This window comes from Solanum dulcamara, chromosome 6, assembly GCF_947179165.1.
Source record: "Solanum dulcamara chromosome 6, daSolDulc1.2, whole genome shotgun sequence".
In the NCBI taxonomy this organism is placed as follows: Eukaryota; Viridiplantae; Streptophyta; class Magnoliopsida; order Solanales; family Solanaceae; genus Solanum; species Solanum dulcamara.
In genome coordinates this window covers 37,086,165-37,158,253 of record NC_077242.1, presented here as the reverse complement: position 1 = coordinate 37,158,253, position 72,089 = coordinate 37,086,165, and the positions used below count along the sequence as shown (strand labels likewise).

The 72,089-nt window shown below is 35.6% G+C and overlaps 2 protein-coding genes, 2 long non-coding RNA genes and 1 pseudogene across 5 annotated transcripts; 2 read left to right on the top strand and 3 right to left on the bottom strand.

Annotated features, from left to right (window-relative positions):
* Positions 1–8,283: 8,283 nt before the first annotated feature.
* Positions 8,284–15,694, bottom strand: LOC129892240 (uncharacterized). Its single transcript, XR_008767284.1, has 3 exons — positions 15,276–15,694; positions 14,538–14,810; positions 8,284–8,568 (listed from the first exon to the last, which is right to left on the bottom strand). It is a non-coding gene; the product is annotated as an uncharacterized LOC129892240 (long non-coding RNA).
* Positions 15,695–25,099: 9,405 nt separating this feature from the next.
* LOC129892827 (uncharacterized) lies at positions 25,100–28,165 on the bottom strand (annotated as a pseudogene).
* A 5,670-nt stretch (positions 28,166–33,835) lies between these two features.
* LOC129893484 (uncharacterized) lies at positions 33,836–35,865 on the top strand. Its single transcript, XR_008767471.1, has 3 exons — positions 33,836–33,976; positions 34,761–34,811; positions 35,783–35,865. It is a non-coding gene; the product is annotated as an uncharacterized LOC129893484 (long non-coding RNA).
* A 5,835-nt stretch (positions 35,866–41,700) lies between these two features.
* LOC129893483 (photosystem I chlorophyll a/b-binding protein 5, chloroplastic) lies at positions 41,701–43,548 on the top strand. Its single transcript, XM_055969020.1, has 6 exons — positions 41,701–42,149; positions 42,288–42,420; positions 42,488–42,600; positions 42,696–42,800; positions 43,098–43,186; positions 43,260–43,548. Exons 1-6 carry the CDS (start codon positions 41,929–41,931, stop codon positions 43,400–43,402), a joined length of 804 nt encoding a protein of 267 aa, XP_055824995.1. The 5' UTR covers positions 41,701–41,928; the 3' UTR covers positions 43,403–43,548.
* Positions 43,549–44,049: 501 nt separating this feature from the next.
* Positions 44,050–52,968, bottom strand: LOC129893481 (protein WEAK CHLOROPLAST MOVEMENT UNDER BLUE LIGHT 1-like). 2 transcript variants are annotated; one of them, XM_055969018.1, is made up of 4 exons: positions 52,784–52,968; positions 48,822–48,875; positions 46,476–47,427; positions 44,050–46,206 (listed from the first exon to the last, which is right to left on the bottom strand). In XM_055969018.1, the coding sequence occupies exons 3-4, from the start codon at positions 47,412–47,414 to the stop codon at positions 44,335–44,337; spliced, it is 2,811 nt and encodes a 936-aa protein (XP_055824993.1). In that variant the 5' UTR covers positions 47,415–47,427; positions 48,822–48,875; positions 52,784–52,968; the 3' UTR covers positions 44,050–44,334. The 2 variants fall into 2 exon arrangements, with proteins under 2 accessions (XP_055824993.1, XP_055824994.1); XM_055969019.1 differs by lacking the exon at positions 48,822–48,875.
* Between the last annotated feature and the right edge of the window lie 19,121 nt (positions 52,969–72,089).

Sequence of the window (72,089 nt, the reverse complement as noted above, 5' to 3'; positions counted from 1 at the left end):
TGGCAAATTAGAAGGTTGCAAACTGAGGATGTGACTTCCGTTAAAGAAGTATGGCAAAACAAAAATAAAGGGAGGGGATGACCTGAGAAGTCGAAAAAGAGATCAAGGAAATATACTCGTACTTGTTCCCTATATCCAAAGGTAAACTGAACTCCTAAATAGAGAGGATGGCGACTGTTAAAGAGAACGCCCAAAATCTCCCTGAAACCCTATAAGAGAAGTTAACATTCGAGGATGAATGTTCTCAAGGGGGGAAGGATGTTATATCCCCTAATTCTGTACCTTAAAACGTGTTCTTAAGCTTCTTGAAAATCGCCGTGTGATCCCTATTATCTATCCCGTTACCAAATAACTCTAATAAATGGAGGATGTGATGCTATGTGATAGTGAAGGCTGGAAATAGAGTTATAAGTATTTGAAAGGAGTTGGAGGCCAACTAACAAATCATGGAACTCGACTTGCTTTCATAAGCTACTAACTTAGAAGTCCTACACACTTAAGTTACTTGAGTATACGTTGAGCGTAAGTAGCAAAGAGTGCACAGGCTCTTGATGTAAGACGAGATTACAAGCTCACGAAAGAGAAATAAGGAAACGACACGCCTACTCGAAAAAAGTAGGTGATGTACCTACTTAGACAACTAGGTGATGCACCTACTTAGGTTCAAGTAGGTAATGCAGTAACTTGGGGTGGACCCCACTGCCATATGGCAGCAAGTGATTGGCCGCATGGGTTGAGGTGGCACCCTAGAAGGATGCCACATGTCACCCTAGGGGGCTTCCACGTGGTACCTTCTAAAGAGGTATATATATATATGTGTTAAGTGACTCTTAAGTTCAGTTTCTATCCAAAAAAAACTCAGCCACAATAGAGAAAAATGTGAGAGAAGAGAAGGAGGCAGCCATGGCTTGAAAGAGTTTAAGGTAAGTTTTCCAATGTTTTCCTCCGTGAATTAATTATCTACGATGTTCCTCAAGAATGTGGAGATGTATATATGTATATTAATGTATATGGTGATGACTAAGGAGTCGTTTCTTTCACTTTACGCTTAGTAACTTAAAAGAAAGTTGAAGGAAAACTTAAAGGGCCAAACTAGAGGGGCTACGGGTTTTGGGCCAAGAAAGGTAAGGCCCGAGTTTCGTTTCGTGAATTAATTATTTAAGGTATCCCGCAGTTATATAATAATGGTTTATAACATAAAATTCCAATTTGTGTCAGCGGAAAAGGGACACAAACAGTCCGCCCCAATTCAGCATACCAAGAAGTTTTCGAGATGCAGTTTTAGCAAGCTTTGGCCAATTTCGGGTAAGGTTTGACCTTTTCCTTAAAATTGGGGTGTATGGTGTTCTTATGAAGTGTATTATATGTTGTTTAAGTGGCTTTAAATATCAAAACATCATAGAAATGCTTGACGTTCGAAACAAACTAAATTGGAGTCGCTATAGTTGAATTGTCGTCGAAGTAAAATGTTGTGCTTGTGGTGTACTGCTGCAGGTGTGTGGGGGTTTGTTGCAGGGCCTAAATTTGTTCTAAAAGGGGTGTGGGTACTTCTGGTTTCAACCACACGACCCCTCATTTTTTATAATTAAAGGGTTTGCGAAGTAAAGACTAGAAACCCTATTTTGATATTGTAATTTTCAGCAAGTAGTTTAGAGCTTGTGTTGTGTAATGTTGCCATATTTTATGTTTATATATGCTGCGGGGTGTTGTTTTTGGTTAGCTGTATTGATTAGGGATGTAATTGGAAATTTGGATAGGGCATGTTATAGGGGAGGTGTTGCCCAATTTTTGTTAACATCTTAACTAATTAAAGAACTAGTCGAGGAGACGAACAAGGAAATAGATTCCATGAATAATAAGGTGCAACTTAAGATGCTGAAAAGTCAAGAGTAGTTGATATTCGTATTACTTCCGTGTTGAATATGTTCAAAGGACGACGAGGCGAACGTGACAAGGAGTAACTCATAAGAGATATGTGGAGCTTTCTTTTGGCATGTTTTTGGCATAAGTATGTAAAGCTATTCTTCTCTTTTTTGGCATGTATTAGACGTAATTAATGAATGATATGTGTATGAGCTTTGGGTAATTCCATTCATAAATTCCAAGCACGAGCCATGAGTTTCATTGACTTCGTGATATTAGAACTCCTGTAGTAGTTGAGTTGTTGCCTTTTTGGGCTTCTATATAACGAAATGTAGTATGTGTAAAGCCTGTCTCTTGTTCCCTTTAGAATGTCTTAAATGTAAGTGAATTGAGGTATGATATGAGTGTAAAATCAATTTCAGTTGTAACTACCGAGTATAACTTGTGACTCGAGTTCACTCCTAAATGCTAAGGGTCTTGAAGTAGTTAAACTACGACCCTCGAGGCTTTTATAGGCTGAATAGTGATTGGGTGTGTAAGTTCCTAAATCTGGGTCTCTTAGGCATATTTATGATAATGGTTGGGGGATGTCTGATATGTTACCAAGTCTTACATGCACGTATGTGCATTGTTTATGTGATATATGGATCAGGCCGTCGTTCCTCAGCATTATTATATGATATGCATGCATACAGATAGGGCCATCATTCCTCGGTACTAATATATATTATATGGATCGGGCCGTCGTACCTCGGCATCACTATTATGCAATATACGGATCGGGTCATCATACCTCGGCATTGTTATATGAGAGACGGATCGGGCCATCGTTCCTCGGCAGTATTATATAATATGTGGATTGGGCCGTCGTTCCTTGGCAGGTACTTGCTATATACATGGATCGGGCTGTATATTCCACAGTGTTAATAGCATATATATGCCTATCATGATAGATGATATGTTTGTAACACCGAGTCCCCGAGTGGGCCAGATACGGTACGTGATAATGGTATACAGGACTTTATTTTGTGAGGTGCAGGTACAGTACCCTATTAAATACTATACTTGGTTTCCTGCATTCCTATTTCAGTGGTTATCTCAGTTATACTATGCTTATATACTCAATACATGTATCGTACTGACCCCTCTTTCTTTGGGGGGCTGTATTTCATGCCCGTAGGTACAGATGTTCATTTCAGAGATCCGCCAGCTCAGGATTTCCGCTCACATATGATTGGAGGTGCTCCATTATTCCGCAGCCTAGTTTTTTTATACTGGTCCTCTGGTGTATATATGTGTTTGTTTATTTAGGGGTACGGCGGGGGCCCTGTCCCGCCATATCTTATCGTACTATTCTTAGAGGTCTATAGAAATGTATGTGTGGATTGTTCATGAGTTTATTTTGGTTGTGCCTAGATGGCACATTGTAAATGTTTTTACGTTATGGCAGCCTTGTCGTCTTGCATTATCTTTCATGATACAATACGAAAGAAGGAGGCTACATGAACATGAAAAAGTTTTAACCCATTGAGGTTTTTGTGAGGAGTATCACATTATACATAGTCTAATTTGACTAAAGTTGATAGGTAGGTACATGGAGGTCCAGGTCGGACCCCAGTTGCGGCCTACGGGGTTGGGTCGTGACATTATTACCTCATTTAGTCTCATTGGACTTTACTTTGATAAACTCAAACTCGTTTCTCAAATCTCATTAATACTCTTTTTAAATCAAGCATGCACTTTGGGACTACTCTTATTCCATCAAAACTCATTCTCAAAATAATGTGTAATACTATAAAATATTTAAACTTGGTAAAAATCATGCATAATTCAGTAATGTAAAGTTCCATCACTCAATTGATATAATGTACTCAAAACTCTTTTCTCAATAAAAACATGAAAATACATCATTTTTAACTCAAAACAATGCAAAATGGAAGTAATGTAATACTCAACTAGGGTTCATGTGAATGTATGCATGAACATAGATTCCAAGAATTTATATTATGGGAATAATCACAATGAGAATAAGTATATAGAGAACTCAACGAAAGACATCATAACTCACTCAAAAATTTAATATGATAGGATTAAAACTCAAGATTGAATCTCAAAATAACGGATTTAGATGTAGGGAGCGAGGACAAACTCAATCTATCGATGTGAATAACCTTACATACTTGGAAGAATAATTTTCTTGGTGAAACTCAATGAACACAATAACTACGCTTGAACCCTAGCCTTTTTCTTCTCTCCAATCTTTGCTCTAAGTGTTTGAGGTGTTAATGGGAGAAAAAGTATCATAGGACTAAGGACTTAATTTAGTCCCAAAACATCGAGATTTTAGTTTGAAAAGGGTGGTAAAAAACCAAACTAACCTTTATTAAAAACTGAACTTGGCCATCTACAGGTCGACCTACAGATCATTGAACTTTCTACGCATCGTAGAAGATTCCTTATGGAAACTGGGTGCCCAAAATTGGGCCTATTGGAATTCATAAGGTTGGGTCTATGGACCCCTTCTACGGGTCGTGGACCCTTCTAAAGATCATGAAAATCAGTTGTTGAATCGAATTGAGGGACTTTAGGGTTTGGATCTATGGACTCTTCTACGGGTCGTAGACCTTAGTCGTAGATACATAGTATAATTTCCAGTAGCTACTGAAATTGCAAGGCTGGGTCTATGAGTCCCTTTTATGGGTTGTTGACCCTTTTACAATTCGTAGGAATGGCTAATCCTACATACCTTAGTCCTTGATGATCTGAACCTCTTCTACGAGAACTACCTATGATCCATACGGACTCCTATGGTCCATAGAAGCCACTCGTAGGAAGAGTCAGAAGGGTAATTGAATTTCTCTAGGTGTGGGGTGACCTACACACCTCTCTTACGACCCTTAGCTCCACCTATTGCCCGTTGGTTCTTGGTCGTGGGTCACAGGTTTGAACAATCTGGTTTTGTCTTCTTCTGGGCTATTCTAAGGGGTCTAAGCTAGGATGCTTTGGGGTGTTGAAGTTATAGTAGACCTATAATACCTATTGAGTATATATTTTTTTGTACTCATATTATACTTGTTGTACTCACATATGCATAATGTGTTTTGAACACTAGTGGTCTACGCTTCTATACTTCCAAATATCTCTCTGTGAGCTTCCTGGTTGATTTTGCAGCACCAAATTCCACTTATCCCTTACTTTGTTGTCTTTTTCTCTTTAGTATGTCATATGTTGAACAAATGTATTCATAATTGCTTGTATACGTGATTGAGTCTTAGGGTTGTATTTTTAAATTTTCACGCTTGATTTCTATTAAAAGTTTGCTAAGGTTTGAGATTGGTATTATCATACTTTTGCATCAATTACTTTATTATTGAAATTATGGTGGTAGTTTCGATGACCTTAGAGGCCGAGGAGGTGAGTATAGGTGTCATCATGATTAATGTATATTTTGGATCGTGGCAATTATGAAATTGAATTCTTTCATTTCTTTAGTTGTTTATGTTTCTTTCAAGTATAATAGGCAAAATCTTTCTCAAGAATTTTATTCTTTTATGCTAAAATCATTCTCCATTTCTTTATTATCAATCACTTAGACTAATTAATATATATAATTAATTAGCTTATGTTGTGGTCCCAAGCCACTACTCTCTGAATTTATTAATATGTCTGAGTTTGAATTCACATTTGAATAATTAATATATTATCTCAGTATCTAAATAATGAATGATTAACAATATTTGATTTTTAATATTTGAATATGCATAATTTATTTATTATAAATATAATAAATTTACAATTCAAATATAAGTTAATTATTTAATAGACAAATGTAAATTTAATAAAACTAAATTATTATTGGATAAAAAATATATACATTTATATTCGCTAGTGATGGTGGATATGGTTTATAACCGTAACGTTGGTGTTAGTATCTAGTATCATGGTGGTGACAATTGTGATGGTGGAATTGATTGGTGTTGTAGTGATTGTTGTGATGGTGGTGATTGATAATGGTGGTAATAGTTGTGATGGTGAAGCTGGTTGATGTTAGTAGTAAACGGTGTTTATAGTGGTGACTGGAGAATATGTGGTGGTCCATAATGTGTTGGTGGTAGTTCGCATTTGTTCTACTTATGGAGGTGGTTGGTAGTAGGGATTATAGTGGAGGTGGAGGTGGCAACGAGGCTAGTTATTGTGGTGGAGTTGATTGGTAGTAGCGATTGATTACAATTGTGATAGTGGTTGATAGTGATGATGTAGATAGTGACAACGACAGTAGAAGCAGTGATGTTAATGGCGGTGATGATGACAATGAATATAATTATAATGATAGAGATCCATGATATGTGTGGTAATGGCTCGTAGTAGTCATTCACAGCAGTGGTGGTTGCACATGGTAGTTATGATGATAGAGGTTATATTCTTGGTTGACAATGATAATGGTGGCTACGGTGATGATAGTTATGATGACAAAGGTGGTTAGTGGTGATGGTTGATGATTATGAATAGAATGATAGTGAATATTATCTAAAAGAAATACATATTAATAGTATTAAGCCTTTGTTCAAAATCTTAATGATATATTAAGACCTATTAGAGATTAATTTTTTATTAATAAAAATAAACACACTTATTAACTTGAGGTATAAATCTTCCATGAAGGCCAAATAAACGAGTCCGTTTGAACCACAAAAGAAATATATATATATATATATATATATATATATATATATATATTTTCTGCTGATAAATTTTTACTTTTTAAAACCGATCCGACAACTAAATGAAATATTGAATATTATTTACATAGATTTGGATCACCGAGCAATCCAAATAGTCGCATGACATTTACCGTTGATTTTAGTAATTAATACATAGTTTATTTTTAATACAAACCCAAATTATCTTGAAACCCACAAAAAGGATCTCAAAGTTAGATTTTTTAAAAATATGACGACACATAAAAAGTACGAAAAATCATTTTGTTACATGTCTATCTATGCTACTTTTTAAGTACGGTCGGGTTGGGTTTTTTATTGGGCTTAAATTTATTAAACTTAAAAATAAAAAAATAAAAAGAAGAAAGTATTAGCCATGTCTTTCTGCAGTTAATTTGTTTTTTGGGGGAAGGGGTAGCGCGGTGTTTAAATTTTGAATTTTGAATTTTTTGCGTTATAAATAAATAACACTAGAGAATATAAGTAATAATTAAGTGACAATCTAAACAATTATCGAAAGTTTAAGGTTCAACGCATTGCATTCATTTGGTTCCGTAATTGTATTCATCATTTACATACAAAGTGTGTGTGTGTGTGTGTGAAGATACAAATATTAGATCAGAAAACGTGACCTAGGTAAGATTAGACAAAATATGCAAAGCTAGCGGTGGAGCTAATAGATCTTAATACCCCATCTAGAAGCATATCTGACGAGTTCACTCATCTCTTCTTCGTTGATATATCCATCTTCATTGATGTCAGCATGACGAATGGCTTTGCCAACCCTCCATCTACAGAAGCTTGAACCCATTTCTTTAAATGCTAGTTTGAGCTCTTGTTTGCTGATTTTTCCATCTCCATTCTTGTCATATTTCTTGAAAATTCCCTGTAGTTGCTCCTCAGATATTGGCACACTGACACCATTCCAAGGCATTTTTTTTAATGCTATCTGTTAAGTAATATGAACAAGAGCTACTTCGGATATATAAAAGCTAGGTTGAAGGTCATTATGGGCATAAGAAATGTGTTAGTAATTTGATCGTTTTTTTCTCTCACATATTAGGAATTTAGAATTTATGCCTTTTCCTTTCAATTGGATGTTTTGGAATTTTATTACAATCTCTTTATTAGCTAGGATAAGAATGGAGACGACGTGGGGTCAAAATTATTCCAAACAATGAAGGAAAAGAGAGAATAACTCTTTGGTGTTGAGACCCCCTGACCTCCAGTAAATTTGCCTCTCGTATGTTGCAATGCAACATTGAGATCCAACGCGTGTCCTAATATGATTTAACTAGTAAATAGCGCCGCGCTTGGAGCGGTTTGAGTCGAAAATTTGTATATAATTTTATTTAAACATGTATGTTCTGGGATACTGCTTATAAATCTAAAACTTCTTTGAAATGCCAAAGTACAAAAGGCATTGGTTATGGTTAAAGAGTTCTTTAACATGCGTACAGTAAAAATACAATTATCTCTCAAAACTTTTTTCGCTATAATTATAGAGATATTTTTGTAAGTAAATAATTTTTTTATAAATTATACCATGTATATTATGTTTAATAATCTAAGCCAAATAATGTATAAGAATAATCTCAGGATAACTAATGTTAGCATAACTAATAGCAACATCACTAATATACACTATTTATCACTATTCTTATACACCCTATCAAACAACCCATAAATTTCATCACTTAACTTTGAGAGAATCTCATCTTTTTCATACATGGATAGAGCTACTCCACCTGTTTTGTATAAAGGAAATTCATTTGAGCAAAACAAAAATTAAAGGTTAGGACAATGTTCTTAATCATAACAAAATTAGGCATATCATAAAGAAACATGTACAATTACAATTCAAAATAGGAAACCTAAAGAACTTTATCCAAGATATTTTGTATTTGTCAACTCCTTGAAATACGTTATCAGTTGACGATATCGATTTCCCAAACATATCCATCTATACATATTGGTTTAGACTAACCTGATAAAAAAGATGAAAAATAAAATAGTTATACAACTTATAATATTTTATTCAAGTAAATCATAATTTAGAGATACCATCTGCACTTCAACTATAAACCTTAGGCAAATGGAAAGAGAATCAATAATATGGTGACTAATAAGTGACAAATAATAATAATCAAAAATGTACTTTAAAATAGCTTCTGATAACTCCACCAGTGGAGTTGAACCAGAGTAAGGAAGAGTAGTAGCAGACTGAAGAAGAAGAACAAGAATGAAGATGAAGAAGAATGAACAGAAGAGAAGAGAAGAGAAGAGAGATTGTAGAGAGAAGAAGGAGAGGTGAAGTAGAGAGAGAAAAATATCTTAGAAAAATGACCTGATGATTCTTTTACTTTTCATCAGTATATGTATTTATATTTTCTCCATTTGTACATATACATCATTTATACACTTATACATTCAACTACATTTCAACTAACTACAACAACTTACTAACAACCTTTAACTACTCTTAACAATATTCTAACTACTTTAACCATGTTAGCTTGCCAAGTTAACACTCCTCCTCAAGCTCATGGTTTGAAGAGGTTCATAACTCCAAGCTAATTTAGCAACTGTTGATGTTGGGGTTTCCCAAGACTTTTTGTGAGTATATCTGCTAGCTGATTTTTGGTATGTATGAAGTTAGTTCTCAGCATACCTTGGCATAATCTTTCCCTTACAAAATGGCAGTCTATATCAATGTGTTTGGTCCTTTCATGAAAGATAGGATTTGCAGCAATTTAAATAGCAGCTTTGCTATCACAGAACATGTCAACAGGTAATTCAATCTGGACTCCTAGCTCTTAAACAGGCTCACCAGCCAGGTGATCTTAGATGCACAGTTAGCCATACTTTTAAACTCAGCCTCTGCAGAGCTCCTGGATACTGTTTCTTATTTCTTTGATTTCCAGGAGATTAGTGATCCACCAAACTTTACTAAGTATCCAGTGACAGACCTTCTTGTTTCTAGACAAGCACCCCAATCAGAATCACAATAGGCAGTTAGTGTATTTGTAGCTTGAGATGACATTAACAGCCCAAGACCTGGAGCTTTCTTGAGGTATCTAATAACTCTCAGTGTTGCTTCCATATGTGACTCCTTAGGATTGTGCATGAATTGGATCAATACTTGGACTGGGAAGGCTATATCAAGTCTGGTCATGGTGAGATACAAGAGTCTCCCCACCAGTCTCTGATACCTTTCAGGATGTTGCAGTGGTTGATCATCAACTCTGCCTTCATGTGAGATGAGTGCATCATATTTTACTGATGTGAGTTTCTTATTCTGTTCTAGTGGTGTTCTAGCAGGCTTAGCTCCTCCTAGCCCACATTCAGCAATCAGCTCCAGTGCATATTTTCTCTAAGACATGTGGATCCCTTGGCTGGATCTAGCACACTCAATGCCTAGGAAGAACTTCAGCTCACCTAAGTCTTTCATTTTGAATTGCTTTTGTAGGTCTCTTTTTGTATCCTCTACTAGACTTGTGTTACTACCTGTAACCAGCAAGTCATCCACATAAACTAGTACTATAAGTATGTCATTTTCAACTTGCCTGGTGAACAGGGAGTAGTCATAATGACTTTGATGAAATCCCAACTTCAGTAAGGACTCAGTCAGCTTCAAATTCCACTGTCTGGGGGCTTGTTTGAGGCCATATAGGGACTTATGAAGTTTGCAGACCTTGGTATTTGATCCCCCCCGTCTAGCAAACCCATCTGGGATAGTCATGTATACCTCCTCCAGCAGTTCCGTATTGAGAAAAGCATTATAGATATCCATTTGATGAATAAACCACCCCCTAGATGCAGCAAGTGCCACAACAGCTCTGACAGTGACCATTTTAGCCACTGGACTGAAGGTTTCAGTGTAGTCTAGGCCCTCTTATTGATTGAACCCTTTAGCACAAGTCTTGCTTTCAGTCTTTTAACTTCACTTGTAGATTTATATTTGACTTTGTACACCCACTTATAGCCAATAGGTCTCTTGTCAGGTGGTAAATCCACCAGTGACCAGGTGTGATTAGTCTCCAAGGCCTCAATTTCCAACTGCATTGCCTGAACCCATTGAGGATCAAGAGAGGCAGCTTTATATGAGGTGGGTTCAGTGATGGTTGAGTATGCAGCCAAATAGGAACTGTAGGAAGGAGAGACATGAGAATAAGATATATGTACTTTAATAGGATATGAGCAAAAGTTGCCTATAGAGGTGGTGATAAAGTCTTGAAGCCAAGAAGGGGGCTTACTAGGTTTGGAAGATTTTCTGGGAGGGATAGAAAGGGATAGAGGTGGAGGTTGTAGGCTATCAGGAGATGTTACAAGAGTAGAAGGTGGTTGGATGGATTCTAGGTGTAAATGTGGAGAGGGGTCTAGAAGTGTGAGAACTGGAAACATGGGATTAGAGAAGGTCTGGACATCCTTGAAAGGGAAAATATCCTCTTTGAATACTGTATGTCTATTAACAAAGAGGGATTTGGAGTGGAGATCATAAAAAAGATACCCCTTTTTTGATGAGGAGTACCCCAGAAGAACAGTTGGGATGGCTCTAGGAGAGAATTTATCATGAATATGAGGGTAGGTGGCATAGCAGAGGCAGCCAAAGACTTTTATGTGGGCTAAAGAAGGTGGATGTAGATGAAGCATCTCAAAGGGAGTTTTGAACTGTAGTAGTTTTGAGGGAATTTTGTTAAGGAGATAGACTGCAGTAGTGACACACTCACCCCAGAACTTTAAGGGTACAGAGGATTGGAACCTGAGTGCCCTGGCCATCTCCAGGATAGTTCTATGCTTCCTCTCAGCAACTCCATTTTGTTGAGGAGTATAAATATAGGTACTCTGATGAAGAATGCCAAGTGTAGACAGCATGGTCAGAAATGCAGCACTAAGAAACTCACTGCCATTATCAGTTCTCAGAGTCTTCACTGTTGTGGAGAATAAGTTGTGAACTATGTGAAAAAATTTCTTAACACCACAATTGTGTCAGACTTAGAGGATATAAGAAAAGTCCAAGTAAACCTGGAGTAATCATCAACCACAGTTACAAAGTATTTCTTTCCATAATGAGTGGGTACCCTATAGGGACACCAAATGTCATAATGAACTAGTTCAAATACAGCATTTGACACATGAGAACTTACAGGAAAGGAAAGTTTAGTTTGCTTAGCAAGTGGGCAAACTGTACAGATATAGTGTTCATTATTTAGAACCTCAATACTGGAGGATTTCTTTATTATATCTATAGGAACATGACCTAGTCTAAGATGTCATAGAGTAGCTGAGACAGGTTTACCAGCTGGATGGACATTGCTGCTTGTGGAGAGTGCAGAAGCTACACTTGGAAGCTGAGTTGAACACCCATTGACTGCTGCCTTTGAATTTCCTTCCTTCAGAATATAGAGCCCTTGATCCTCTTTACCAATCCCCTTGACCTGACCACTGAAGAGATCCTAAAAAACACAGAAGTCAGGAAAGAAGGTTGTCATATATTTGAGCTCTTTGGTGAGCTGTGATACAGAAAGAAGATTACACTTGAAGTCAGGAACAAATAGAACATTGCCAATAGATTGATTCCCAAGGATGTGTGTGTTACCAACATGTGAGACTGATACAACATTTCTAGTGGGTAACATTACTTGTCTTCTCTCAGATGGTGGTACAGTATGAAAGTTATTTAGGAGTTCAGTCTTAAAAGTCATATGATTTGTTGCTCCAGTGTCAACTATCCAGCTTCTATCTACATACTTAGACACTAAAGCAGATAAAGCACTACTTGTTGTAGCTTCTTTAGCTAGGTGTTCTCCTCCATTTTCACTTTCTTTAGCCAGCATCTGCAGTATTTGATGGTATTAATCCTGTGTGAATAAAGCTGTAGGTGTAGGTATGTCACCAGCAGATTGTGGACCTCCACACTGAGTGGCTTCAGCCCGATTGGCATATGAATTAGGATTGAAGTGTTCCCTCTTTTTCTTAGACTTCCACCCAACTGGATAGCCTTTTACTTTGAAACATTGTTCCTTAGAGTGTCCCCTGTAACCACAGACCTCGCACACAAGAGTTGACTTCTGGAATTTTTGTGGCTTGTATTGGTTGTCATAGTGCCCTCTTCCTGGGTTCCATCACCTCCTGGTTGATGGCCAAAACTGCCACCCTGATTAAGGCCATTTCCCCCATTTTTACTGAATAGAGCAGTACATTCCATCATTTTAGAGGAAACACCTTCATGACATGCACTTGCCAGGTTTCTTTAGCTTTCATGATCAACTATCAGAGAGTAAGCTTTGTTAAGGCTAGGAATTGGGTCCTGCATCAGTATCTGACCTCTGGCAGCTGAATATGACTCATTTAGTCCCATCAGAAATTCAAGCAGTCTCTGGTGTTCAAAATGTTCTTGGAACCTTTTTGATTCATCACAAGAGCACTCTGGGCATGGCATGATGGAATCAAATTCATCCCACAATCCTCTCAGGTGTGTATAGTATTTTGTAATAGTCAAAGTTCCTTGAGTAAAACTATGTATTTCTTTGTGCAGTTGAAATACATGCGCACCATTGATTTTGTCAAATCTATCTTTCAGATCACTCCATACCTTGTGTGCATCACAGCATAAATAATACTACTTAACAGACCAGGTGCAACCGCATTCATTATCCAAGACAAAACTACAGCATTACACTTTTCCCAGATGTCAAACAACTCTGGTGCAAATTGAGACTTAGGAAACCGTCCATCCACAAAACCTAATTTACCTTTACCTACGAGTCCAATGCGCATAGACCTACTTCAAACGGCATAGTTCTCGAAACCTGTGAGCTGAAGCGAGATTAGAGAGCTACTTGGAGTGTCATTGGGATAAAGGTACAGAGGATGATTGTGACCTATAATCGGAGCTTCATAGCTGGTTGGACCAGTGGTTGCATGTGCTCCGTTCAAGTTTGGGCCACCAGTTTCCATGGATCCTGCCATAGCTTCAGGTGTATGTATCTCTATTGATAGCTGCAATGCCTAGATCGCCGGTTGACTTCTTCTACTGGAGTTTAGATCGCCTTTTCTAACCTATAAATCTTGTAGGCTCTGATACCATGATAACTCCACCAGTGGAGTTGAACCAGAGTAAGGAAGAGTAGTAGCAGACGGAAGAAGAAGAATAAGAATGAAGATGAAGAAGAATGTACAGAAGAGAAGAGAAGAGAGATTGTAGAGAGAAGAAGGAGAGGTGAAGTAGAGAGAGAAAAATATCTCAGAAAAATGAACTGATGATCCTTTTACTTTTCATCAGTATATGTATTTATATTTTCTCCATTTGTACATATACATCATTTATACACTTATACATTCAACTACATTTCAACTAACTACAACAACTTACTAACAATCTTTAACTACTCTTAACAATATTCTAACTACTTTAACCATGTTAGCTTGCCAAGTTAACAGCTTCTGTATTTTCAATTATAACTATATAATTGTATGAGAGGAAAATCAAATATTTAAAGCACAATTAAATTGATAAAAGCTAAGATGTATAAATAGATAAGAAATATATAAGTATGTGCAAAATCAAGAAAAAAACTAATTAAATATATACCAAAACAAATGTTCTAGAGAGATAACTAATCCACCACAAAGCCATAGTGCTCTACTGCTCTACCAGAACATTATATATAACCTTTATTGGTTAAGCTTATTTGAAGAAGTATGTTTTTTTCCTTTTCAAAAGATCACCAATTTACAGCTCCTCGTTTGATATTTTACTGAATCATGAATATAAAATTATTTTTTTGTCATCGCAACTGATCACATTTTTACATCGGTTCTTCTCGTTTTCAGTAAAAGGAGTCTTAAAAAATATGATCATCATAAAATAGAAGAAGTAGTAGGAAAGACAATTGAAAAATATTCATGGGACAGAATTATAGCAATGAATTTGTGAATTAGAAAGAATAATACCTGGAGGGTTTGTAGTAATTTTGGCTAGCGTTTTGTACAACTTCAAAGGCTGTGAAGAATAATTTTCAATAGCTGTTGCAGGAGATGCTGACGGAAAGATGTTTGGAAGATTGGGGAGAAAAAGGAAATCAACGGGGATGTAAGAAGAACACAAAGAATGGGAACATGTTCTTTAGCGATTCAACGATGAATTGATTGTGTGTTTTTAAGCCACCTATTGAGGTAGAACTAATGGCTTGTGCATCATTTCATATTGGCCGCCCTTATGTGGACCTGGAGTTCAGCAAGGAAAGTAGATTAAATGTAAAAATTTGTAAAAATAGATAAATGCAATGACATTACCGGACTGAAGAACCGAAACTCCTTAAAAAATCAAAACTGAATAAAAGAATGGAAGTAATTGTCTATTTTTTGATATTTATGTCCGACCCTACAAAATAGAAATAAAACTCCAACCATACATAAAAGAAAATCATAAATACCCTACAACTAACCAAATAATACATGGCCAGAATACAAAGTAAACATACAACTCCAAGCATACATAAAAAAAAATTAAAATATTGCAGAGAACAACTAACAAAATCAACACACAACCCTAATACAAAATATACATTACACGCCAATCATATAAAATAGAAAATTAACAAATTGCAGAGACAACCATGCATATCAGGAGTTCCTTTTTGTCCGTTGACCTTAAAAACAAAAAAGCAATGAATAGAATTGTGATCATACCTTAATCTTCTTCTTTTCCGATTCACAGCCTTGCCATCTTTCTTGTCTCAGAAATCAAAATAGCATATATAAAGCATGAAGATCGACCAAGAAAGCATCATGTTTGGATAACCGATGCAAATATGTGGATTTATATTTATGTAGTGCATCGAAGGAATAATTCAGAGAGAGAGAGAGAGAAGTGATTAAAGAAGGAAAACAAAATGTTACAGGATAGAGAGAGTAATAGGAAGCGAATAGTGAGAGTTCTGCTAAAGCAGTGTTTATATATTTGTGGACTTTGTAAGAAGAATGAAAGGGAAGAGACGCGACTGAGAAAGGTAAGGACGCGACTTTTCTTTTCTTTTGTCTTTTTTTGACAAATTGAGGAAGGGCAACTCGAGGAAAAAAGGGTTAAACATGAAAAAAAAATAGTGAGAATTCTTGACTTGTGATGGCGCCACATTACCGGGCTGAAAGTTCTTCTTTATATATATATAAGATTTATAATGGCATGATCATGACATCCCTATATATGGAATGTTCAATACGGAGGACTTTTGCTATAAGGTGTAAAATCAGAGCCCGTTTGGATTTACTTAAAAAAGTAGAAGTCAAAAATAAAAAGTCAAACTTAAATGACTTTTAAGTCAAAAAATAAAAAGTAGGGGAGGCCTACTTTTAGTTTTTAACTTATTTTAAGTCATTTTAAATTTATTTTATATTTTTCAAACACTTTTAAAAATCAAAAACTGATTTAAAAGTAGATTTGACCAACTTTTAAGCCAATTCAACTTATAGATTATAATTTTGATGTCTCAACTGACTTGCCTATTTACAAGTGTTTACTATAGTTTTGCATAATCTAAATTTCAAAAGGAAGGTATTAACTAAAAGAAATTTGTTTATTGGCATGAAGAATTTAAGTCTGGTAATACATTACTCTATCTAAACCATCTAATCCTATTTGTCTTTGTACTTCGCAATCCGTATATGATGAGATGAATGACTTCAAATTCGTTTTGAACAAAGAAAAAGGAATTTTTCATCACTCATTTTTTTTGTATTTTAATTTGATTGTCCAATATATTAAAAAATAGAGATGTGGTAAAATTTACGTGAGTAACGTCTATAGTTCCTTTTAGAAAGATGCTCCTATGATAACTTCTTTTTATTTCCTGTTAGTTTCTTTCATTTTTCGGTTGTATTGTAGTAGCAGACATTTGATTATATATTTTTCAAGGAACCAAAATCCATATTCTTTCGTATTAAAGTTGACTAAGATACCTAATAAATTATGGTTGCAGGTCACTCCATGTCTTAGTTACAACAGAGGAAGTTTAACCCTTATGATCATTAACAATTTTCACCATCTGTACAAGATTTCAAATTGGAAGAAGTAATCAGATGAATGACAATGTCACTATGGTGAGACTTTGGAGGACATATTTAGTTTTTAAATTTTTATGTTACAGCTCCGGAAAGTTAATAAACTGCTCAAAGGCTATTACTGTACTTGGAAAAAACTAGCTTTCATTTTTTAACTTGAAAACTTTTGTAGATTTGATTTTAGTATCTTAGAACGGAAGCATTTGATGAAAGATTGGATGAATATTTTTTTACTAGCTTTAAACTAAATTGTTAGATGACTGTCTAATGGTATAAAATTGGAAATGATTTAATCAAGAAATTGAAGTTTTCAAGAATAGCAGATGCTTAATTCTTCATGGTTACATTTATTTCACTGTTAATGTCAATTACTGGATCAATTATTGGAGCACGGGCCATGACCATCTATTATTTTCATACATAGTCAACTATATATTGTACTTTCCGGATGAACATCAATGTTAATAACAAGAGTTTTGGACGTGTTAAAGCAATCAAAGTGACATAATGGAGAACTTCGTCTATGAACAAATGATAGGAAATATGCAACAATATACTCTTAAAAATAAAAGAGTACTTTTAATTTTTTATGGTATTTAAATAAAAAGATATGTGGAATACAATAAAATGTTTGTTAACCGTGTGGCATTAAATATGTCATGTGAAAAGTTAGAAATATAAAACAAAAAAAACATGCTTTTTGAAACAAACTAAAAAGGAAAGTAACATGAAAAAATTGAAAAAGAAGGAGTTTCATATTTGATAGAATATATGCGTCCACCGCACGAGTCAGGGGACCAGGTCCCTTGACACAGTCAGTTAACAGAATGCCCAAGAAACGAACAACTAATGTAAGTAATGAACAAGATAAGAGTTTCGCGTGGAAACCTCTTTGCTCAAAAGAGAAAAACCACAACCTGTCCCACAGGATTTAGCAACTAACTTCACTAAAGATGCAAGAGCAAAGTAGTCTATTACAACCTATTGTAACTAGACACTAACTCTCTCCACCTCTCGGCTTGCAATACCTCTATTACAAGACTTTGAGCCTGAGCAATATAACTATTGCCCACTACCCCAACTAACTCTAGTTGACATAGACTTTGAATACGCCAATCAAGGCTAACTTTAGCAATGACTCAAAATCTAAGCAATAAGACTATTGCCCACTACACAACCACCCCTAGGTTATTGTAGACTTCAACTCACTGATTCAAGGTCAACACTTAACCAAGAACCCAACACACTTATAAAAATAAACTTATCAATGTTCATTTATAGTGTAGGAACTGATCTTATAATATTTAGCACATAAGACACAACATTACAACAAAACAACAACCTAAAAAACTATTCTTCAATAGTAGCTCGATCAGGCCCCTTGCTGCCTTGAGAAAGTTTTCTTTCTTTAAAGCACACACACCTTTTTTCTTTTGCCTTGTAAATGTGATGTGTGGAACTAATTTGTTTCATGTCCTAAAGATAGTATTTAGCATGGACGAAACAACCTAGTACCTTCTAATTGGCTGGACGTCTCTGTCCTTCAGTTGTTGCCCACCAACCACAGCAGGTGGTGGCAGCTTTTACAGCTGGACCAGGTTGATTAGGTCCCCCAATCAGGTCCCATGATTTGTAGTCTCTTCTAATTTTCCCACCAACCACATCAGGTGGTGACAACTTTTACAACTGGCTACCATTTGGTATGTGACACACACCGATCATGGGAATAGGTCCGCCAATTAGGTCTCATAGTTTGTTGATGCATCAAAACTTGAATTATAACATTTCCCTCTTTTTGATAATGGCAAACCATGTGGACTTGTGTTCATATTTCTGCAAACAGGTAGCTGGTCCTCCTGTCACATAGCTTCGTAATTAACATGAACACATAACTTCCCCCTATCAGTATGCATTTCTTGTCTCCCATGTCCCTCTTTGCATCATTTTATTGAACGGTAGTTTGTTAAATCATCAAAACCCAAGATACAACATTTTTTTCCTTTTTGATGATGACAAACTATTCCCACTATCGATATTATCTTTCTCCTTTCATATAAACCAGATCCCTTGATCCGAACTAGTTACATATCATTGATACTTTTTCCCTCTTTTGGCATCATAAAAAAGTTAGAACAGTAAAGCAAGTAAAATAATACGCACTCTCGGTAAATTCATGGCCACTGGGCAACACTAACATTAATGAACTAGCCAAGAGCAAGAAAAGAAAAATAGTAGACAAGGAGGCAAGTTTTCATGCATAGTTCATTAGAATAGCATCAAAAATATTGTATTAACAAAAATGCATAAGGAAACTGATCAGTTATAGCTATGGAGATAGCAAAAAAATTTACTTAGGATAGAAAGCAAAAAAATTGGACTAGGAAGAAGGAGGACGAGGATGAAGAGAATGGAGAACCATCATCATGCGCTCATTTTCAGCAGCATAAGCATATAACGATTGTTTGGTCAAGTCCTCCACTTCACAGTGAGACTCTTGCTTTCAGCAGTTAAGACATGAACTTCTACCTTCAAATAAGCATTTTATTTCTGAAAAGTCTCATCACAACCTGATTCCTGAGTTAGGCTGCCTTTACTTTCTTTTGTTGTCCCAAAAAGTCTTGACACTTGGGACTCTATTTTGTTACCCATTCTTCCCTCAACACACTCACATTCAATAAGAGTGGTTAATAAGAAGAATTGTTTCACTATCCCTACATACGTTTTGCAAGATTCATCTTGTAGTGGCAAAACACCTTGTTCAAGAATTAACCGTAGGCAAATTCATGTTTTCCATCCCATAAAGTCATAACCTTGTACATAGGAATATAGAAATTCTTGCTCATTGAGATTTTCCTTAAGATTCTTGCTCATTTGAGTTAAACTCTAAACTACCCACTCTTTTTCAGTTGCTAGAATAATTGATCTATCTCTCTTTTCTTCTGATAGGTCACCCTCAAACATACGTTCAGTTACACCTTTGGGGATAGGACCAGGTTGAACTAGAGAGCTATTTCTGAGAGAAGTTTTAAGACAGTCGAATTTGAAACTGATGAAGCCTCGAAAGGAATGAAGGTCATCTTTGGAGAAGAAAGAAAAGGAGTGAAGGGCATTTCAGGTGAGGGAGAGATAGGGACTTGTTGCCAAAGAATGAATTTGAGGTAGAGGATGGTTTAGACATTGTAAGAATTTTGAAAATTTTACACAATAGAAATCAATGGGTGGCAAGAATGTGACAACACTTCAGAAAGGTATGAGAAGACACATGACAATTTTAACAGTTCTCAAAAGCATTTTAAATAGCAATAAGTATGATACTAACTTTTGAGGAAGGACCTGGTCCCTCTCTTAAACTCTTTTGAAGGATATTTGCCTTGAGTCTGTCCCATCAACTTTTCTTCCTTAGCTAGTCCACCATGCGTGTATACCTACAAAAGGTTTAAGAATGAATTTAGACCAAAAGATATGCATCACTAACAAGGATACATGTTCCCTAATCATAACCAATGAGAGGGTTGACAGAATCAACTTGGGTGAGTAAATTCAATTTGATCAACCTTAACTTCAGCCCATTTTCCTCGAATTGGTCCCTATTTTAGAGCCTTTGTGAAGAGGTCTGCTACTTGATCTTCTGATTTGCAAAGTTTCGTGCAAATATTTCTCTTTTCTACATTGTCCCTCAAAAGTGATGCCTCACGTCAATATGCTTGGTTCTCTTATGATGCACTAGATTTTTGGTCATGCTCAATGTACTAGTGTTGTCACATAAGAATGGGACAATGTTGGTGACTATCCCAAAATTCTCTAGTTTTTGCTTGATCCATATGAGCTAAACACAACATTATGCGACTGCTACATGTTTTGCCTCAATGTGCAATGAGCTACTAAATTTTGCTTCTTTGTGCCCTGAAACATCAAGGAAGAAATTAAAAAAATGAGTCATTCCTAAGGTGCTTTCTATCGACCAGATCCCCTGCATAATCTGCATCAACATAGAAAAAAAATCACCAGATTGATAGAATAGGACCAGGTCCCCTATAAGCATCTCAGAATCCTTGTAGCAACTTTCAAGTGAGACGACCAGGTCCCCTGCAAGTATCTCAGAATCTTTGTAGCACCTTTCAAGTGAGACTCCTTAGAACATGTCTTGAATTCTTGCACACATCCCGATACCATGAATAATATCATGTCTTCTAGATGACAAGTATAAAAGAGATCCACTGATTCTTCTATGCATAGTGTCAGTCAAATATGGACCAGGTTCCTCGATGTCCTGTTTTACCAATTGATTTGGTTTATCAATATCTTCAAAACTCGGGGGTTGATTGACATATGATTCCTCTTTCAAGTACCCATTGAGAAAGAAACTTTTCACATTCATCATAGTCAATGCCTTCTTTATGATTGCACCCTTGGAATACTATCTTGGATTTTTTCCTTGTGATTACACCATGCTCATCAAGTTTGTTTCTGTACACCAACCTGATTTGCATTTTCAAGTCTAAGAAAGAAGTGATATTGTCAAGTAGATGAGATGACTTATGCTTCTAGTTTGATCTTTTTATGAATGACTGTGGCTGACTGGTACTAGGTCCCTTCATCTCCTAAATAAAAGATTTAGAGAATTGTAAGTCAATTATTCCAGTGGGATCTTGCTAAGGACCAGGTACCTTTGCTTCTTCATATCTCTCGACTCACCGAAGATGACATGACCACTTTCCTCAAAATATAGTGATTTGTTGTTGTAGGCCCTGATTAAGCCTCTGTTGATGATATAGCATGCAGTGTTGACAGCTTTAGCCCAAAAATTCTTTGTATGATCAGCATCAATTAGCATGGTTCTAGCAATGTCAAAACCAAGGTTCTCTTTTTCATTCACGCCGTTTCATTGAGGAGTTTTAGGAGCTGAAAATTTGTGACTTATCCCATAATCTGCACAAAATCTCCACCTTTGCATCTTTCAAATTTTTTTCCATGGTTGGACCTGGTCCCTACAATTTTACTATTTAGTTTCACCTGAATGTGATTGGAAAATACCCCCATGACTTCAAAAGTTTCATCTTTAGACCTTAGGAACATGGTCTAAGTGAATCTTGAATGATCATCTACGATCACCAAAATATATTTCTTTTTCCACCTCTGCTTCGAATCTTAACTGGTCCACATAGATCCATATGAATCAATTTCAGAGGTCTTGTTGTGCTGACTTGCTTCTTTTGCTTGAAAGAGGATCTGATTTGTTTCCCTTTTACACAAGCTTCACAACTCTTGTTGTCTACATACTTCATTTTAGGCAAACCATGGACCAGGTCCCTGGCTATAATCTTGTTGAGCAAAGAAGTACTGACATGACCCACATCTTGTGCCATAGCTCTGCATTTTCACTTTGAGCATTTAGACAAGTAAGGTCATATACTTTGATAGTACTTAAATCAGCCACATACATATTTTTGACTTTTTTTTAAATGAGACACCTCCACCTTGAAGTGCCTTGAGTGAAAAGGAAGCTTTCAAAATTTTCAGTCATATGCTTTGAGTAGCCACTAACCATATACCAGCACTGGCAGCTGCTTTCTTCACTCACTTGCATATAGATCACTTGTTAGGCTTAGGAGCCCATTTGAGTCTGAGTTTCCAATAAGTAGATAAAGGAGTAACAAGTTTGTTTATTGTCTAGTATGGTAGAGTCATTTTCTTCAGGTTAGAATTTTTCTTTGATTTTGACCTAGGATCAGGTCCAACTTTCAACTACTTCTTCTGTTGAGAATACTTAAAAAAAACTTTCTTCAGCTCTTTTTCAGACCGGTCAAACTATATTGAGATGTCCAATTCTATCACAGTGAGTGCACAACAAGTTACTTGACACAAACATATACTTGCTGTGAGGATTAAATGGAGGATCTATCATATTCACATGACCTAGACCCTTTCCATTGCTATTTCTCTAAATGGTCATAGCAGACAACATTTTAGAGGATGTTATCCACTTAAGTGACTCATCCAATTCATCTTTAAGTTTGACCAGGTCCCTTTCTAGTTGAGCATTTCTTTCCAGTGACATAACCAGTTTTAGGTCAGAATCTTTTAGTCTTTCTTCAAGTTCCAACTCAATATTGCTATCCATGCCTTTAAGCTTCTCTCCACACTTAGAACTTACTTTTAACATTTTCATAAGTTCAGTTTTTTCAACTTCCAATTCAAGATTTTTTTTCTTCCAAATCTGATATTTGAAGAACTAATGCGGTCTTTTCATCTTAAAAAATATCAATGCTATTGTTTAGAAAGTCCTTTTCAGCAGTCAATTCACACAGAGAATCAATCAATACACATGCTAGCTTCTTTATTTTCTTGATAGAGTAAAGATCCAGATTCTCTTTAAGATCAAGCAATGTTATCTCTTCTTCAGCTTCATCATCAGACATTACCATGAAGGCAAATAGTTTGTTGAAGACTTCATCATCATCCTTCATCACTAGCATAGATGAATGTTTAGATTCTTCAGAATCACTTGAGGAGTTTTTCAAGACAGTAAGAGCCTTTTTTACTACATAATCAGCTACAGCACTTCTTCTTGATTTATCAGGGACCTGGTCCCGTTGTTTGTCTCAGAATTCTTCTTTTTGCATGGGACAACTTTTAATAAAATATCCTGGCTTTCCACATTTTTGGCATAAGTCAGTGCCATTTGTTGTTCTCCTTGTGTTGCCTTTCTTTATAAATTCGCTATGTTTTCTCATTATTTTGTGAAATATTTTGGTTAGGTAAGCAAGTTCTCCCTCTTAAGATTTGGTCGAACAGCCATCCTTCAGCTTGTAGGATCTTCTCTCGGTATTAATTGTATAAAGAATACTTGCTCTAATACCAATTGATAGAATATATGTGTCCAACACACGAGTCAGGGGACCAGGTCCCTTGACATAGTCAGTTAACAGAATGCCCAAGAAACGAACAACTAATGTAAGTAATGAACAAAATTAGAGTTTCGCGTGGAAACCTCTTTGCTCAAAAGAGAAAAACCACAACCTGTCCCACAGGATTTAGCAACTAACTTCACTAAAGATGCAAGAGCAAAGTAGTCTATTACAACCTATTGTAACTAGACACTAACTCTCTCCACCTCTCGGCTTGCAATACCTCTATTACAAGACTTTGAGTCTGAGCAATATAACTATTGCCCACTACCCCAACTAACTCTAGTTGACGTAGACTTTGAATATGCCAATCAAGGCTAACTTTAGCAATGACTCGAAATCTAAACAATAAGACTATTGCCCACTACACAACCACCCCTAGATTAATGTAGACTTCAACTCACTGATTCAAGGTCAACACTTAACCAAGAATCCAACACACTTATAAAAATGATCTGATCAATGTTCCTTTATAGTGTAGGATTTGATCTTACAGTATTTGTCATATAAGACATAACATTACAATAAAACAACAACCTAAAAAACTATTCTTCAATAGTAACTTGATCAGGTCCCTTGCTGTCTTGAGGAAGTGTTCTTTCTTTTGAGCACACACATTTTTCCTTTTGCCATGTAAATGTGATGTGTGGAACTAATTTGTTTCATATCCTAAAGATAGTATTTAGCATATGAACAAAACAACCTAGTATCTTCTGATCGGCTGGACATTTCTGTCCTTCAGCTATTGCTCACCAACCACAGTAGGTGGTGACAACTTTTTACAGCTGGACCAGGTCGACCAGGTCCCCTGATCAGGTCACATGGTTTGTAGTCTCTTTTGATTTGCCCACAAACCATAACAGGTGGTGGAAGCTTTTACAGTTGGCTCCCATTTGGTATGTGACACACACTGATCATAGGACTAGGTGCTCCAATTAGGTTCTATGATTTATTGATACATCAAAACTTGAATTATAACAATATTATTATCTCACAAGCTAAATTATTATAACTAAATTGAATTATTTATCTTTCTAAATTGCAAGTTTAGACAGTATCTAATTATTTTGAATTCAACTAACACATCATCTATTTTAAAGTCAAAATGTTATTTGATACAATTTGTTTTTCTTGTATATGATTTATTTTTCGTTTCATTGACGTAATAAACACACTATAAGTAGTATATATAAATTATTTAATATGTATAACTTTCATCTTGAACCAGTAATGGATCTCGGATTTTGAAATCACTACTGATCAGATTGCGTGATCAGTGTATCGATCTGCATGCATTACTAGTTTTATATATATAAAATAGTGTTCGTTTCCAGAAACGATGGGCGTTGAGCATCCAACGAAGGTCCGCCATCTACTGGTCTGTAGATCTTGAATTGACATATAATCTTTGACAGAATCGACAACATTTGGAATCCACCAGATCACATCTTCAAATATTAGATGATCCGAAAATTCACTGCCAAAATACAATTCAGGAAGGAAACCTTGTATGGAGGCTGATAATTAACGTAATTGAGACAAGATATTTCAAGACGCATGGCATGTAAAGAAGCCACTCAATGAACCTATTTGGTGAGTACGATGGAAAGACAAGGCCGTATCAGAGGATTTTGTAACTTCACTTGCCTGATTAGCTAACACAGACTTTCTCATTTTTTTGGCCTTTATCTGCGTTGATCTAAGTTTGTTCATAATTTTATTCATAGAAGACCATCTCTTTTCTCCAGTTTCATCTGCATCATATTTCATAGTTCAAAGAGAAATCATTTTTTTATTGGTGCAACTGCAAAGCCTAGAGAAATCCTTCAGCATTAATAAGGTCAAACCTCTAGTTTCTTTATGGCTACCTCTGCTTTTTCCTTTTGCAGGTTCTCCCATGCACTAATTTTAGCTTCTTCCCTCCGAATCCTGAATTATGTTACAAGTGAGAGAATAAATAATGACACCACATAATATAACTTAGTGATATCTTTGATAATTAGGACAACATATTGGGAAATCATAAGAATATCAAATCATTGGAAGATAGAAGATAACAGCTTTAGGATCTAGCTCGTAATATTTAGTTAAGAAGGAACTGGTTACTCATCCCTTCTTGTTTTTGAATACTACTAGCATTTATTTATATAAGAATGATCAGATTTGAAACTTCTCCTGTTTTACTTTACAAGGAAAATAGCACACTTACTTTGTGACGCTCTTTGTTGTATCAAAAACTTGCCAACTTGAAGAATGAATTTCCCCAGCTTTTAGTTTCAAGTCTTCAATTTCCAGTCTTTTTGACCATGTGGTCACAGCAACATGTTCATCAACTGCCACATCTCTCACTTGTGCTTTGGAGGCAGTGACGCTTTATGAGAAGGATGATTGTCCAAATGGATATGAAGGACAAGTTTCCTCAGGGCTCATCTGTGTGGCCATATCCCTCCTTGAGATCACTCTAGTTGTTGCATCCTCGGTATAATCACTGGCCTCATCTAAACAATAAATTAGTGATGGTAAAACACAATAAAAAGGGATTATACTACTCATAATTCTCAAGAGTCAAAAAAAATAATAGATAAAGATGTTTACATATAACACATGGAGGGAGAAAAATTGCAAACCAAAGAATAGGAAACTGCTAGTGGCATAACAAGTTCCCACAATTTTAGAACATCATATGTTGTAGCAAACCCGATCATGTTGAATTACACAATGTTGTGTGTCTGAACAAAATTCCATATTTGGAGAAAATTGTGTGAGTTTTCCCTAAAGGGGTCACTATCACACCATATTAAGAGTATAGTTGGATCATATTATCCCATAAACTGATATTTATATGATTTACAGACAGATTGTGTAATCTATAGTCTGGAATGTGTGAATTCTTGGCTAATTAAGCTATATTTCTACCACATACTTATTAAGTGATCCCCCAAATAGCAAGTTACACAAAGGAAGTTGATATTGAGCTTGGTACAAGGTTCAACATCTTCCATATTTGATTATTGAAGACCATATCCCTGGATCCCAATAACTACTTGATTTATTATAACATATTTTTTAGTTCAGCAATGGTCTACTTGTTAATCAAGAGATCTATCAGTTATAGCTTAGTTCTCTTTGTTGAAAATGTTCGGTCTCGATTTAAGATGGACAATTATGACTTTCTGAACTATTAACAGGAAAAACACTTTTTTCTCCTATAATTTTTTCTGATCACTGTATCTCTTTGGATTATTATAGACATACATCCAACAAGACAATTTCCTTCAGCCAAAAATGTGTGACTCTTCAAGACAAGGAAATATTAAATGTTTCACTTAAATATTTCGTTAAGACTTAGGATTTAAGTCACCTTCCATTAGTGGATCTATCCTCCACAAAAATAATTTAGTTGTAAAACCAATTAACCTGCCCGTTCTGTTTGTTTCTCCTGCCATATTGTTTTTTCCTATTATCATATTTCTTTTTGATATTGATGCATCATAAATTATAGGATTAATACATAGCCACAGTCTTAACCTGACAAATAAAGATGCTAGAATGTGAAACAATTTTTCACTTTCTAATGTAGATTTAACACCAACCAAAAATTGTAATTAATACCTTTGGGAACTGATAGTGTTGATAGACCTATAAGTTCAGAACATCCATGTACACTAGCTGATCTTGCAATGCTCGACTCCACACATGTAGGAAGGTTGTCTCCACCATCAGCGGCTATCACTCCACTTGAAGATGGAAAATTGGCTAATAGATTCCCTCCATTTCCTCCCTTTAAAGCAGGAGGTGCTGGAGAATAGTAAGCATGATCAGAATGAACAAGAGGTCCACTTTTTGTTTTAGGTCGCCTTTGTGCTTGCTGAAAAGAACTATATCCTGACATTAGACTAAATATTCATCTCTCTGCATCTTCCTATTTGAAAGGTAATACCCTTCCATTATTATTATTATTATTAGGCAATAATGCAGTATTGAGCTGTGCATGCCTCTGATTGTCAGCCGAATAAAATGGCACACGCTCTGAACTCCAGCCTTTCTGAATGCCAACACTGGAATGCCGATAATTATTTGGTGTTCCAGGACTAGCAAATGTAACACCTCCACACGTAGTAATAGTTGTGTTCTTCGTGATTTTAGTATGGGGAGAAGAAGAGTGTGTTGTGTTAAACACAACATTGTTCAGATCTAGCGAAGACTGTTTTTGTCTATCTGATTTCTTCAGTAGAGATTCGGATGTGGACTATCTATCTTGACATTCTATTCATATGAAATCACAAACCACACCAACCCCAGCCACCAAATGAAAAGAAAGTAATGAGAGTTCCATTTGTTGTTTGTTTACTTCAATCAAAATAGATGATGTTGAAGAAAGAGAATAAACAAATAAATTGAACTTTCCTTTGGAAACATATATATTTTTGCAGTACCTTGTGAGGAGGACGTTCTTGCTGAATTTATAGTCACACTTCCATCCTTTGTTTCAGCGCCGTTTTTATCCACCCTGAACTGGAAAATAATGAATGTGTAACTCCAAAACTGAAACGTTGAATGCCTAATCTCTAATTCTTTTGAAGGAAACAAAAGTAAGTAAAGTACCTTTTGCATTTTCTTTCTTAAGAAGGTGACAATTCTTGTGTACCACGACTTCGCTTAGATCTGGAGCTGGACTACCGAAAGCTTCACAAAATTCATGCCCTGCCAAATGCTGGTAAAACTTAAAGATTTGAGGCTCTTTGAATTGGATAAACTCTATACCTTGGAGTAGTGCAATCAAACACCAATTTAATACTTAAAGGAACCAAAATCAATACCTTCACTCCCCTGTTTCAATAAAAATAAATTAATCAGCTAAGCCTCTAGCCCAACCTAGTTGAAATGCTTGGCTATATGAATCCGTATCTACCCCTATTGGTCTCGTCATTTTCCAAGTAAGGATATTTGTAGTACTTATTCAATCTTTTTTTCTCTCAATCTACTTAAATAGGAATATAAATAGACCCATCAAATGAAGGAGAGACCAATATTTGCATATATGATCTAAACTTGTAAAAGAAATGCACGATGAGATCTAAAATATATATAGTTGATTCATTGCTCTCCTTTATGTCTTCTATAAGATATTGAATATATATTTATCCGGAGAGAAAAAGGGGAGTATAAAAGTAGATGAAAAACCTGCAGATGGTGAGATTGAGATGTGGGGCAGCGATGAGCAGTGAGGTGAAATTGAGAGGATCGGGGCTAACATCACGACTACTAAAGATAAAAGCCAATCTGTGATCCAAAAACCTTAGCTCCCACATTCTCACTTCTTTATCCCCATTACATGGATCATAGATAGAGTTACTACTTCATTTCTGTCACATATATATGTTCTCTACTCTACTTTTGTGGAAGATGTCATGACATATTTGTAAAGGTTGATGATATCATGACTATATACAGTATGTTTTTAACAGCGTAATACATGTTCAAGGAAAGGACAAACCTTTCTTAAGTGAGAGTGTGACTTCATCATCATCTTTATATTCTGTTCACACTATTTAAAAACTGGGATTCGCTTCTCTCCGTGCACGCACCTTTTACCTAAACTTTAAGTTTCTTTATCACCCTATTGGGTTAGTAAAATTTTATAATGATCCTCGGGGTTATTTGCTTACTTTTGTGCATGGGGTTATTTGCTAACTTTTGTGCAATATTGCTTCTTTTCGTAGTTTTTGTGCAGTATATTTGATGTGTTGTGATGGATGAAATGCTTTCCGAGGTGGTCAGAAGAGTTTTGAGTGTGTTTTTCTCATTTTTGGAGCTTTTTATGTTGAAAGGGTTGATCTTGGTCAACATTCTTGGTAAGGAGGCTTAGATGAGATTTATGTTAGCGTCATTAGCTCTGAAACATTGAGTTTGGTCTAGAATGACTTTTGGTTTGGATCCCAAGGTGATCGGGATGATTTTGAGGTGTTTTGTAAAAAAAAAATGGTTTATTTTTTTGTGTGAGAGTTGACTTGGGTGAGCATTTTGTAAAGATGACCTCCGTTGGTCATTTCTTCGATTTTACTAAATTCGAAATATCGTTTTAGTGTGGTAGCATATTGTGTTTGTGTTCACGGGATTTTGAACGAATCTCGAGGACCCATTCGGAGAAGAATTACATCTTAGATTTTGTTTGACGCCAAAGGCGCTGGTGCGATCATTTTTTCAGCCTGAGACCGCTTTTACAGTAGCCGCTTTTGTGGCCTCCGGACCACTTTTGCGGTAGTTAGCCAACTATGGCCTGGTTGCTTTAGCGACCTTTTGACCGCTTTTGCGGTGAGCACTTTAGCGGTCATTTGGCCGCTTTGCGGTCATCACTGGTGTTATATCTATCTCATCTTCTTCATTCATAAAAGACAAGAAGTGCGTTAGAGCTCGGTCTTGAGAGAATATGTTCAATTCTCCACCATTTCACTTGAATATATGGTAGAGTTCTTCCTCATCATTTCTATTACGTATTCTACCTTCATTTTCACAATTCGATTTTATTTGTAAGCTCAAATCCCTTGATTTCTTATTCCTTAAAGTTTAGTTTTTGGAATATTTAATACCTGAATTAATTCCCATCTTCGCCTTATAAAACTAGATTTTTTTTTTCTTTTTACCTTAATTTAAGCTAACTCATTAGATTCAGTAATATATTAATTCACATAATATGTTGAATGATTGAGAAGAACAAAGGGGCATGTGATCCTTACATCAAGGAAAACATAATGATGGAGTTAGTTTTACATTTTGTTGTTGAGCTTCGAAGGTAAATTTTTTATCTGATTTTTTATTCAAATTTCGTAACATCGATAAGGGTGTCATTCGTCCCGTATTGAGGTGTATATTCTATTTTTGATAGCGTGGAAGCATTTCAAGGCTCTTCATAAAGGAAAAGCTCTTGAGCAGAGGTTTGAGTACTGTTTTAGCTTTGAGATAGGTTATGATTTTCCCTTTTAGACTTGGCTTAGTAGATTCTATATAGATTGAGTTGCATTTATCATTAGAAAGATTATAGAATGAGAATTTACGCTTTTATGATCCTTCTTTGTATTTTTGGCCATTTTCAGAATATGAGTCTAGTATTTCCAACAGTATTACGTATTGCAAAAGATCTCAATTCTGTTGTGAAATATAACACAGATTCAAACGTCTGTTCCAATAGAATTTCCATTTGCTGCCACAGATGTCAACATATGGATCATTTGTGGCAACAAATTGATCATCTATGGTAAAAGATGGTTAGAAATATGGGTCATCTGTAGCAATATGTGATCATTTGTGACAACAGACGGGTCATCAATAGCAACATATAGGTCATCTGTGGCAATATATGGGTGACATGTTGCAACATAGGGATCATACAGAGTTAACATATGTGTGATATTTCCCATAAGAGGTTACATCTGTTGCAAAGGATTATACTTCTGTTGGAACACATGCAGGCATTTGATATATTTCCCAACAGAATTGACATATGTGGCAATAGATAACAATTCTTTTGGAACAAATACATCGGTGTGATATTTTTCAAAAGAAGTTACATATATTGCCACAGATTACACTTTTGTTGGGACACATGCAGATATCTATATAAAAGATTAACACTTTCGTTGTGATTTATATAAAAGATACAACACTAATCATGAATTCATCTGTTTTGCAATTATCTACAACAATATTTAGAATATCATATTAGACACATCAATATATAAGTAGTCAACTATTCTTTTAACAACTTATCAACAAAAAGGTATCTCCAGTTACACATAGCCATAACCAACAGATCTACATCTATGCAATGGTAACCATAACATTTTCATCTGAAGGTATGAAGTTGGGTTTAGGTCTAGCAGTCTCTATGGGTCTTCATTGTCACTAACATAGACATTCTGAGCCTTTATAACTCCATAATTTCATAAAAATGAAGCATATCTCACGCGAAGGAATTTAGCAACAATCCCAAATGATAGTACTCGCAGTCCATCACTAAGAAACTCAACGAACACAACTATAACAAGTCCACAATCCCTGCATCGTAGTGTATCATCTATTAAAAAACTAATAACATTACATTACATAGTAAATGAGTTAAAAAAATGTGACACGTACAAACTATAACTTTCTTTCTGGAAATTGTCAGCAACGTCTTCGACTTCGAATGGGTGGGATTCTTTCATTTCCTTGTAAGATTCAACCGCTGATCAATCGATTCAGTCTTTTTGATGAATAAAAAAGCACTACATTGAAGGTACCTTGGCAACATTTTAACCAATGTTTTGATCTCACTGGACATTTTTGCTTCTTGATGAGAACATTGAATATACACCCTTATGTGTCACTCCTTTAATACAACAACCGCCAAGACCCAATGAAACTCTCCATCACAGTTTATTGGGACAACACCTTGTATGTCAAGTGCTAAGGTAGTCCAGCAACTATACTAAATTCTTTGATAATGTTAACAACTTTCTCCTCATAATTAGCAACAACACTGACCTTGTCAATATATATTTTGAAAAAACCATTAGTGATGGTGTATCGATATTGTGGATTAGTCTATTGCTTCGACTTCTTCCACAAATAGTGAAAAATGACATCCAAATGCTGCACACATGCATCAACAACTTTTGTATTAGTTTTGTGGATGTTATTTGTATGTATGCATGTATCAGCAGGTGTTACTCAAAAGACAAGTGTCATGGTTATACCTCATCATACCAACACTTGTTGGGTTGGGACATTAGGTAAAACCAGTCATTTGTCTTCGAAAATGCAACTGCAAAATCTTGTTGTTCGAATTCAAGACTCATTCATTTCTGTATATTGCTCATCCTTATCTTTTATATAATTGTATAAATATTAACCATAATTAATGGACATTAGGAACATTACTACTATTTAAGGGTTAAGAAATAAATAGTTGATAGACTTACGTTTCTTCATGTTGCTTGTAAAGACCCTCACGTAACCATTCCGCGAACGACAACATTAGTTCAGTTAGACCCTTGTCAGAAATATTATACTCTTCAAATGGATATTTTTGTCGCACATTAGAAGTGACTTTCTCCTTTATTTTTGAACTTGAGCCAAAATCTATCAAAGGTAGAATAGACAATGGAGCGACAGTGTAAGACCTTAGAATTTGAAAAGTTGGAAAATGAGGATCAAAACATAAAATTACTGAAACCTACAGTTTTTGACACCAGCTGATGACTACGAAAGTCCATCACGGGTCGTGGTCCACACCACGCCTCATAATGAGCTACCGAGGTGGTAACCCTGAAACTCAAACCTACAGAAAGGGACCACGAGAAGGGACCATAGACCGTGGTGAGCACCACGGTCCATGATTTCGGGAACAACAATCAAGGCACATAATTAGAGTTAAAAGAACACGGAAACTAAATATTCACCACTAAATTTTTATATAAATAGAATATTAGTTTTAAAAATTTATAATTCTTAGATTTTTCCGTAGAAAATAAAATCTTTCCTCAAGCAGGGGTTTTGTAAAAATATCAGCGAGTTAATTTTCAAAATCAATAAATTTAAGTATAAAAATCTCTATTTTCCACATGATCTCTAATAAAATGATGTTTAATCAATATGTTTAGCTCTATATTGATGAACATTATATTTAGAAAAACTAATTGCATTGGCGTTATCACAAAAAATTGGAACAACTTCATAGGATAAACTGTAATCAAGTAATTGATGCATCATCCATAGTAATTGAGTGCCACAACTTTCGACAACAAGATTTACAGATTCAATGGTTGATAGGGCTACGGAAGTCTGCTTTTTGCTGTGCCAGGATATTAAATATTGTCCTAGCATTTGACATTGTTACATCTCGCACCTTTGCTCATTCGGAAAGAGGAAAAAAATATTTTTGGCTTGCAAAGAATGAGGTTGTGAATTATTTTATTTATTTCAATTAGTACCGGTGTGATGTTCATAAAAAAAAGTGGTGTGGAAATACGGAGGAAGACCGAGGGCAAAAAAAAAATTGGAAATTTTGGAAACTAATTTTGTGAATTACTAGTAAGATTTATAGTTGGGCTTTAAAAAAAATAATAAGGAATAAGAGAAATTAGGGCCCAATACATGATATGGCCCAAGCCTTGAAAATTTAGTTCATTAATTATATTGGCCCATCATCTATTTAGTATATGTGTCTCTAGAAGTTCCAAGACTTCCAAAGAGAGCTAAGTCATCTTGCAAGAGAAGAAGAGACCGATACTAGAGGAAGAAAAGGGGGAAAATTCCAAGTTTTTCAACTTTGATCCAAAAATCTTGTCTTCTTGAATTTTTGTCAAGTTCGAGGCCCTCTTCAACGTGGTATAATTAATTGAGCGAGAAAATTTCATTTGTGGCAAGTCGAAAATTGAAGAAAAGGTAAGAATTCTATCTTTTTATGTTATGGAAGAAGTCTATGTGTTGTAGCTAGTGGAATTAAGTGGAAATCATGTAATTATGATGTATGTGGGTGTGTGACCATGTGGGTGTGCAAGTGGGTGTGTGTGGTCATGTGGTGTGATGGTTGGGAGAAGAGAAATTGAACTTTATTTAGCTTGTTAGTGGTGTCGTTATGGCGATTATGGTGTAACTAAAAGTTTAATGATTCGAGACGGCATTGAAATTGGTTATAAGTTGTTATAGAGAATTATGTGATTTTAGTATAGTTTTTGTGTAATTATGGAAATAGAATTCTAGTATGTGGATTATTGTTATTCTTAATGAATTTGGAAGGAAACAATGCAATTTGGTAGTTTCGTTACATTCGTAGAAGTTTTGGGTGGATTATGGTTTTGGTGGAATTCTTACATATTGTATGGCATAATGTTAACTTCTTTCGAATTATGATTACATGGTCTTGAGCTAGTAAATGAATATGAAATGTTGATATTAGTTTGAAGGTGAGGTGAAATAGAACTTGTGGCCTTATGTGACAAAAGAGAAGAAGAAGAAAGATTTTTAGTGTAAATTATGCTTTGTAGTAATTGTTGATATTGTTGGTATGCTTGTGGGTGTTATTGTTGATATTCTAGCCGAGTTAAATTCTCGGGGATGTTGAATTTATAGGGGAGGTGCTGCCCAAATTTTTGTAGGCAAGTAAAGGAAAAAAAATAAAACTCTTAAAGGCTTATAATTTACAATTGGTAATTGTGACCATTTGTAGATTTTGGAAGAAACGGGATTTGAATTTGAGTGAGCGTAAGAAGCGGATAAGGTATGTAAAGCTCTTCTTTTTCTTGTTTTGGCATATCCTAAGTGTAGTAGGTTGTAATTTGAGTCTCGGGAAAAACTCTACTCATGAGAATCCAAGCTTAAATTTCCTAGAAATCCATTCAGTGAAATTGAATTAAAAATTCATGTATGTTGAAAAGAAACATGCAAATATCCGTAACTTCTACTTATATGACCGCATCATCCTACAACCTTGATAGATGACTCCGTAAGGCCAAATGTTTGAAATTTATGTACGCCACCTCGGCTTGGCCAAAGGTGGGCCCACTAGCTCCAAAATTCACCTAGTTGTCCTATCTAGTTTATTCTGATATAACATAAAGGGATAACTTTTGCCCATGAGTTTTCCTACAAAAACTAAGAATAAAATAATAATATCCTGATCGTCCCCTTATGTTCTAATACCCGTTTTGGGACTGTAAACATAATTTTAGAAATGTTTGATATATATATATGTGCTGCATTAGTTTCTCACTACTCCGCTCGTGCATATTACTATGATATCGTTCGTCGGAACCCGGGCCGACTTTGTAATCGTGCACCCTATAATATACTCAGCAGTATGATGTGTTACGGGTCCCGAGACCTCGCCATAGGGCCGGGTACCATCTATGGTGACATGATGTGACATGGCATATGATATGTTTTGATGATATGGCATGCTGTGATGATACGATATGTTTGGGGTTGGTACGGAGATTTGAAACCTTCTGGAGTATGATGTGTTATGGCACCAGCGTCAGGGTGGTGACCATGTTCTTACGCCTTATACATGATTTTACTTGCATTATGTACATATGTTTTCAGTACAGATTTTGATATTATGGTTTGGTATGTGCTCCGTGTACCCTCCCTTTCAGTTACGATTTATATTCCTTACACGTGTGCTTTACATATTCAGTACATATTTCGTACTGACCCCTTTTCTTCGGGGGCTGCATTACATGCCTGCAGGTATAGACGTTCTGGATCCATCGGCGTAGGCTGCATACCTTCTTCTACTACAGAGTGCTCTATTGACTCGGAGCCGCATTTTGGTATATGCCTTTCTGATGTACACACTCTTATGTATTTGAATATTTGGGTATGGCGGGGCCCTGTCCCGTCATATGTTTTCGTTATGCTTTGGTAGAGGCCTGTAGACATAGGTGTGGGTCATGGGTCATGTATGTTCATTCGCGTATGATTTGTGTCTTAATGCGGCCCCTTTTGTTATAACGGCCAAAATGGCCCATATGTTTGTATATATGTACGTATCCGGTGACGCGCCCTCCATTGCCCCTTTTTGATTTGATAAATTATTTTCTGCACACGCTGCTACTGAAATTAAGGATAGCCTGCTATTCTGATTGAGACTAATATTAAATTGGAATTATTTTGTAATATGATGATTTGGTATGTAAGTTCGTTTGGGTGTCCTAATAGGGCACCAGTCGCGGCCCACGGAGATGAGTCATGACAGACATGTTTCACTTGTGCTTTTTCTGTCATTCTTATCACCTGCAAAATCAGCATCTAAATAGTCAATTAGATAAAAATTTGGTGAGTGAGAATACCATAATCCCATTTATGAAGTTTCAATGAGATATCTTATAATTCTTTTCACAACAGTAATATGAGATTTCTTTGGAGCAGATTAAAATTTGGCACATTTGCATATGCTGAACATTATATCTGATCGACTAGATGTCAAGTACAATAATGAACCAATCATTTTGCGATATAGTTTTTTATCTACATCCTTTCCCGTAGTGTCTGTTTCAAGACAAGTTGATGGACTCATGGGAGTGCCATAAGCTTTTCCTTTATCCATTTCAAATATTTTAATCAATTCAGTTGCATACTTCCCTTGACTAATAAAGCTGCCTTTGGACGCTTACTTGATTTGAAGTCCAAGAAAGAACGCTAGTTCTCCCATAAGACTCATTTCAAATTTTCCTTTTATAAGATTTGCAAAATTCTCTCACAAAGAAGGGTTAGAACTTTCAGAAATAATATCATCTACATAAATCTAAACAATGAGGAGACTAGAATCATATTTTTTAGTAAATAAGTTAGTATCGATTTTTCCTCGTTGAAAATTATTTAGAAGTAAAACGGAACTTAGTCGCTCATACAAAGCTTTAGGAGCTTGTTTAATACCATAGAGAGCTTTAGAGAGTTTAAAAACATAATCAGGACAAGAAAGATTTTCAAAACTAGGAGGTTGTTTTATAAAGACTTCTTCATTTATGAAACCCTTTAAGAAGGCACTTTTGACATCCATTTGATATAATTTAAGTCTACTAAAAGAGGCATATGCAAGAAGGATGCGAATAGATTCTAACCTTGCTGCATGAGAAAACGTTTCATCATAATCAATACCTTCTTGCTGTGAATAACCTTGAGCAACAAGTCTTGCTTTGTGTCTAATAACCTTTCCTTTTTCATTCAATTTATTTCGAAAGACCCATTTTGTTTCTATTACAGAGCAATTCTTTGGCCTTTTAGTAAGAACCCATACTTGATTTCTTTCGAATTGATCAAGTTCTTCTTTCATGGCTTGCATCCATTATTCATCTGATAAGGCTTCATCAACCCTTTTTGGTTCAATTTGAGAAATTAATGCTACTGAGGTTTGCTTCTTTAATGATGCCCTGGTCTGCATTTTGTCAGTTGGATCACCAATGATAAAGTCATTTGGAAAGCTTGCACTGTGTCTCCATTCTATGGGAACAGTGACCTTTTCTGTGCTGATAGTCGACTCATCCTTGATACCAATCGACTTTACTTGAACATTATTATCAATATCATTCATAGTTGAGGAAATTTGTGGAGAAGTTTCCTCTTCAGATACTAATATGTTAGAAACCTGCATACTTAGGTTAGTGTCATCAAAAACAACATGAACAGATTCCTCAACACTTAAAGTACATTTATTAAAGACCCTAGAATCACGGCTGGAGGAAAAGTATCCAAGAAATATACCTTCATTAGTTTTGGGATCAAATTTTCCAAATTTTTCTTACCATTATTATGGATGAAACATTTACATCTGAAAGGATGAAAGTAGTTGATTTTGGTCTCTTTCCTTTCTAGAATTTGTAAGGATTCTTGTTTAAGATAGGTCTGATCAAACACTTGTTTAATATATGACAAGCAGTACTTACCATTTCTGCCAGAAGTGGTCTGGGAGGCTTCGATCAAGTAGGAGAGTTCTAGCAGTGTCTTGGAGAGATCAATTTTTTCTTTCAACTAGTCCATTCTGTTTAGGTGAACGAGGAAATGAAAAGTTTTGAGTTATTCCATGTTTATTATAGAATTCCTCAAGTGATTTGTTTTCGAATTCTCCTCCGTGATCACTGTGAATGGTAGAGATTAAGTAACGTGCCTCTTTTTGAATCTTTTTACAAAACACTTCAACATTAGTAAAAGCTTCATGTTTATGAAATAAGAAAATAACTCAAGTAAATCGAGAATAGTCATCAAAAATTACAAAGGCGTATCTTTTACCATCGATGCTGGCTATTTTAGTGGGACCAAATAGATCCATATGTAATAGTTGAAGAGGCTTAATTCACCATATCTTTAACCTTGAATGAGGTGTGAGTCTGTTTGCCGAGTTGACAAGAATCACAAATATGATCTTTTTTCAAATTTGAGTTTCAGTATTCCAAGGACCAGCTCCAGCCTTGACAAGTTTTCCATAGCATACATACTAGCATGACCGGGTTTCCTATGCCATATCCAATGATCACAAGACATGGCAGTGAGACACGTAAGAGTTGGTAAGTCCACATTATTTAGTACATAGATATTTTCTATCCATTCTTCTATGATGGTGATGTTTTTCTCTGGGTTGCTGATGATACATTTCATAGCATTGAAGCAAACATCGAATCCAGTATCACATAGTTAACTGATATTCACAGGATATGTTTTAATCTATTGCTGAGATATACTTTAACTAGATCACATGATCGACTTATGGTGATAGATCCAATTCAAGTGACTTCTCCTTTAGCATTTTCACCAAATATGACATAACCTTCATCAATTTTCTCAACTTTATTGAAACTTTCCCTTTTTCCTTTCATATGTCTCGAACATGCATTGTCGATTACCCACATTTCTTTTTTATAGGTCTTCTTCGAATGTTCCTTCAAAATAATGATTCAATTTCTTTTAGGTACCCAAGTCGTCTTGGGTCCTTGAAGGTTAGGATTAATAATTTTTTGACTCCAAATCTATTTACTAGAAGAGTAGTTATTGCAGTTAAAAGATTTTTGACCAATTTTTCCACAAGTAAAACAGCGAGGTTTAAAAGAAGATTTTGCACTATGAAAAAATGAGTTTTCAAAAAGGTTTTGGGAAGAATTTGTTTGATCGAGATGGGATGTGAATTGATGACTTCTTACTACTATTTAATAGCATTTTGAGTTCACCAATTTCTTCATGGAGTAAGTCGACTTTTACTTGACTTACTTCTAGAAGAATTTGCCAGTCTTTCTTTTCTTTAGCAAGTTTATTATATTCATCAATAACTTTTTGAAGTTTGTCAGTGATCATGTCTAACGAATATTGTAAATCAACATAGTTTTGACAGGTGGAATTTCTTACCTCACTTTGCTCATCTATTGCCATAAAGCAGATATTGGTTGTCTCTACAGAGTCTTCTTCTGATATATCTTTCTTACTCCAGGCTCCAAGAGATTTTGGATTTTCATTTCTTTGATAATTTTTCTTCTTTAGTTCAGTACAATTTTGACTGGTGTATCTTGGCTTACTATAATGACAACATAAGTTGTTATTTCTAGAATCATGTTGAGGTCTTTTCCTTCTCTATCTTAGCATTTTCCTAACTCCTCGATTTATGAGAACCATTCCTTCACTGCTTATTTCATCAACTTCTTCTTTGGTTTCATGAACCTCTGCATTGAAGGCAACTGTTTTCTTCTTTTTATCTTTGTTGTATCTGTTGATGGGATTCTATTCATATGCCATAAGGTTTCCCCTGAGTTCGTCATAGGTCATCTTATGTAGATCTCCATCTTCAAGAATTTTGGTTTCTCAAGCTTTTGGAAGACTCCTGATGAGTTTCCTAACTTGCAGACCATTTGAGTATACTATACCTAGGGATTTGAGTTCACATAAGATTTTGCTGAATCTGGAGAACATGTTTTCAACATTTTCATCTTTTGCCATTTTGAACAATTCATAGTCATTCACTAGAGAGCTGATGCGTGCTTCTTTTATTTTGTGGTTCCCTCGTATGTTACTTCGAGTTTATCCCGCATTTCCTTAGCAATTTCGCATGTTGAGATCTTGTCGTAACTAGCTCCGCTAACTACATAATACAATAAATTTATAGCTCTAGCATTAGTTTGAATTACCTTTTGTTGTTCCTTTGTTATGCCAAAGTATTCCAGATCTAGATTCTTTTCAATGATTTTTTTTCCTTTAGGCCTGGAATGGATTTTGGTTCTTTCTTAATTACCACCCATGCTTGAAAGTCATTTGATTGAACAAAGATTTTGAATCTGTCCTTCCAGTGAGAGTAGTGTTGACTGTTGAAGTAAGGAGGGTGATTTGATGAGTGTCCGTCCTGAAGAATTGCGCCAGGGATCTGGTAATTTTCCATTGATCTTTTCTCAAGTGTGGTTAAACACTTAAAAGTGTAAGACCTGCTCTGATACCAATTGAAGATTAAAAGGGGGGCGAATTTAAAATTTTAAGTAGTCGACTATATCGATGGTGTAGTCGACTAGACTTGCAGGTAAGTATCATAACCAAAGTAATATATAAATAGGGTAAAGTAAATGAAGACAGAAAGATTTATCCTGATTCGGAACATCGATGTGGTGCCTACTTCCAGTGCCCTTGCGTTACAAGGGTTTCCCTTAAAGATTTTCGTAAATAGTGAAAGTACAAATGAGTTTCACTTTTGTCTCTAATCAATTGATCTTCTGATCGACACATCCTCTACCTGTATAACCTACACTTCTCTCTTTCTTTCTCTTTTTCTTTTACAATGGTATTCTTACAAGAGTACAAAGTATTTATGAAAGATGAAAGAATTAATTGAGTACAAATTCAAGTAAAGTTGTGTAGTTATCTTAATGGAGTTAAGAGGCCTTTTATATCCAGCACTGAGGAAATAGTTGTTAGCTCTGATTGAAAAACCCAAGGAATTTTTCATTCAATCAAGGATTTGTAATGTTTTCTTGATTGAGTGTACATGTCCATATTAGATATGTCCATGTATTTCTTAAGTTGTAGGATCTTCAAACTTTTCTGCCTTGTACAGAAATCTTCTTTACTTGTCCGCAATCTTTTCTTCCTTGTCCGCAATCTTTCCTTGTCCGTCTGATGTCAATTGATTCTTGATTTCTCCTTGATAGCTGGGATCAATTCTCTTTCCTTGTTCTACGGGATTCCTGATTCCTTTGATTATCCTCTTCCTTGATTCCTTGATCTTCTCTCCTTTGACTAAATCAGCTAATTGTGATTTGCCTTGATTGATCTTCTTCCTTTCTGTACAGATGCTCTTTCCTTTTTGATTTGTTGTACTGATTTCCTGTGACTAAAAGTCAAGTCATTATTCAAAACACTTTGATGCTAACAGAGAAATGGGGCATCTTTGTATTTTTAAAAAGATTAAGAAGTTTTTGTAATACTAATTTAGTCCCAAATTAACTTAAATAAGTTTTAAAGTAACTTTAACCTTCCCTGGCCGAAATAATCACCAAAAACAAAGACAACACTTATTTGACACCTTTTATTCAATTTTCTCCTGTCTCTTAACAACGAACCCATTTTAGGTGATAGCTTTTGAGCCCACTTCATTCATAACTATCTAATATACATCCACTCATCCAATATGGAAGCCATCTCTTGGAAAGCACAACAATCCATCACTTAATAGCTGATCCAAACACCTTGAGCAAAGATTATTTCATGAAACTTGTGGTGGAGAAAAAAAAAGAGATATGTGGGGCCCCCTCCAATCTTATTTGCAACGCTACAAAGCCACGCTTTGGATATCATTTGTGGTGTGGACTGTTGCTTATTCCCTCATGACCAATTGAGTTTGTTTGTTGAGTGGTGTGATAGAATAATATATGGAGATTGCAGTGGGAAGAGGTTTCCAAGTTGTGACATTATTGCCGAGTTCATCTATTCATGGAAAGAGTATACGTAAAACTTGTGTAACTGTAAAAGGCATTAATTGGAGTAGTGCTAGAACAGGACATTCTCTAACACCATGCATAACGGTGGTTCAAGCTCAGCGAAGGCCAACATGGCTTCCTGGCCTTGACCCTCCGCCTCATCTTGATGGAACGTAGGCTCCCTTTAGTATTCGTTGCCTACTAATGAACTTCTTCATTCTTAGCACCTTGAAATAAAACAAAGAAATCGCCATGAAATTTCCTACTTAGTGGCTCATCATACTTGTGTTTTTTTTAAAATCCTTTTGTAGTCTTGCCGGAGATTTTGGTTTTGATCCACTAGGACTTGGAGAGGATCCTGAAAGTTTGAGATGGTATGTACAAGCAGAACTTGTTCATGCCCGCTTTGCCATGGCTGGGGTTGCTGGAATTCTTTTAACAGATGTAAGTCATTTAATACTTGTGCAACATTTTTTCACTTTAACCTAACATTTCTGGTCATTCTTTTTAGTTGCTTCGTGTGACTGGAATAAGGGACTTGCCAGTGTGGTATGAAGCAGGAGCTACAAAATTTAACTTTGCCAGCACAACAACTCTGCTCATTATTCAACTATTATTGATGGGGTAGAACGTTTAACCCGTCAACAGAATGTTGATTCTGGACAATCTATATACTACCTGCGCTAACTTTCCTTTTGTCTGATTTCGTATTTTTACAGGTTCGTTGAAACAAAAAGGTATATGGATTTTCTTGATCCTGGCTCTCAAGCAAAACCTGGATCCTTTTTTGGACTAGAAGCTGCACTCGAAGGCCTTGAACCAGGGTGAGTTAAATCTTTTTGTTTGCCATCCTTATACTAGAAAGGCTTGCCCTTGTTAGTGCGGAAGTATGGGAAGAATTCTATAGGTGGATCCTCATCCACCCCGAGTACTATGGGTTCAACTAAACCCATTGCTTTCTGTCCAAACTATGTACAGAGATACTAAATTAAGATGTATACAATATAATTACACTTATATTCCAAATACCCATTCTGAACGCAAAGACTTGAGATTTTGAATTTGCCAATGAGCGGCCTTATACTCCTACTAAGCATAGCCAGAAATCTTACATTTAGCAGGTATCCAGGTGGCCCTTTGTTGAATCCTCTTGGAATTGCAAAAGATATCAAGAATGCTGAAGACTGGAAACTGAAAGAGATTAAAAACGGTTCGTTGAGATGCATCATTCTTTTAGTGCTTTCAAGTCTTGTCCATTTTTTATCCTTCCCTCTGTTTTGTAGGACGCCTAGCTATGGTAGCTATGCTTGGTATCTTCGTCCAGGCTTCTGTTACTCATGTTGGTCCTATCGACAATCTGATCGAGCATCTCTCCAATCCATGGCACAAAACCATTCTTCAAACCATTGCTGCATCGAGTTCTTGATTGTTGGAGTTTGTTTAAAACATGACATACTTGAATGTTTTCATACAAAGGTCATTCAGTAAGAAACCTTGTATAAGAAACTTATGTGTATTTCAACCATGTCCTTCCATTTCTTACTATATAATAATAGTAGGACATATAGAGAACAGTGGAAATGAAGGAAATTATACGCTATCATATAGGATAGAAGATGATATCATATGGTTTCAACACAAAGATCAAAGGTCAGGTTATCTGAGGATGATCTTTAGGCCACACCGAGTAATAATCGTACCTGCACCAAGTATTGCGCCAAATCAGTGAATGCAACACGTCTTGCATATAACGTTTCTCTTATGGTTAAATTCCTTCATTTGGTCTAAACATCGAGATCAGGTAAGTATTTTTCCAACAATGACTGTATAAGTGCTTTATACAACTTATGCATATTCTACCCAACAGAAATGGTCAACATGCACATTTCTTGCTATCCATTACAGCATTTGATCAGGATTGCATGAACAAAGCGGAAAACAAGCAAAACACTATCGCAATGGAAAGGAAAAATTTCTGATGGTTAGGTGTTTAACATCGAAGGGCATACCAAATGATACGAAAAACTAGCAAATACTTGAATTATACAACCCATACTGCCAAGAAACCTAATATTTTAGAATCTGAGAACTAGTAGGATAAAACAGTTGAAGCAGCAGATACTTTACTTACAGAATCACTTTATTGACTTCCGCGGCCAAACCTATAAAAACCTTACTCTGTTCTATAAACAGCCCTCCAAAAGGTGAGAGAAGTATTTTGATATTGTACAATACATAATGCTGGGGATGTACACAGAAAAGCAGTGAGAATTTACATCCATCAACCAAGACAAATAACCAGAAAAATATAGGAATAGTTGTATAAAATGACAAGAATCTCTAAAACCCCAAAGCACATCATGCTGTCTTGGCCTGTGCTTTCTTTCTTCCCAGAAGCATCAAGAGCCTTGGGAAGAAGGACCTCTTCTTTTTCTTTGGGATCTTCACTTCTGGAGATGTATCAGTTTCAGTATTACTTGCTTGCTCATATGCTCTTGGACTTGACCTATGATGTAGTGAAGCAGCCTCTGGTGCACGCTCATAGGTTTTCGATGCTTTACTCTCCTCAAAGCTCGTTCTCAGGCTTCTGGTAGTGTTTAACAGTGGAAGAGATTCACCAGCTTTCCGCCTTTGCCCATGCTCAGCCCTCCATTTCCTCAGCTCTTGCTCGACTGCCAATTTCCCGTCCTTGGCTTTCTCTGCCTTCTTCATTGCAATTTCCAGAGCTTCCTTTCTAGTAGTCATCTCACGATTAACCTCCTCCAGCCTGCTTAGACTTCTCAGTTCTGATTCCTTGGCTACTTCAATTTGGATGATAGCAGCAGCCACCCTCTTATTAGCTTGCTCCTCTGCCTCATGGGCCAGCTTGCTGAGATCATAATATTCTTCAAGAGAAAGTGTTACTCCAGATGGGGAATCTTCATCATTGGTGCTTCGAGCTAATTCACTCTCTTGCAGAGCATTGATGGCTTCTAGCGCCAACTTCTCAGAAGCTTTTGCAGCTTCTATCTCCTTATTAGCAGCAAGTAGTCTACTTTCCATGGTACTTGCTCCTGCCTTTGCTTGCTCTTCCTCTTCCTTTGCCTTTCTCAACTCTTCACGAGCTGTTTGTGCAAGTGACTTTGCCCAATCAGCCTCTTCGGCAGCCTCTTGCAATTTCTTGGGAAGCTCCACCACCTTTTCTCTTCTTGCTTCTTTCTCTTTCATCTGCACAAGGGCAATCTCTGACTTGGTCCTGTTCAACTCAGCTTCAAGAGATGCTACAGCAATTGATGCCATGCCTTCTCTCTGCTGGATGGAAGTTAGTTCTGATTTTTCTTTATCTAGTTCTGCCTTCAATGAAGTTGCAGCAACCTTCAAGCAATTTACATCATCTGTTGCTTTCTCGATGTTGAGTTTCACTTCTTCAAGTTCACGTGTAGCCAAGGCAACCGCTGCTTGTATCTTGGCATGAGTTCTTTTCTCTGGTTCTGACAGTTTGCTGAAATTGCCATCTTCAACCGTCTCTTGTTTCAACTTTGATTCCATGTAAGCAGCAAACTCAGCTTTGAGATCCAGTAGCAAAGCTGAAGCAATGTCTAATTTTGCTTTGAGATCCTTCGCAGACAGTATTTGCTGGTTTAGATTCTCAAGCTCCTCTTCTGCCTGCTTTAGTTCTTTCTCCCAATTTAGAGTATCTTGTTCTCTTGCCATTGCTGCTCCAATCCTGTGTTCCTCCACCTCCAAATGTGTAGCTTGTGCAGCTTCTAAAGATTCCTTTGTAGTGATGAGCTCGATAGTCAAATCCTCCACTTCTTTCTCAACTTTCTTTGAGGCAGAAACCGCTTCCTCTGCTTTTTGCACGGCATCATATCTCTCTGACACCAATAAATCATACTCTTTATGAAGATCTTTTAACTCATAATCCACAGTGTTTAACTCCGAAACTGCTGCTTCATGCCTTGCTTTAGCAACTTCAAGCTGCGCCTTGGCTGCAATACTAGCCCCATCAGCAATTCCCTGCTCCATCTCTTCTATCCTGAGCTTGGCAAGTTCTGAGTCTTGTTTTGCTTGTTGCTCTTCAGTTTGTGCTCTCTCCAGGTTCAGCTTCAACTCTTCTATCAGTCTTTTGGTGCTATCTAGTTCCTTCAACATCATCATTTTTGCTTCTTCTGCAGCCTGAGACTGTTTCTTGTATAATGGTATCTCTTCTTGCACATTCGCTAGTTCTTGATCGACAACTTTCCTTCTCTGCATTATCCAGAAGTGGAAGACTTAGTTGAAAATTTTGTAGTGCGAGAGATGTCCAAAAGATGAATGTACAGGTCACCAAGATTTAAAATATCAATATAAAATCTAAATAGTCACCGCTTATGGTGCAATATCCCAGGGGAATTGCAGATGCAATCCTTCATTAGATAGTATCATCTAAAGTGGCTTTCAAGACACTCATTTCACTGACAGCCAAATGGCTTCCTTAGTTGAGATTCAATGAGTATATTAAGGGTTCATGAACTCACCTCCACAGTCTGTACTCGATGAGCCTTCCAGTCAACAATGCCTCCAAACTTGGAAACTGCCTGCTTCACAGATTCAATTGGTGCTGCTGTGTCAATTTTAACTCTGTTAATAACAGAGCTATTAGGATGCTTAGAATGGGCACTGGGTTCTGGAATCTTAACTGTGAGATAGGAAGCCTTGGCTAGGGACTGACCAGTGTTAGGTACCTCTACGTGAATAGTATTTTCGGGCTTTTGTTCTTGAGTGGATAAAGATGCTGTATCAGCAGAAACATGAGTAACACTTGGAGAATTATCTTGCTGAAGTAGAGACACATTATTTTTTTCCACTTCTAAAGGATCAGATTGTATGTGTTCAGAAGAATCTTTTTGGTTTTTTTCTTTTAGGGATGCTGAGTTTGAATTCATGGTTAATAAAGGTGAAGCATCTTGCTCTTCTGTTGGTCCATCAGTAGTATTTTTTGATTGATTCAAAAGACCACCACCAGAACCACCATCAGATGATTGCGGCAATGAATCACTTGCTTTTGCATCCAATATAGATGATGAACTAGCTTCTGAAAGAGCTGTTGAAGGCTCCAACGATTTCAGATCCTCTACCAGTTTAGGTGAGGCTTCCTGCTGAACTGTTGGCACAGCTGATTGAAGATTTCCTATTTCAGAAATGTCACCTGTTCCATCAGATTTAATGGAAGATGCTGAAATTAACCTTCCCGTTGGATCAATATGGCTATCATCCATCAAAAATCTGTCAGAAGATTCTTTTGAATGCAGAGAAGCATCGACGGACGACTCCGGAATTTCAGAGTTCGCTGTTTCATTCATATGTTGCCTAGTTGGAGTTGCACTATGGGATTGATCGTCCTTTGGAACAGAAACTTCAGGTTGAGGAGCACATCCTTGGGGAGAATTTCCCTTCACATCTTTTGTATCTTCCATTTCCAATTAAGAGCTGAGATGAACCCAAAAATAAAATTGGCAACGACAAGTAAGGGGATACATAACCTCTCTCAAGTAATCAAACACCTCCCAACATTTTACCAGGAGGTGAACTACAGAATTGGAGATATCAAACGGCAGTTATTGAAGACCCAACTTAAACTTAAGCAACTGCAACCATTTTCTGTACAATATTAAGATCACCTATTTTGAAGTTTCTACACTAGCCTCTATACAGTCATTCATTCATTTGAGGATTGCTTGTTTGAAACAAAAACAAAGTTAACTTTTGCGAGAAGGTTTAGGGCAACACACCTTACTAATAATATGATGGACTTCCTCCTATCCAAATAAGCTATAATCTTTTTCTGTAAATGGAATACTTATCCTATATTCACTAGTTAATGCAATATCATTTTTACATTGCCAGCGAAATAAACAAAACAATTCGTACTATCCCACATGAGGACACACTTCCCATCAAGTAATTTTATTTGAACACACACTCAATAAAGAATTATGAGACAGTTTTTACTTATAGAAGGAAGTGAAGTCAAACAAGCTATTCAATTTAAAAAAGAAATGTACTAGGGATTTGATAATTAAATAACTAGTAAAGTCTTGTCGGCAAGTGCATTTCTAACTCGAGTTTAACTTATCTAATGGATCACCTAATATTTTCATCAATGAATCGCATAAGGGAGGAGTAAAAGATCACACAATAGAGGTACAGTCCCTACTTTTTATGCAGTTATTTTTGATCTAGTTGTGGTCTACAACTCACTGCATATGAATGCTACGGATTTAATAAAAAAGATATCCAGCTGTACTTCTGATTCATCCCCCTTCCTCCTCAACAACATTGAAGCCAGGGAAAAGAAGAAAAAACAAAACCAACAAGGAAAATGAGAAATTAAAAAGTAGCCAGTCAACGCTACAAAAAATACATCTGTGAAACTTATTGTCATCCTTAAATTTTTTCTCTTCTTCAGCACTCTCATTAAGGAATAAGGACACACCACTCTATGGTGAGACTAATCCTAGTTTAGGATCGTCCATGTGAAATTTAAACTTCTAAGGCTTATTCCAGTTTTTCCATATAACCAAATCCTTGGGTTGTATATGCTCACTCCTAGTGGGGGAACCTTTTAAAGCAAAATGCTGCCTGAACTCCTTTTCTCTTCCTAACGTGCCATCTTCTAAGGCTTATCAGTTTTTCCATATAACTAAATGTTCCACTTGTGTTTGCTCCAAGCAGGAACATAAGCAATCTTTAAAGAAACTTCTGAACTGCACTTCCTGTACCAACATTGGTAGACATTTCTCACAAAACTACAAATACATTATATACGAAACTTCCATCACACATCAAACTCAATAGGTTGAAAGAACAATCAGATGAAATACCTGAAATGTCTACTCTATTTATATGTACTAACGCACATGCTGGAGGTATGGTTGCTGCACTTGGAAAAAAGAAGTCAGTTCTTAGTAGCTTTGCAGTATCAATTTGTGCAGCAAAATGCTTCAGGAAATTCAGTTGAAAACGTAGAAGTAGACATGGAAAAAATCATCCTTCAAGGTTTCCAAGTGATAAAACTAGAGTTTGTAGGATAAATTTCGGGCCCCCAATATAGGAAAGGAATAGCAAAAATCAACTTTTCGGGGAAACATTAGATGATTGAATCTTCCTTTATCCATCACTACAAGATTCTTCATTCAGTAATCTTTATAGCAGATAATGTCAAAGTCATAAACTTCATCAGCAAATTAATGCATGACTAGCACAGTGTTAGTGCAATTGGAGCTTACCACAACAGCAGCTTAGCACATTAAGAGTAGGCATATAAGTTGTGTCTTTAAACCAATCAAAATATGAAAGCAGCTTGAATTTGGGTCACACTTATTTCGAACTGATAAGTTAGATATGCAAGAATCCTTAAACAGCATGCAGAAATCACGCGGAAGCTTCATCCTCCAATTAGATTAACCATATGCATAAAGGGTAGCAGATGGTCTTTCATTTGGCTTTGAAATCTAGAAAAGAGACAACTAATCATAAAAAAAACTATGATTGCTAAATACACAAACTTGAAATGTGTACTTATTTAGTTTATTAGCTAGGAAATAGTACTGTAAGACCCCGGAAGTTGGAAAGTCATAAAACGAGGAACAAAAGATGAAATTTTAGAAAACTCAGCTTTTGGGCACTAGGTGGTCTTCACGAGACCCAATACGGGCCGTGAAGATGACCATGGGCCGTGAAAGGCTACCATGGTCCCTGCCCAGCCAAGTGGTGTTCTGAGAGAGAACCACGTGAGGCCACCACGACCCGTGGTGCGGTCCACGGACCGTTAAGGCTTCCCTGGTGGACACCCCCTGCAGGCCCCTGTCAGAATCCTCTTCACGCCTCAAGTTCACAGACCGTAGTAGCCTCCACGGACCGTGTAGGTCTCCGTGGAGGAACTTCTGAAACTTTCCTGCAAACTCCAAGATTTGAAGTTCAAGGCAACCACCATGGAGGACCACCACAGGCCATGGTGCCCATGACGGGCCGTGGTGGGTCTCGTGGTGGGAAGCCTTCCCAAGCCTTTTTTTTAGAAAAAAACTCAAGTCCCTCACCACGGAGGGGACCACCGACCGTGGTGCCCTTCACGATCCATGGTGATGGCCCGTTATGGGTCCCGAATTCAGCTGTAACGAGGGTTATTCTAGTCTTTTCCCAATACTTCATTAATGAATGTGGACGGTTTTTGGGACTAAGTTCATACCTATTAACTACCCTAAAGCATTCTAACTCTCTCATTCTCTCCATAACTCCCAAAACCCCGAAGTTTTTTCTCCCAAGTCTTCTCTCAAGGTTTTCTTCTCTCTCAAGCAAATTCAAAAGGGTTCTTCAAGGTCAAGCTTTCAATATCTACAATCTAGGGCTAATCAAGGTTAAGGTATGTGGGACTTCATCCATGGTTACCTTTCACCCATGGAACCCCAAAAATTTCTCCTCAATTCCTATTGTAATTTCTTTGATTAAAAGTCCTAATTTCATGATTTGCATTGGGTCTTCTCAATTATGATATATTTCAGTGTTATTAGTCTAATTATGCATAATTCACATCATATTGCATGATTTCAAGTTGAATTTCAATGACCCATGCTATATGCTAAATTCAAGTATGATATATGAGATATGATCATGATTTTCAAGTTATATTTTATGAAAGCTATATGCTATGAATTAAAGATGCATTATGCAAAGAAGTTCATGAATGATGATTCTATGATGTTTCAAGTAAAGTTGAAGATAGGGCAAGTGAAGTCCCTAAAGATGTTTATGATCAAAAATATGTAATGATGGAAGACCTACACCCACATTGCATGAGTTATATGATAGATCAGCTAATCCTATGATTTTACTATGATGATGCTAAATAAGTTATTTTATGATGTTTGTAAAGATGGATTGATAGGTAATTACTATCTTTCTCTATGATGTCTATGATCATGTTTTATGAGTTCCGTTGGGATATTGACTAAGCACCGAGAGGACTTTTAGGTGGGGTTCAGTCCGATAAAGCAGTTAGTTACCCAAGAAAATTCTAATAGCAACCTTTAGTCTCAAACTATGTTGCCCGCGTAGATTTACATATGCCTATATGGCAAAGCTAGTGGATCCACATAGCCTAGTTAAATGAGTTACTTATGGAGTATGCCCTAGCAAGGTAGCCTCCCCTGTCTTGATACAGGAGTCATCGAATTCTATGTATTAGCTGGTATGGTCTTATATGTCGGTTAAAGGTCCTATCCCACACAGTTTCAGTTGAGGTATGAGTTCTTATGATGATTATGAGATTCCTTTGATGTATTGACCAATGAATTTTAACGCTATGATTTTAGACATGATTTAAAGATATTGGTCTTGCATCTCATGATTCATATTGACTATGTCCTATGATTATTGTTCATGCATATTCTCACATACTTGGTGCATTTCATGTACTAACGCATACTTTTTGCCTATATTGTATCATAATATAGGGACCGACGATCACGTTCATCCTCCTCCCGCTCGTGGCTAGAGTCTACTATTAGCTTCTTGTTGGTGAGTCCTCACAGTTCGAGGACATGACATTTATTTCTCATTTGACAGTTATACTTCATTACTCTATGTTGTCTATTGGGTGAGCTAGGCGATTGTCACATGCCCCCATCTAGTATTAGAGGCATGTTAGATAGTACGAGTTTATGTTGTCGCTTTTCCCATTTTGAGATTTATGTTCTATATAAAATTTTGGCTTCCGTATCTTGATTTAGCTTATTGTTTAATTTTCTTATGCATGCTCATGAATAATATGCTAAGAGGCTTGGTTGGAGTTCTTCGAAATTCTAATCGTCAAGTTACGACTAGGCCCTAGGTCGGATCGTGATAAGTACCTAGAGAACACCATGTAGTTCTAACATAATGAAAAATGACAACTAACTTTGTCAGTGAGGCTGCTACCAGTTAAGCACACCTAACCATAGACCATACACCAGCAGGAACAAAAAATAAAAGCCCAGTTTAGGGATGCATCTGTTGTGAACTTTCACGGTGTTGTAATACTGAATCAAGTATTTGAAAAATTGGTAGACAAAATGCAACTTAATTAAAACCGACCCCATGTTTTAGTAATAACATCCACCCCACATCCTATACTATAAACAATTAGCTAGTCATTGACAGTTGGATTCCAGATTCATGAAGTTATATCTGTCTTGTACTTGGTGAACGATTGAGTTGCTTTAAATGTAGGAGTTGATAGTTATTGAAAACTCTGCACAATGTTTTATTAAAGATATGATGTTGCATTAAATCTCCTAGATAAACATGATAGTATTAAGAGTAGATAACAAAAAACATTAGGACTAGTTGTGGTTTTTGACACCGTCTAACCTCATCTGATTGAGCTCCTTACGACACATACATATATGACAAACTGGTCAACGCGGGTATAACTGGACAAAACTAGCAAATTTTTAAAATTAAAAGCATGAACAGGACTACTTATATAAGGTCTCCCTCATGAAAGAGGGACGATACATATGCTAAACAATTAATACCCACAAGATCAATTAATTCCCGCAAGCACCATCCCTAGTATAGGAAAGCCCAAACAACAAGGATACAATTTGTGAGCTAAGCTTGGTTTTGTTTATATACATATAACATTTCCAGTATGCTCTTTTATTTTTTCTGGCATACAATCATCAAACATTTAAATCAAACAATTATACAAGAAACATATTCATGCTCCAATTATAGACAAGCATAATTGACCATTAGTTGATTAAAACAGAAAGAAAACAAAGATTGGGAACATAGCAACAATTACCAGAAATGATCTCTGTCTCTTGATATTCTCCCAAAACAAGACAATAAATGAGAAAAGATAATTGACTGTTGAGAAAAAAAACAGTGGTTTGGAAAAAGGAAGAAGGAGGAGAAGTAGAGGACCTCAAAGATCCTCTTCGTCTACCTTCCTTTTCTTTTTGTCTTTTTCCAATTATGTCTACTTTTCAAAATAAACATTACAATATCTAAAAGTCACCGCCAATTAAGGAGAGCTGTTCTGTTTTCGCTGTGTTTCTTGCGCGTGTTTCAAACAAACCATCCCCGCACAATCATTAAAAAAAAATTCAAATTAGGAAAAATTACTTGAATAAACATTTTTTAACAGATAATTACTTATTTTAACTATATTTTTTATTTATTATTATTTATAGCAATATATAGTAATATTATGATAAATTTGTCATGTATTAAAGTGAATTATGCATGCAATATAAATATATTATAAGTGTTTTAAAATATATTATGCTTGTTTGGTAAGAAATTAACGCAATATATTATAAGTGTGTTAAAATGTGTTAAATATACTATTCATGAATAAAAATTGTATTATATGTGTTTTATAAATTATTTTCAGTGATATGTATTAAAATTGTATTAGAATTGTATTAGAAATGTTTAGTGAAAACAAAATGTTATTGCTATAAATGGTAAGTATTTTCTTAATATAGTATTTCTATGTAAGTTTCCCTTCAAATTATTGGCATGGACTAGTTGAGAAGCCTTTTCTGCTCCAACTAGGAGTGGCAATTGAGCGGGTTGAGTCAAGTTTGGGCGGGTCGAGTCAAGTTTGGGCGGGTCATAATGAGTTAAAAAGACAACAATTGGGTCAAGACCCAACCCAATCCAAAATTATTTGGTTCAACACTGGTTAGGTCAAAATGGATTAGGTAATGGATTATATAACGGGTCAAGACCTAACTCAATCCAATTTTTACTAAGCTTAATTATTTTATTTGTTCTTTTAAACTATTTTAGTACCTAATATTATTGTTTTTTTATTATGACTATCTATAACATATCAAATTGAAAAAAAAACGTTTTTTAAAAATATTTTTATAAGATTTCTCATTAGTCAATTCGTGTTACATATCAATTCAATTTTTAATGGGTTGAAATGAGTTGAGCTAATGAATGAACGAGTCAATAACCAATCCAAACTTAAACTGGTTGGACGAATTGAACAGGTTGGATTTGATTTTTCTACCCCTAGCTCCAACCCACTTCTTTCTCATTAGTGTACTTATTGACGCATCGCGCTGTTAGAAATATATATATATATATATATATATATAAAGAGGGAGTTTAAGTGCTCAAGGAGGCAGAAGGTCAACATGTCTGCTTGAGTGCTTGAAGGGTACTTCAGTAATTTTCTGATGATTTTTTTTTCTAATTTTTAAGTTTTTTGTATATTCAAAATTGTGTAAAAACTATTATAAATCATAATAATTGACAACTTAAAATCATTAAAAAAAACATATAAAAAATCGATTAATTCTTGAAATTAATCTATTGGTGTCACATAAAATGAGACAAAAGAAATAACATGTATTATAAATCTCAATAATTTGAAAACTACGTAAAAAGTATTGTAAATTTTAATAATTAACAACATTTGATTGAACCTTGAAATTCTACTGGTGCTACATATATTGGAACAAAGGGAGTAATATATATTTAAAATTACATTAAAAAATTATAAATCACAATAATTAAAAAATTAAAATAATTTTAAAAAACATATAAAAAGTTTGATCGACTCTCGAATTAGTGTCACATAAATAGGGATAGATGAGTAACATATATTGTTTAAAAATGACGTAAAAGTATATAGATCACAATAATTAAAAATTAAAAGACATATAGAAAATTAAATTGATTCTTAAAATTTTATTGGTGCCACATAAATTGGGACAAAGGGAGTAATACATAAATTAGTACTATAAATCGCAATAATCAACAGCTTAAAATATCTAAAAAAAATCATATTAAAATTTGACTGACTCTCTAAATTCTATATATGTCACATAGATTGAGATAAAAAAATAACAAATATTGAACCCGTGCTAGCACAGGCACCTGTATATATACACGTACTTCGGGCAGTCATAAAAAAAAAATTATCAAAAAGTTAATATGCTAACAATTAATTTTGAAACTCTTCTTCTTTTCTATGAGAACAAAAATATTTCTAAATAGCACATATTTGGGTTAATTAGTAATTCTAAACTCTTCTTCTTTTCTATGAGAACAAAAATATTTCTAAATAGCACATATTTGGGTTAATTAGTAATTCTTTTTAGTTATAGTGGATACTTATTTGTGATGTAATTTATGTTTTCACTAATTAAGTAATATTTAAAGAGTATTAAAATCTACGAAAAGGTAGAATGACCTGGGAAACCCTTATATTTGGCTTCGTTTGTCAGTTGGACCCTTCTACTTATCACTTTGCTAACTGAACCATTAAACCCATCAAGACACGGCATTTTAAACCATTTTTCACCCGATTAGTGCACGTGTAATACAACTGATTACACATGAAATTTCACGTCATTTTTTAATGACACGTAAGAAATTAAGTATTAAAAATAAAAATAAAAAATCAAATAAGTCACTTTTGCAATTTCTGAATATTTTCAAATACCACATTTTTCATATTTTCTCACAAATTAATCATCAAATTCATGTCAAATGGATGGAATTCATCTCCATTTGACTTGAAAATTCAACTACAACTTCACCAACACAAAACCCAACAAATCCTAATCACAATTTTTGTTATTCTTCAAGCTTTTTCAAACTTATCAATGAAGTTTTAAATTTTTCAATACCCACTTTTTACTTTAGCTTATACCCACACCTTCTCTTTGAATCCAACTAATAACAATGGTCTCGATATTTTTAAAATCTAAAAAACTAAAATTTAAAGGGGGTGAAGGAGGAGGTAAGGAGGCAGAACGAAGGTGTTAGGGGTGGGTTTAGTGGGCTAAAGAAGAAGAAGAAGAAGAGAGGGATGGAGAAGAAAAAAGTTGGGCTGGAGAAGAAAGAAGTTGGGGTGGGGGCGGAGGGGAGAGGTTAAAGAAGAAGAAAGTTGGGAATGGGGTGAGCGGAGGGATGATTGAAGAAGAAGATAAATTTTTTAATTTTTTTTAAAATTAATTATTATTATTTTTTAACATAAAATATTGTGTTTACTCACTTTAAAACGCATGTAATCACGTATTTTTCCAACTCAGCAATACTAATGCCAGATAAGGTAGGTCAATGGTCAGAGGAGTTTAAAATATTGTGTTTCGATGGGTTTAAGGGTTCAGTTGACAAAGTGATAAGTAGAAGAATTCAACTGACAAACGAAACTAAGTACAAGTGTCTCTCAGATTATTCTGCCTTAAAAAAAATGCTTAAGCCTTTGGGTTAGAAATTTTGTACGTCATCTATAATCTTAAGGTGACATGACTTCTTTGATTGTTTTATTTTTGTGGTGCAGTCTTACCTTTTAGAGAAAAGACTCAAATATTCCATCGAATTTTGAGAAAAAGCTCATCTATGCCATCCGTTAAAAGTTTAGCTCATTTATGTCATTTTCGTTTGAGATTAAGGCTCATCCATGCCATTATTTGTTAATTGAAATGGTATAGATGAGCCAAACTTTATCGGATGACATAGATGAGCCTTTTCTCAAAGTTTGATGACATATTTGAACTTTTTCCATTTTAAATAATAATTTAGTTAATGACGCGGCCGAATCATAATTGACCACGTGTACAAAATAGTTTTGCAAAATAGAAAATATTTTAGTTTACAAATAATGGCATGGATGGGCCTTTTCTCGGACGAAATTGACATAAATGAGTCAAACTTTTAACGAATAACATAAATAAGCTTTTTGTCAAAGTTCGATTACATATTTAAACTTTTTCCCTGCCTTTTATTTCAGAGATATTATATAACTTGTTAAGCATCTCTTTTCTGTTCCTAACTCTGTCTGATCATCTAATTATCATCTAAATTTCCATAAAATCAAATTTAAAAGCTTGGTATTTGACTTTCAATTTCCTCCTTTAAAGCTAAGAGTCTGGCCTTCAAACTATTAAAATTATTGTCGAATGGATAGGTAATTGACTCATATAGGTACTTATTTGTAATGTATGAAGTATTTTGGTTTTGTCTAATTAAGAAACATATAATGTACAAAAACTCATATTGAAATAAAAGTTTACATAATTTTCTACTAAAAGTTATGTACGATTTAGAAATTTTTGTATATCATCTCTAATTTTAAGACGACATGACTTCTTTGATTATCGTTTGTTATAGTAAAATCTCAATATTTTTCTAAATTTTTTATGTAATATGTCAAGTGATATTCTACACGACCTCAAAATATCTTAGCTTTACGTTTACCTTAATGAACCAAGTTGCCAAACGTGTTTCAACTGAAGAGGTAAAAGAAGTAAAGTAAGAATACAATAATTAATGTGGAAACACTTGGCTCAAAAGGTGTAAAAATCACGACATGTTCCCCAACAGGAATTTTCTCCCAACTTCACTAAATGAAAATGAGTCTTACCACAAAAACGATTACAAACTATGTAACCTAAGGAATAATAAATTAAACCTTATGCTAGCACACACCTCTCAAGGTATGTGTTCCCAAATCTACGAGTTGCCTACAATTTAAAGACTATATCTCTACTTCAGCTTATAATTCACTGAACTATCAATACATCAAATCACAAACTCAAAGAAAAAACTTCCTAAAACATAAACTCCGTAAAAGGACCAGTTTTGTAATGACCCTCGAGGTCATTTTCATCTTTCTAAAATATTTTTAGCATTTAGAGCTTTCCTGTAGCAACTCCAAGCCATATATGACTTGCTGGCACTAACAGTTTGGTCGCCTGGTCGTTCATTTGAGTTTTATGCCCGATTCCCTATTTTGGAGCTCTTGGAGTTTGAATGATTGACTTCGGTCAAAAATACATTTTCAAAATGGAATTCTGATGGTTTTATCAGCTCCGGAATGACCAAATTAGGCTAGTAGCATGGTCGGCATGAGTATCGAGGCAATCAGTGCGAGTTTGGGGCCATGTAGCGCTTTAGTCTTTGAAATTTGGCCTAAGGTTGACTTTGGTCAAAATTCTTGGTAAACACATTCGGATTGAAATTCCATTAGCATGTAGCTCCGGAATGTCGATTTTGGTCTAGAGCGACCTTTCGTTCATGTCCCAAGGCTTCCGGTCTCATTTCGAGCCTCCTTATGAAAATGGCAAAAATTATGCCTGGGTATGGGACTCACATTTTTGTCAAGACGACCTCGAATAAAAATTTCGACTGCGCAATTGATTCCTAAACGTCGAATTTGGTGGGGTAGCATAGTCCGTTATCGCGCAAGGGAATCCGAAAGAATCCTGAGTACCTCATTGGATGCTTGGCCTTTTCCAAAACTCAGCTGTTATGGTTGAGTTTGGTGCCGTCGCTAAAGTGGCCCTTGGTCGCTAAAGCGACCAAGGCATCGCTAAAGCGGTTGTCGATTAAGTGACATGACCTTCGCTAAAGCGGCCTGTCGCTTTAGCGACATGGGTATCGCTTTAGATAGGCCCACCTTTTGATGAGTTTCGCTTAAGCGAACTTCGTCTTCGCTTTTGCGATACCTGAAGGTCATTTTAAGACCCATTTTCAGCCTTGTTCTTCAAACTTTAAAAAACAATTTTGGGAGCTAGCGACCTCCGATTTGGACAATTCCAAGGGCATTGTGTTCGTGGTGATCTTGGCTATGCGTGGGAGTGTTCGAGAGGCTTCAGAAAGGAAGGTAGTGAGGTAATTTCTTGCCTAAAGGGGTTGCCCTAGCTTACTTTAAGCCTAATGGTGGTTTATTTGTTGGGCTAATTTCTCTCATTTTGAGCATCTATTTGTGTCCCATTTTGGGGTACAATCTCAACAATGTGTTTGAACCTTTTTACGAAGTCGTTTTTGGGATTTCCAACGTGGGTCCCACAATTTTATTTTTGATCCAATTTTTTGTCTTTCTCCAAAAAATATGAATTTGGTGTCAAAACATCCGTATTGATCAGGTGATCAACCTTTTAATAATGTGGAGGCATTTGTTGTTGTTTTTGGAGTGGAAAGCTATCAGAAAGTGGACTTGGAGCGCGCATGTTCGACTTTGAGGTAGGCTACAGTCTCCTACTCTTTGATTGAGCTTCAATAGGTATTGTTTAATATAATTTGCTTGTAGTTTGGATTTTATGTGATGGGTTAGGCTTGACTACTAAATTATTATCTTGTTGTCCCCGAATGAGTCTTAGGCTAGTTTGCCTTTATGAGATTTTCCATCTAGTTGAGAAGATTATTGATTATGTCTTAGTGTGGCCTTGATTAGCCTATTTTACGTGACATGATTAATGTTTATGGTGGACGGCGGATTAGCGCCTTAGAATTGGATTTGAGTTGATCCTTGGTTGAGGTAGCCGTGGTTGGCAGGAATTCTTGAGACTTAGTGTTCTTCCCTATTATAGCACCTATCTTTGAGACTTGGTGTAGTAATTTTTACCCGGTTACGTTTGTGAATTACTATTGGATTCCATTTATGGATTTAGAGCTAGAATCCTCTATGTTCTGTTTTTGCCATTTGGCGGGCTAGCACTATTTGAAATCTCGAGGTTGTATTCCAATTGAATTTGGAGGTATTGATTGACTGGTTGAGCATCTCTTTTCCTCATTTCCTCCTCCTTGTTATCTAGTTAGGGTTGATTTCTCTTTTGGTCCTTGTTATTGAGTTAGAGGAGTAGATTTGTGCCATAGGCCTTGGTTAGAGGTAGGTTACATGTGCTAGTCCCATTTCTATACTCTAGAAGGTAAGATGCTTGTGGAGTCATTATTGTATGTGATTGTACGTGTTGTTTGGGTGCTGGTGATGGCATGCATTGTATTGGATCATTATTTTCTCACGGATGTAGTCGACTTCGATGCATGTATTGGTTCTTGGCATTGATTTGAGAAAGATGGGTTATAATCCAAACTATTTTATAGTGATTTTTGAATGGGGGTCGCACTACCTTTATACTACTATTTTCAGTGGACTAGAGGCATCGATGATGCGCTCATTTTGTGATAGTGATTTGAGGTATCAAGGAAGTGCTAATTTTATTATATTGATTGAGGCATCGAGGATGCGCTTATTTTATGATACTAGCCCTGTTGTGGAGATTTTTGACCCTTTCTATATCGATTTGACTATTTATCTCCAGTCATCGCAATAGAGTGGATTTTTATGATCGGATACGAATTAATATAAAACCTGGATCAGGACCAAGCGGTATATAGGGGTGTTCCCGAGCCCCTATGCCGATCCCATAGAGGTGCATGGGTACGGCTTCCTGGTCGGGACTGGAAGTAGGTGTATATATCTTGGTATGAGGTATTTGGTACAGATGGCATTACTGGTTTATTGGATGACTTTCATTCATATATGCATTGCCTATCACCAGCATAGTTGTTTGTACTTGTCGGTAGTATGAGATGTTGTGTAAATTTACCTGTTTATGAGTGAACTTCCTGGGCACACAGGGGCTCGGGAGGTATTGTCTTACTATTTGCGAACTTGTGGTGGTATAAATGGTGGTCTCTTGTTTGAAGGTAGTTACTGCCCTTGTTCTTATTTACCTAACTTTTATGCAGGGATTTAGTTGATGTGGTCCTTTGGACCTTTCTGTGATATCTGTGTTTACTTCTGTTAGTAGGGTGTCACTTAGTTGTTCCCTCTTTCGAGTGTGTCAATGTATTTAGGTCTTGGGCTGGCGCCACCAGGTACGTCCTTGGTTTCCTTACTTTTTTCCTATCTTTTCTCCCATTCTTATATCCGGTGCTTCTTATTGTAGGCTTCTGTATTATTCATGTTAGTTACTTGGGATATATAATCCTTGCTTACATGTTATTTATATTTGCTTTATCTTTAGAGTTTAGTCGGCTGATGCCTACTGAGTGCCATTTGTTGGTACTCATACTACACTTCTGCACCCTGTAGATCATAGTATGGGTTTTCACTACTAATTTGGATATCGTGTGGAACAACTCTTGGATTTCAGAGACTTGGGTGAGCTCTTGGCGTTCAGAGTTGCCTATCTCCCTCTATTTTGGCCTAGACTAGTCTTTACTTGGTATTCAGAGACTGTCTGTACTATTATTATTATTATTATTGTATATGTATAAACCTTGTACTTTCTTATTTTTTCTAATGGCTCGACTACTGACTGATACTAGGTCTTGGGGGGTCTTGTTGTATTTCTATTATTCTTCTTTTCATTTTTTTATTATTATTAGTTTTTTTTCTTTTGTTTGTGATGGTCCGTTGCCTATGGTTCTGGACTGTGGAGTTACGCTTACCTATTGGTGGGCTGATAGTAGGTGCCATTATGACTTGAGAAATCAGGTCGTGACACGTTTCTTTAATGAGTCACTTCTAGGTTCAGCAACACCTTCTCAAAGTCAATTCGCCAATTGCCTTTTTGCTGTTGTGAGTGCTTAAGTCTTCAAAGACTCTTCTCATCTATTTAAGTACTATGCCTATAGAGTTTTATTTCACACAGAACTCCTTGTTGAAAACAACTCTGATATCAAAATAAACTCTTGTTACTCTTTGAGTTCTACTTTCAGTTAGACTTCTCCTTCTAATTGTCTTCTCTTTTTAGTGTTTTTGTAGGATTCGAACTCCTTCAGGTTTGACCTATTCACCTTGAATCATAGTCATCCTTTCCTAGAGTTTTACACATCTGTCTGCATTGATTTTATACGTATTATCACGACCCTACCCCATAGGCCATGATTGGGTGCCTACTTGGACTCCCGTATACGTATCTATCAGCTCTAGTTAAGTTGACTATGCACCATGTGATACTACACACAAAAATCCCAATTGGGTCAAAACCTTTTTATATATATGTAGCCTCTTTCATTCGTATCTTATCATGAAAGGGCACACAAGCCAACAAGGCTTCCATACAGATAAATATGTACAACATGCTGTATAGGCATAATTGAAATGACTTATAAACAACCCACATACGCATGTCTACAGACCTCTAAGAATAGTAACGGTAACATATAGAGGGACAGGGCCCCCGCCGTAGCCATGAATAAACAAAATATGCATCAAGGGTCAGTACCAAAATCTGGGCTCCGGCACAACGGACCACTTCCAAATTACTGAGTGGAAACCCTAAGGTGGCGTATCTCCAAAGTAAGTGCATGTACCTGCGGGCATGAAATGCAGCCCCCTCCAAGGAAAATGAGGGTTAGTACGATATATGTACTGAGTATGTAAGCGTAAAACATTACAAAGAAATTACAGTTGAATTAGGGATGCAGGGGGAAAGTATACCATTTAGCCATCTATCGTACATGCATCTTATAAAATAAAGGCATACATACTATCATCATGTACTGTATCTGGCCTGTTCGGGGACTCGGTGTAACAACTACATCATAAGCACATATGTACCATTAGCGCTGTGGAACGTATAACCCAATCCATGTATATAGCAAGTACACACCGAGGAATGACGACCCGATCCACATATCATATAATAATACCGAGGAATGATGGCCCGATCCATATCTCATATAATAATGCCGAGGTACGATGACCAGATCCGTATATCATATAATAATACCGAGGTACGACGGCCTGATCCATATATAATATATCATGCCATGGAACATATGGCCCGATCCTTATATAGCAAAATACGCCGAGGTACATTCGGCCCCATCCATATATATCATAATGCATATACGTGCACGTAAAACTATGTAACATATCAAACATCCCTCATATATCACCATAAAGCATGTTCAAGAGCTCCTAGGTATAGGGGCTTACACATCCCATCACTATTCAGCTTATAGAAGGCTTAAGGGTCGTAGTTTAACTATTTCAAGGCCCTTATCATTCAAAAGTGAGTACAAGTCATGAGTTACATCCAGAATCTATAAATGGAACTATCTCTAACTCATATCACATATCGTTTCACTTACATTAAGCCATATCAAGAGAAGGGAGGGATAGGCTTCACGTATAAAACTTTTCATCACATAAGAGGCTTACAAGATAATAACTCAACTATCGCAAGAGTTCTAACATCAAGAAGTGAATAAGATGTATGAATCATGCTTGGGGTTCTAAGAATGGAATTGTCTCCATATTTCATACACCAACCACTTATAGCTAAGACATGCCAAGAGAGAAGAAGAGTTAAGCTTTACATACCCTCTGCTTTTCATCATCTAGGAGACAGTGAGAGACACTAACTCAATTAGCATAGGAGCTCTCACTTCAAGAAATAGGTAGGAGTCGTGAATTATATTCGGAGATTCATGAGTAGATCTTTCCCCACATATCATATGCACATCATACTTAAGACTAAGACATGCCAAGAGAAAGGAAGAATAGCTTTACATACTCATCACTTCCTAATGTATGGAAGGCCTGAGAAACCCTAATTCAATTACTATAAGAGTGCTTTCATTAAGAAGTCAATAAGGATCGTAAGTTACACTTGGAATTTATGAGTAGATTTACCCTCAAACTCATATCATTCATTACTTAGCGTGAAGACATGCCAAAAGAAAGAAGAGATAGGCTTTACATACATCTTATCGATTGCTTCTAACCCGGCTTGTCTCGTCGTCCTCTAGACCTATTTAACACAAAGGTAATACCAATATTAATAACCTTTAACTTTCCATCTTCTAAATCCACAACCAAGCACCCATAGGAATCAATTCCTTATTCATTTTTCTTGACTAGTCTATAAGTTAGTTAAGAAGTTAATGGAAATCGGGCAGTACTTCCCCCATAACTTGCCCTATCCGAACTTCCAATTACATCCTCAATTACTCCAGCCAACCAACAACAACAATCATCATCTTATATACAAGTGAACCACTTCAACATTACACAACACAAACTCCAAATGATTCACTTAAAACTATGATACCAGAATAAGGTTTTTAATCTCTATTTTGTAAAACCTTTAACCACTTGAAATGGGTGTCACATGGCTGAATCCAGCAGAATATACAGTCATTTTTAGTCGTGTTTCATCCCTGCAACATAGATAAATCGCCTCCAAACACAACACCATGCTAACGACAACACTAGTTAAACTTTAAGCCGATTAGAATACACCAAAATAGTCCTTACACGACTTGCAGCCTCCTTCAACGGTGACGTACGTATTTTCACGTCTCCAACTCATATTTACACATCCATAACATGCTTAAATACTTACCCAAATGTGGGATAAGAGAATCATACCTTACTTTGCTGAAAATTGACATCGAAAGCTCCTTAACGTGATGAAAATTGGTGGGGCTGCTCGCTGCACTTTCTGCTGCCCCAAATAGTGATTTTATGCTATTAAACACCGTCATGTAACCGTAGGATATCTTAAATAATTAATTCATGGAGCAAAAGTCGAGGGCTCACCTTGTTCTAGCCAAACCGTAGCTCTCTTTCTTCTCCCTCTTAATTTTTCTCTCAAATTCTAAGTTAAGAATGCTGAAAATGAAGGTTTAGTCATAAGATGACTAATATATAACCTTCCTTAGAGGGTGACACGTGGCATCCCCTAGGGTTGACACCTGGAAGCCCCCTAGGGCGCCATCTCAATCATGCGCCCACTCCTTTGTTGCCATGTGGAAGTGTGGGACCCACCTTAAGTAGGTGTGTCACCTACTTGGTCCAAGTAGGTGCATCACCTGCTTGCTTCCGAGTAGGTGCTACGCCTCCTTCCGTCTCTTTCATGGTTTCGTAATCTCGTCTTACTTTAGGAGCCTATACAATTCTTGCTACGGAAGCTCCATATGTACTCTAGTAGCTTAAGTATGTAAGACATCCAAGTTGGTAGCTTACGCAAGTAAGTCGAGTCCCACGACTTATTATTTTGGCCCCCAACTCGTTCCGGATTCTTATAACTCTATTTCCAACCTTCCCTACTATGGGGAATCACATCCTCCCTTCCTTAGAGTTATTTGATAGCGTGGTAGATAGTCTAGATCACACGACACTTTTCAAGAGACTTCAGACAATGTCCCAAGGTGCGAAAGTACGGGGTATAACACGTCAAACTTGACAGTATACTCATTTATTTCATTGTTCCCTTGGAACGTGTTGACTAACATGTTTCATCTTCTCGCATCATTCATCAAAACTCATGAATCCTAACATCGGGAGTTGTTTCTCCGTGCTCTGAAAGCCATATGATTTCACCATAATACTAAATTCAAAAAAATTGGTGTTCAGCTTTCCAATTTCCTCCTAATGAATACTCCCTCCCTCCCATATTAGATGGACACTTCCAACTTTACATGGTAATTAAGAAATCATTAATACATTGGAAAAATTTACCATTTTTCCCTTTATTTATATCAATGCAATATACATAGAGTATAGAAATAACTAGTATTGAGAATTGTTTACATTCAAAAGACCATATAATTGTAGGGGTAAAATAGAAAAAAATTAATTAATTCTATTTTGATTTAGTAAGTGATACATTTTTAGTAAGATGTCCATCTAATATGAGACGGAGAGAGTACAAAATAATACTCCTGTGATTCTTAAATAAGTTTACCAAGATATTGAATTCCTCAAAAATGACCTCCAAAATATGAAAACTTGAAAAATTGATAAAATATATGAACCTTCAAGAATATAATTTGTAATCATCTATAAATGAAAAATCTATAAATTCATTTTATGAAAGAAACTATGGTATTCACAAACAACATTTTTCCATTCATCTTCATGGGAAAAACAGAGAATCTGCCTCCGGTTGTTCAAGGGGACATAAATATATATGCAGGTGGAGTTGGATAAATGATTAAAATCAATATTATTGTCTGAGAATTAAGATAGTATTTTTATTAAATGGTGTGTATAATTACTATTCCCTTCATTCTTTTTTACTTGTCAAATTTTGACTTGATATACCTATTAAGAAAATAATGATTGCTATAGTGACTTTATCATTTTACTCCTATTATTGATAGAGTTTTAAACATATTTACTCACTACAATTTTCAAAAACATTATTAACTCAATGTTAATGAATTGAGGGTATAATAGAAAGAAAAAAATTGTCCTTTTTTTATTTGTCAAAATTGACAAGAAAAAAGAGAAATCAAATTAGAAAATATTTGACAAGTAAATAGGAACGAAGGAGTAATTAATAACACTAGTTTTGTCTTCACAGAAGACCCAAATATTTGTAAAGCAAATATAAACGAACTTTTTAAATCTCCCTCTTTAATTCTCAAGGTTACACTTTTACTTTCTTAAGCCATCTTCTTGACTTTTCCCTCACTTGCTAGACTTGCCTTAATTTTCTTTCGAAAAAGATTTATTTTTCTCTATTTTTGAAGAAGACCAAAGAGAGAGATAAATAATTTAATTACTTACTATGATTTTGGATAGTAAGTAATTAAATTGCATTTGTATCATTTATTTCAAACTTAGATGATACAAAATTGGATAAATAGAATAATTATGTACAAATGCATAATGCACAAACATATGGTCCAATTATGAATATTAGAAAAAAGTATCATTTTATATGAACTTGATGAATCTAACAATATCCAAATTCACCAAAATATTATACTAATGGATTATAAACAGAAACCCATTAATACATAAATAAATTTAGTATAAAAAGGAAAAAAGAAATAGAATGAACATTTAGATTAATTAATATTATATTGTAAAAATATATGTAAGTGACTAAGTTTCGTTCCTAGAAAATAGCAATCAAGAAAGGAAAAATAGCGACAAATAATGATATATATATTTTAATAATTTATGCCAAGATTACAATCTTTATGAAATCTAACGGAAAAAGACATAATCCTCTGATTCCTCTTCTCACGATCTCCAACTCAAAAACTTTACTTTGTTCTTGAATTGATAAAATACTTGTGGTGATTCTCCTCACTATCTCCAACTCAAAAACTTTACTTTGTTCTTAAATTGATGAAATACTTGGCTCAACACTTGGAGACGAAAACTTCTTTGTATGCAGAAGATTTGCGGATCACCACTGAAGAGATGAATTTTTCTATGTATTTTTGTGTGTCTTTTTTTTTTTGTAATATGAAGACTCCTTTATATAGTGTAAACTAGGGTTTTAGGGGTATTTTGTTCTCCAAATAATTTTAGAAGACCTTGGGCTTGAAGAGTATGAGTTGGGCTCGTCTTATCAACATAATGGACTGACCCAAATGTAATTTGGACTTTATTTAAGTTATATAATTCTAATTTAAATATTAATCCAACTTTATTCACCAATAATTTGACCTGATCAACATATTATGAATTTAATATTTAATACATATTTATCAGTAAAACTTCACTGTCTACGATATATATCAATGCGGAAGGATAGAGAATTCACCTCACGAGTGCTTCAAGCTTCAAAAGAAACGAAGCTTCAGATCTCCAAAAACAATTCCATGAAGCACGGGAGAAAATCTTGAAAAAATGAGTGAGAATTTTTCTTTTGATTTAATTTTCAACTTGAATTTATTAGAGGGTAAGGTTAGTATGAAGAAATGAGTGACTTAACATGAGGGGGTCAAAAAAATTTATCCTCTTTTTATTGACATGGAATATTAAGGAAAGTAACGGCTAAACGTGAAAGAATCGAAAAGTCTTACCATTGATTCCAAGACTATTGAATTAGGAACGTGAGAAGAAATGTTATTTAAGTAAAAAATGTTAATAGATGGAAGTTTTTAATTAGGTGTCATAAAATTGTACATTTAACAATTGAGAGTTATAAACATAAAAAACTTGAGAGTTATCGATATTAGTACACTTAGTAAGTGTAGAAGTTAGGAAAATGAAGATGTATGAGTCATGTAGATGACTTTTAAAATATATTTTAATCATAAAAATTGAGAAAACTGAAATAAAAAGTCAAAAAATGAGAAAAAAGATAAATATGATTTTTGATCAAAGAGACATGTCACATCACCTCTTATATATCTAGCTTTATTATATATATAAATTTGTAACCTTGACTCCCTTCATGCCCCACTATTTTGACTATCATACTGCTCCCTTGGTCTCAATTTTAAGAAGTGATGTTTGTGTGGAAAAAATAAAATTTAAAATGTATGGTCGAAATAAATGATAAATATTTATGTAGCTATAAATTATTTTTTCTATTATAATGTGATTGCCGTATTTTGACTTGGTGTGGAGTTAAAAAAAATAAAAAAAACTTTAGAATTTTGTTCTCATAAATTTAAAATACGTACAAATAATGTAAATATTGATAAATCCTTCCAAATATTGATAGATATTTATACCCTTAACTAGTAAACATGTCCGCAATTCCCGCAGTTAGCATCAACATAATGAATTGCCTACAGAGAGATTTTGTGTGAATATATTCAACATAATATGAATAAAATTTTTCACACGTGTATATACAATTTAAATGTACAAAATATTAAAATTAAACCAAAAAAAAGTGTCATGACTATTTCTCAAAACCTTTTTATCGCCCACATTATAAGCTAATGATATATGCCTTTCACTTATAAATATTACTTGTACATTCTTAAACTATTTATTTCTTAAACCATCAAAAAAGACTCATAAAAGTTCTTATTGCCCCTACCCAATTTCAGAAGCCCACGAAAGCCCCATGTATTCATCCCTCGTCTTGTAGAATTCATAATCTCCACTTTAAAATTCATTTTCATTTCTGAAAGTAATACACACAAGGAAAGGATATGATTAAGTGTCTTCAAGAAAACAATAAAATTGAATTCAATGGACAATTTTTTAAAAGAAATTTCTACGCATGTATGGAGTTTTTAAATTATGCCAACACAGTAACAGCATTGTCGTAGTTGCAAAAGAAAGGGACCACATAAAGTGTTCATCTAACTTAAATATGCGACAACAATTAATCAAGTGTAGAATATTTCTCTTCTTGTGCCCTTTAACTATACTGCTGGAACAAAAATGGTGACATATTTGATCAATCTCTAGCTGGAACGGTATATTTTGCAACGATACTAATTTCATTAGCTTGCTTAGCCATAGAGCTGAAAAATGAACAACACATTAGATCAGTATGATATGCCGGCAAAATATCATCTCCCAAGCTTCCATGAACATTATCCAATTAGAGGTCCAATAACAATGTCTAGGCAGAAAATTAAATGCATCTCCAAAAATAAACTAAAATAAAGCTAGAAAAATATAAAGGTCTTGATCTAATTTTATCCACACACACACATATTTAGCATTGAGTAAATCACTACAGAATGTACAACTCTAATCAATTAGCTTTCTTGACAAATTATGATTTTTCTATCCTTTATTATGGAAATAATCAGTGAACAAAATTCACTTCTATCAGTCCAAAAACTTATCATTCTTTAAAATGAAACAAAAGCTCAAGAAAAAGTTTTTTTAGTTCTTCAAAATCATGGATATTGTTAACGGTACATGTTTTATAGTAGTCTTCAGTTTGATCAAAAATTCATTGGCCGACATGTGAGCCAAACTGAATTACTCAAAAAGAATAGGAAAATGTATGAAATTTTAGTCAATCCTAATCGGACAGTTAATACCATGGTTTTTTTTTTCTGAAAAAATTACTAGGAAAAACATTTTTTAATAAATAATTATTGATTTTAACGATATTTTTTATTTATTATCATTTATAGCAATATTATGATATATCTGTCATGTATTAAAAGTGAATTATGCATGCAATATAAATGTATTATAAGTATTTTATAATACATTATACTTGTTTGGTAAGAAATTGACACAATATATTATAAGTATATTAAAGTATGTGATAAATATATTATCCATGAATAAAACTTGTATTATATGAGTTTTATAAATTATTCTCGCTAATATGTATTAAAATTGTATTATAATTGTATTATAAGTGTTCAATGAAAAAACATATTATTGCTATAAATAATAAATATTTTCTTAATGTAGTACATTTATGTAAATTTCCCTTTTTTTTCTTGAAATAATTGGATCGAAAAACACATGTCAAACTCCTTAGAACATCTAGAAAATTAGTTACAGCAAATAAAGTTGCAATACTGTACATAAATAGATAGTAAAATTGTAAGACCCCGAAAATTTAAAAAGTCTTAAAACGAGAAACAAAAGATGAAATTTCAGAGAAATACAGAAAATGGCATCAGGTGATGACTAGGGAAGGCCATCACGGGCCGTCGTAAGCACCATGCCTCGTGGTGAGACACCGTGATAGTGATTGAGCACCACGGACCGTAGTGTCCTCCGTGGTGACTCTCCCCTAAGGCCTCAGAAAATATTACAAGGCAAGGATCATAGACGACCATCACGGGTCGTAGAGCACTTCACGCACCGTGGTGTGATCCGTGGTGGTCACTTTTGCAGGCCCTCTTGCAGGACTTTCACCACGACACGGTTCATGGACCGTGATGCCCTCCACTGACCGTGAAGGTCTCCATGGAGGAAGTTCAGAGACTTTTCCTACAACCCCAAGATTTTTCTCTCCAAGTCAATTATTGTCACGATCCGAACCAAGGCCAAGCCGCGACACGACGATCGGAATGTTAGGGACTCCATCCATAAGTCATTTCAGCATACATCACATACATAATGTACAGAACATGAATAGATAAGTGGAAGTAATCATCAAGTAGGGAACGAAACTAAGGAAAATCAACTCAATAGACGTTCAAATTGGACTACATCACAAGCCTTCTAATCATGCCTCTAGTCTAGTATTTGATAGGGGCTTAGGACAAACTCATAGCTTACCCTAACAATAGAACAAAGGTCAAAGTAATAGCAACATGAATAAATATCATATCCTCGATAGAATGAGGACTCACCAACTCCTTCAAAATCTGGAACAATCTCTAGCCACGAATAGGATGATCGTGAGTGTCGTCCGTCCCTACATTATGAGACAATATAGGCAAAATATGCGTTAGTACATTTGAATGTATCAAGTATGTGAGGTATGCATGAAAAAGTAAAAGAACGTAATCAATATGCCATAAGATGCACGTCCAATCATAATGAACATGAGTAAATCTTTACAGCATTTTAAAACATATGAAACTCATGATCAATGCATATCATACAACTTCAACTTTCAACTCATAACTTAACTTCAACTTGTTTGGGATAAGACCTTTAACTGAAATTTAAGACCATGTGAGCTATTACATGGAATTCGATGACTCCTGAATCGAGACAGGGGAGGCTACCTTGCCAGGGCATAATCCATAGGTAACTCATCTCAACTCAACTCACCTGTGCTATATGTGGATCCATTAGCTAGGCCATGAAGGCAATCCTATGTAGGCAACGTAGTTTGAGACTTTAGGTTGCTATTAGGATTCCCTTGGGTAACTAATTGCGTTATCGAACTGAACCCAACTTAGAAGTCCTCTCGGTGCTTAGTCAATATCCCAACAAAAACTCATAAAACATGATCATAACATAACAGGGAAAGATAGTAACTACCTATCAATCCATCTTTAAAACTTATAGGAATAACTCATTAACTTAGTGATTCATAAGAATCTATAAACTCAATGAGAATTGTACTTATCACCATCTTTAATAACATCTTTGATCTTAACTTTGATCAGCATAATAAGTTCATCATTCAAAATGATAATCTCAACTTTAACTCATAAAACTTTCATTAAAAATTATTTAACTCATAATCAGCTCATAAAATCATCTTTAACTCATAATCATAGCTTGAGAATAGCTTTATGCATGGGCATTCATAATTCAACATAAAATCATGTAATTCATATGAGAACATGCATATAATGATCATTGATAACATCTAAAAATGGAATTTAATCAGTCCAAATTAATTCATCAAACTAGGGTTCACAATCAATTGAGAATTGAATGAAAACTTGAGAAATCTTTGGGACTTCATGGGTGAAAGGTCCCATGAATCAATCCCCATATACTTTGCTTGAATTAACTAAGAAATGAAGAAGAAACCTTGTAGAAGTCTGAAAACCCTAGCTTGAGCTTGAACAAGTAACCTTGAGAGACTTTGTTCTTGCCTTAAAATTTTTTGGGAGAATGAATTGAGTAGGAGGGGAATTTGAAGAATCGAATATTTATAGACTTTGAACTTGACCATAAAAGTGTCTAAGTTTATTGAACTAAAATTTGGAAAAAGACACAATTATCCCTCATTAAACTTCAAATTTTG

Bases quoted from the DNA above. Each gene is read 5' to 3' on its own strand.
- LOC129893483 (XM_055969020.1), top strand. From the start codon at position 41,929: ATGGAGATTGCAGTGGGAAGAGGTTTCCAAGTTGTGACATTATTGCCG. The intron at 42,150-42,287 runs GTAGGCTCCCTT...ATCCTTTTGTAG, and splicing joins CCGCCTCATCTTGATGGAAC to TCTTGCCGGAGATTTTGGTT. The intron at 42,601-42,695 runs GTAGAACGTTTA...GTATTTTTACAG, and splicing joins ATTCAACTATTATTGATGGG to GTTCGTTGAAACAAAAAGGT.
- LOC129893481 (XM_055969018.1), bottom strand. From the start codon at position 47,414: ATGGAAGATACAAAAGATGTGAAGGGAAATTCTCCCCAAGGATGTGCT. The intron at 46,207-46,475 runs GTGAGTTCATGA...TGGATAATGCAG, and splicing joins ATCGAGTACAGACTGTGGAG to AGAAGGAAAGTTGTCGATCA.